General features: G+C 41.5%; 1 protein-coding gene across 1 annotated transcript; it reads right to left on the bottom strand.

Moving 5' to 3' along the window:
- Positions 1-31276: 31276 nt before the first annotated feature.
- LOC130097675 (NLR family CARD domain-containing protein 3-like) lies at positions 31277-61094 on the bottom strand. Its single transcript, XM_056264618.1, has 6 exons — positions 61017-61094; positions 59945-60006; positions 55039-56781; positions 54692-54865; positions 50075-50248; positions 31277-31454 (listed from the first exon to the last, which is right to left on the bottom strand). Exons 1-6 carry the CDS (start codon positions 61092-61094, stop codon positions 31277-31279), a joined length of 2409 nt encoding a protein of 802 aa, XP_056120593.1.
- Between the last annotated feature and the right edge of the window lie 10995 nt (positions 61095-72089).

The raw sequence follows: 72089 nt of genomic DNA, 5'->3' as shown, positions 1-72089 counted from the left end.
TTTTACTATCAGAAGGTCCGTCCTCCCAAGCTTCCCTAAGGACATCCAGCACCCCACGGGGCTGACGTCCATAGAGAAGCTCGAAGGGGGAAAACCCAGTGGAGGCTTGTGGGACCTCCCGTACAGCGAACAAGAGGGGTTCTAACTACCTATCCCAATTTTTGGCGTCTTCGTGTACGAACTTTCGAATCATGGATTTTAACGTGCGATTAAACCGTTCGACCAAGCCGTCTGTTTGTGGGTGATAGACGCTGGTTCGAACCGATTTAATGCCCAACAACTCGTAAAGCTCGCGAATAGTACGTGACATAAACGCCGTGCCCTGATCGGTGAGAATTTCCTTCGGAATTCCCACCCAGGAGATTAGTTGAAACAGTGCACTCGCCACGCTCTTAGCGGAAATAGTGCGGAGCGGCACTGCTTCAGGATACCGCGTTGCATAGTCCACCAGGACCAATGCAAAGCGGTGTCCCCGTGCTGACCGTTCTAATGGCCCGATGAGGTCCATACCAATTCGTTCGAAGGGGGCCTGCATCAACGGTAGGGGGCACAATGGTGCTTTTGGGGTGGCCGGTGGATTTACCAATTGACATTCACGACATGCCGCGCACCATCTGCGCACATTTTCGTGAATGCCCGGCCAAAAGAACCGGGCCATGAGACGGTTTAGTGTAGCTGTCTGTCCTAAATGCCCGGCCATAGGATTATAATGAGCCGCCTGGAAAAGCATTTCCCGACGGCTTTTAGGTATCAATAACTGGGTTGTATCTTGTTTTGTCTGGGCATCTTGGGTCACCCGATACAACCTATCTTTTAAAATTGCAAAATAAGGATATGAGAGCGGTTGGCCAGGAGAAAGAAGCTGTCCGTCGATGGTACGAACCTGATCAAATGCATTTTTCAGCGTTTCATCCTGGGACTGTTCCAAGGGAAAATCATCACGCCCAGGGAGGATGGTTCGCTCCTGAGCACTCTGCTCCCCTGAAACAGACCCCAGCGGTTCCAGATCAGCCTCCCCCAGCTGTGCCACCGCGATCCTATCCTTAGGTTTTTTTCCCCAAGAGGCATCCGAACACAAATACCCCAACAATTTATTAAACAACGGCCAATTAGTACCCAAAATTATCGGATGCCGGAGGTGCTGGTTAACTGCCACCTCTATTCTATGCTTTTCTCCCCTAAATTGAATATCCACAGGCAAAATAGGATACTTCACCACTTCCCCGTGCACACACCGAACCTTAACCATGCGGCTATTATCCAATGCCCTCGGTTGAATCAGGCTTGGATGAATGGAGGATTGGTTACATCCTGAATCCACCAAAGCCTGATATGTACCCCCCTTGATACTCACTGGTATTTGGTATAGGCCAGCCTGATCGGGGGCAGCTTGTGGCGCATCGGGGACCCGGATCAGTGTCCCCACCTCCATCACTGGACACCGGTCAATGAAGTGTCCCGGGTCCCCACAGCGCCAACAGGCCGGCCCAGACTTTACCGCCGCCCTGGCGGCAGGAAGCGGGTCAAGCGATTGACGTGGAGAGAGCGGCATTGGATGTTGTGGAGTGACGAATCCAGGGGTCGAGGTCCCTCCCCTGGGAGGAGCCCTGGGCGTGGCTGTTGGCTCCGCCGGATAACCCGACCTCCAGCGGGGCGCTGGCTTCGGCGGGAGCCCTCCACGTGACCTGGGGAAAGGGACAGGTTTGGGAAGAGAGAGAGAAGAAGGAGAGTGAGAGAGAGAGGCAGATGGTAAGGGGTCGCCGACCCCCGGGCACGCCACCATCTGATCCTCCGCCAACTGGATGGCCTGATCCAGCGACGCCGGGCGGTGGCACTGGACCCACTGCGCAGTTCCTTTCGGAAGCCTGGCCACGAACTGCTCCAGCACCACACGATCGATCACCTCCTCGACGTCGCTGTCGTCGGCCACCAACCATTTGCGACAGGAGTCCCGGAGCTGCTGTGCCATCACGAAGGGTCGGCCGGCCTCGTCCAGGGTTAGGGTCCTGAACCGCTGTCGATGTTGCTCCGGGGTCCGACCGACCCGCTGAAGGATGGCACGCTTGAGGTCCTGGTAGACCAGGAGATTCAGGACTGGCAGTTGGTGTGCGGCTATCTGCGCTTCCCCAGACAGCAGAGGGATAAGCCGCATTGGCCAGTCCTCCATGGGCCATCCCCGGTCCTCTGCCGATTTCTCGAATAGGTCCAGGAACGCCTCTGGGTCGTCCTGAGATCCCATCTTGTTGAGAGGCAGAGGAGGTGAATGGTCTTTAGATGCGGGGATGGCCCGAACCTCCCGGTCCACCCAGCTCCGGAGTAGCTCGCGGTCTTCATGCTGAGCTCGGAGGAGCGCCTCGAACCGTTTGTCCTGCTCCTCCTTGATCGTCAGCAGTTGTTGGTGTTGCTCTTGGTGAAGACCGGCGAGCGACTGGATTATGTCTGCAAATGGTGACGCTGGCGGGGTCTGCATGGCGGCGGCGATCTTCTTCCCTCCCGGGTTTCGGCACCAGTGTGATAAGGTTCAGTTCAGACAGGAAGGAAGAAGACAGGGGTCGGCTTGAGCTGGGACGTTCACTTTTATTCTCGTCACAAAATAAACAAACAGGTGCGCACAGAGCGCGTTCACCGTGCACAGGCACAGCCAAAATATAATTACTCAGAATTCGTTGCAATCTCTTTCCACAGCAGCACACGCGAGGTCCCAGCTCGTTTCTCTCCCTCCTCTCGCTCTCACACGCCGGCTTATATCCGGTCTCTCCACGCCAATTACTGAAATCAGACACAGGTGTTCATCATCTGCACTTGACCTACTTACGCTCCGCTCTGCTCCGTCCTCTCTCTCCCGCTACAGACTCCGCAAAACCACGCCCCCCTCGCCACAGATGCCTTAAGCTGGGATAGAGTTAAAAGATGATAGATAAAAGTTTGATGTTAGAAGTATATGAGAGAGCAGTGTACCATCCAATAGAGTCTCAGAGTCTCTCTCATTCAATGAGTCAGCTAAAAGCTGTTATCTGTGATAATAAGTAAAGCACAGTGTTTCAGTTGAAGGATCATAGACACAGCGATGTTTTAAAAATAAAACTGAATGACTTTAAAGAAGTATTTAAAATAATAATACAGATAGAGATGACATTTTGATTAGCTTATTTTAGGACCAGTAACTTCTTTGTCTCATTTAGTCTCCACCATTCAGGACCGATGGCTCCGGCTACAGATGAAGTACACTGAATGTACGGTTGTGATCTAAATTCACTGAGTATAATCTAAGCCGCTAGGTTTCTGCTTTTAAGATGGTTAATGGATTTAAGTGATTAAATACTGCTGTTATTAACCTGTCTCCCTGTGTGAACACTATTAGGCAATCGGAAGGGCTCTGGTGACTCTTGAACGTGCCTTTCCTAAGCTCCAGAAAACAGCTGAGTTCTGTTGAAGAGAACTGATTGTGTGATGGGAAAGAGCGGTCACCAGTGGGCACGAGTGACCATCTCTATGACGGGTAAGACCTTCTTTGGCCAGACAGGGGGCAACCTAAGCCAGAGGGGTCACGTAAAGTCATTGGGCATCTCCTGAATGGAGGTGTGTTATGTGAGACAGGTATGAGGGTTGAGCAGGAGCTGTGAGGCCAGCAGCGTCTTTACGCCGTTAAGGGGAGATGAAGCGGTGACGAGTCACGGCATGTCTCCCCAATAAAGCAAAGCTCCTCTATTTACCACTCGCCAGAAGAAACCGCATTAGTTGTATGGCTTGTTTTTTATTGTGACAAGCGTCTGCAAATATGCCAGGGGAAAACACCCTGATGGAGATTATAGATAAAGGGCTAACAGGAGTGGGCGAGCAGGAGCCAGCTGAGGCCATTGAGTGATTCCCATTAGTTGTTGTGGAGACAGTAGCAAAACTTTTAATGTACTGGTTGCCTTATGGGCGAGGAAAATCATAGTGTTGGTTTTGAACTAATAGGTCTATGACATAGTTTTAACTCTTGAAGGTCGTTAGACATGGTGGCGGCTAAAGATGAAGACAGCTTTTGATTTAAGGAAAGTCTGGATGACAAAGGTGAATGGTCAAAGGTTATTGTAATGAATACAAATTTTGTCTAAGTTACAGCCTTAGGAGGCTGGTGGAAAATTATTTGTTTATAGTGAGAGAGACTGCCTGAGTTGGAGGAAGGGATGGTAACTGTGTCTGTCTTTCTGTTATCGGCCTGCCTGAGCAAGCTGAAGCAAAATAATGATAATGAAACAAAACAACCCAGCTGACTTGCCTAAAAATCAAATGAATAATGAACAAGACATGCTTTGAAAGTGGTTAAGAGACCATGTAAAATTAGATAGATGCTACAGGAAAATGGAAAGGTTAAAATCTTATTTAAAATTTAAATCTTTAAGCAATAATATACAGAAAAGTGAACATTGAGAATGAGCAGTTAACATATGTGTGTCTAGTACGAGTGTGTGTGATGGTGACAGCACTTTATGTCTTGTATGTATTAGTTTGGGGCACTAATATTCCGCCTGAATGGTGTGTAAATTGCGTCATTAACCTCTGGAATGAGTTTATCATTACAGATGGGTTAAGGCAAATGACAAATTTTAAAGAAGCTGATAATTCTGATGAAAAGACAATACAGAACATGGGACAAGCTTTAAGTTGATTGGCCATCAAGCTCTGTCTGGTAGTAATACTTTTGTCATACATAATGTAGATTTGAAGATCAGTTTAAGTAAATTGGAATTGTGTAGTTGTAGATCACCATCTGGCATGGGTTGAGATAAATGAAAATGTTGTAGATTTGAGGGAAACAACAAAGTGACATATTGGCTAAGTCAACATGAAATTATCAAGAGAGCCCCGCACATTTATGATTATTGTGAACAAAGGGGGAGAAATGATTGACTGACATTGACCAAGTCTGCACAGCACGACCTGACCTGATAGGGAAAATTGATGACTTTGGAAATGTTTGTAGATGACTGACTTGAGAGACCGAACAACAGGCCTGAAAAGCAGAATACGCTGTGAGACTGAGGGCCGTTGCCTTTCGAATAATTCGATAAGAAGATGAAATTGTGGCTTTAAGTGAAGAATGTAATATTTTTGTTTCAGAGGCAGAGAAAGATGTCTGGAGGAAATTTGTCTGAAGGACAACGTTTGGGTTAGTGTTGATGGCAAACTTTATAAAAAACACTATGTTAAATGTTATGTTAAATTGATGCTCGAGTTGTGTCGTGCATCAAGAGGGAGATGGTATAACAATTGCCAAATATGGTTTATTAAGGGGTTCACATTTGCTGAATAGGGGTAATTGGATAAAAGCCCAGAAAGAAGCCATTTTTTCTGCCTAACAAAATGGATGTCTGTGAGTGTGCCGCACACACCAATAACAAAGATTGTTTCAACAGGAAACGCCAGGGCATCGAAGGCCACGGGAGAACAGTAGACAAAAGAAACTACGTACTTTACTATCTGACAATAACCTCGAAATCTGTTTCTCTTTACAGAGAGCATGCAGGATTGGGAGACAGGGCAAAATGTGCCCAATAAAATGATGGCTATGTATGAATTTGGCTAACTATCCTGGCCTGGGTTATTATTGTGGCAGAAAGGTGCTACACCTGTGCAGCGCATAACTTAAAATTTTCCTTTTACAGAATGTCAGGATGGATTGGATCAAACAGAACTAATTCTGTTCCAAATGTTTGTTAACAGATGGTGAAAATTCCACAGGTCACACCAAAAGGGACGAGGGAAAGACAAGCGGCCACTAACAAAATACTTAAGGTCTCCATTCACAGGTGACAGTTCACTCCAGTGGGGGTGCGGTCGTGATTTAAGGGAAAACCTTATAAGGATCAGAAAATGGTTGGAGAGTGTGACACCTGGGTCCAAGCCTCTCACCTACACCAACAGGCCACAACCATCCCATAGTCCATGGGGCGAACGAGATGATCAACACGCCTGGAGGAGGATGTGAACCAACTAATGGTTTAAGAATGTGGTTTTGTGATTATTTTGAGGATTTTATTTGATTAAATCAAAATAGGGCTTAGTATTGATATACAGTAGATCAAAATATTTGATTGGTTACTTATTCATTAGGAAATATTTAAGGAAAATGTTTTTGGGAAGAGAAGATCTATTAATTAATGTAAATTGTAGGGATAATTGTTGAAGCTTATTAAGTAGAACCACAGCATGTTTGAATTAAAAGTTAAAGGTAAAAGAACACGGAACGTCCGTGGGGCGAACGAGATGATCAACACAACTGATGGTTTAAGTTTAACAGAAGAATCTGTTTTTGTGATGATTTTGTTTGATTGAATCAAACTAGGTATTGATTTGATTGTAAATGTAGAAAATATATTGATTGTGTCCGTAATGGAAATATTAGAGTTAATATTGAACAACTGCATTGGTTAGAAGAATGGATAAAATTATAAGACTTCTCTTGTTAGATTTTGTTAAATATGGCATTAAATAGAGCTTACTAAATTGAATTAGAAGTGAACAAAATATGGTTAGGAAAACCGAGGTGAAATATGGAGATGGGCGTAGATTAATGGAAAAGGCTTAATGATAGGAGTTAGGATTGTTATTCTAATAATTTTGTTATTCATGGGGGAATACGATTACAGTGACAGGTGAAACATGCTGTCTGTTCAATTGGTGAAAATGACAGTCTATCCCAAGGATGAACAAAATTATGTGACGATACAGGTAGCGGGAGCTACAGTGAGATATGTGTTAAATGTATGTTCTGTTTGTTTTTCTTCTATTTGTTTATTTTCTGAGAAAGATTAAGGGCAAAAGATTTAAAGAAGGTTACAAGCAGCGGTCATCCGTGTTACGAGATGGCGTACAAGGACAGGGGTTGAAACTGAGGGATTTTTTATTATACTTTTTCTGTTGGTTTCCTTATTGTGTTATAACTATTTACTCCTTACTGGTGTGACTGAGGGTCTGTTTACAGGAGCGCAGGAACAGTGATTTCTCGTTTAGCCCGGACCAGTAAAAATGTTTACTTGCTTGCTAAAATGTTACGGGGCCTTTCCCCCACAAAAACAGCCTTATGCTTCTTCATTCTAAACTTTTCTTCACAGGTTCAAGGAGAGTGATCATTTATGGAAAAATCAGAGATGAAGAGTATAAGTGTGATGATATGACTTAAAATTTGTCTTATTGTTTATTATTGTGATTATGGGTAATCAGAATGATAAAAAGTGAGGAGTTGTGGTGGCAATTTTAATGATATTCATTGATCTTTAGTTAAATATAGATGATTCAAAGAATGTCACATGTGTGTCTCTCACTTGTAGTGAGAGAAGATTCTGTTTATGTACCTGGGGAGGCAGAAGAGGGAGACACTCCAGAGAACAGACGAACAAGGACCTCTGACCTAGATGTCAGAAGGCCATTTGGTGCAGGGGAGCTTAGTGGGCCAACTAGTGACGTCTATGGAAAACTACTGGGAGGAAGGCTCTGGGGGGAAGAAGGCCTTGAAACTAAGATAAAAGCTAGTTCAGTCTGTCTGGGGGTGTGTCACTCTTCTGCACAGGGTAACAACTGTGTATTAGACTGCTCCTATTCTTGCAAGAATAAATACTTCTATTTTATATAATTTGACTCTGAGTGTCTCTTACGCAGTGATGTTTGTTTGAGATGAATTTTTGCCACAACAATGGCAAAAGGTTTTGTTAGTATAAATAGTTCTAGTAATTTGACAGAGGAAGGAAGAATAGCAATAGAAATAACAAAAACACAGTATAAGGATGTGATATGCAGGAAAGATTATGGGGATGAGGAACAAGATGCTCCTTTTAACATGGGAGAGTTGCAGAGAGCACTGGATAGGTCAGGGAAAACGGCTCCAGGAAAAGATGAAGTGTGTTATAGTATGTAAAAACATCTAAGTATAGAGGCAGGGACGTGCACAGGAATTTTGAGGGGCAGTTGCTCTGACCTGAAAAAAGGGCATCCCCCCCTTGATTGCGAGTGCCATCATTCACGTGCATGTATTGTACAGTATGTCTGGTCTCCACATATTTCTGCTTGAAAAATGCGAGTTTCATTTCGTGCACGCGCATGAACGCACGATAACACACATGACGTGGTTATGTTTTCCGAGCTGCAGTAAACAAACACCGTTGCACTTTGTCGTTTATCAAAAACAAACGTAATAAATAATTGTATTTTACTCTCACTTTTGTCAGGCACAAAGTGATGCAAGAGATGCACTGCCTGCCCAGCTAGGTTAGCAAGACCGAAAAACATCAAACTATGCTGACATCAAACTTAGAGAGGAGAGAACAGAAGTTTACCTGATTGTTGTTCCCGCAATTCACTCTCATGGTTTTTTTCTTCTTCCTCTTTTCGTGACCAGAAGGATAGTTTCGCTTCATTTTGTCATGGATGTTGTACACATTATTTGACGCGCTATGACACGAGATGGAGGCGGGGTCTTACGCACCGGTCGCGTGCAGTCTATGGTCGCGTGCAGAGCTGCAGCCACGTAAACAGTTGAGCTGAGTGCCCGAATGGAAGTGAATGAGGCTTTGCGAATTCTTTTTATTTTTTTATTATTATTTATTTTTTTATCTAGGCCTACGTGAAATTCTGCATCCATTGTACGATTTTTTTCTTTTTTTTTTTTTTTTCGGAAGGGCAACCTGAGTCGAGAAGGGCATATGGGCAGTTGCCCGGGCAACCTGAGCAACCCCCCTGTGCACGTCCCTGTATAGAGGGCCTGGGGAAATTATTGAATTTATATAACAAGGTGTGGGAGGAAGGAAGGCTTCCACAAAGCTGGAAGGAGGCAGTAATTATTCCAATAAGGAAGCCTGGAAAAGATTCAAGTAATCCTGGCAATTACAGACCAATTGCATTAACGTCGCATATATGCAAGATAATGGAACGCATGATAAATGAAAGACTAATATACTTTTTAGAGAGTAGAAATAAAATGGCTTTATGTCAAAGTGGTTTTAGAAAAGGAAGAAATACAATGGATCCTGTGATAAGTTTGGAGGAGGAAATAAGGAAAGCACAAGTAAATAAAGAAACTGTTGTGGAAAGAGGGTCTCTTAGTCAAATTACATTTAATGGGAGTTGTAGGGAAAATGTTTAATTGGATTATGGATTTCCTAAATCAAAGGAATATACAGGTTAAAATTGGGGTAGATTTATCAAAGCAATATGTTGTAGAAAATGGAACACCACAGGGGAGTGTGATTAGTCCAACTTTATTTTCCATTATGATTAATGATATTTATTTCAATCTTCCAGGGGATATAGGGAGGTCTTTATTTGCAGATGATGGTGCTATATGGAAGAAAGGTAGAAATGTTGAGTATATTTTAAAGAAGATGCAGGAAGGCATTGATCAAGTTAAAATTTGGGGAATAAAATGGGGATTTAAATTTTCAGTGGAAAAATCGAAAGTAATGGTTTTTTCAAATAAAAAGAAGGATAAGGAAATTAAGTTGGAAATGTATGGAGGTATATTAGAGAAAGTATAATGTTTTCGTTTTTTAAAGTCTCGGCTCGATTGGTCCAAATGCGGCATCCTATCAGCGGAAGAAGGTTACTCTGCGTATTTCTTGCCTTTCCTTTCACGCAACACAACAAGATTAAATGCAATATATTTTCTCATATGTATTGACTCGTTAATTCATCTGACTCCATAAAATGAATAGGTTTTAATGATATCCGTGCATCATTAAACGTTAGCGAATGTTTGATTATTCTTTTCAACACTGATTTTAGTTTATCCGCAATCAGGAAACTAAATCGCTCAGCAGTCCTTCTCCGAAGGCCGCACGACACACTCCCGTCAGTTCCAATAACCAATTCAGAGGTAATTTGACTAAATATCTAGGATCTGCCGTATTCACACGTACAATCAAAGATATATATACAAGTCCCCTTGAACGCCTCCTCTAGAAATTAAATCAATGTGTTACTTTAGTAGGGACGATTGACCACCATGAAAGGAAACAGTTCATCAACTCAACTTCTCTTAAGATGGCTTCAGGTCAAGCCCGTGGTCTGTAAACCACGCACGTTTATCCAAAGTAATCACTAACTTAAAACAGTGGATATGGACACACCCAAACCTAGGTTGATTAAAACAGCGTTTGCTGATTCTAGTCGGAAATAACTTGCCCCCTCATTCAAGTACACGTAAAATGGTATCGGAATATTAGCCGTCGCCAGGGGCGGTTCTAGGGTGAGTGGATATCCGGGGCTTAGCCCAGAGAAAGCCATGTGTCAGGATACAAGGAATAAACTTTAAATAAAATGTTATATATATATATATATATATATATATATATATATATATATATATACATATTAACAAGGTAAATCTTTCTGGCTTATTAAAATTAAAATTTTACACAGCACTTACAATTTGCATAAATAATCTTATGAGACTAATGTATCAAATATCATTTGGAATACAGAAATATGAAAAATTGAAAAAATTAGAATGGTACTTTGCCACTAGATGGCGGCAAGCCACTGCCTTAATTAGTGAGTCGGTTTATTCAATCGATTCGTTCAAAACAGATGATTAATTTAGAAAAAAAGTAAGAAATTGTTTTTGGAATGGCGGGGTCAGTGAATCATTTACAAGCAAATTCATTCAGTAAACACCACGATGCTTTGTTTTAAACCATTTTCGTTAGCTAAATATTTTCTTTACTTTTATTATCTTTTTTTATTGAATTGTTGCCCTGACACCTGCAGGCTAACCAAACATATAACGGTCTAAAAATGCGCGTGTGTGTCCTATAGACTGTGCTGCGCAACCATTAACTGTTAGACGATCAAAATGTAAATCAGACACAATTTAAAACCGAATAAGAAATATAATTAAAACAATAAAAAAAAAAAAAAATCCTTTTCCTTTTATATCCTCGCTTGTCTGGCTTATGCTACTCCGAGCAATGTCCGAACTTGGTATTTTGAGCACTTCTTGCGTTGTTTTTTTTTTTTTGCCTTTTCACGATGACTCGCTTGCTTTAGGTCCTCAGTTGTAAGTCGCTTTGGATAAGCGTCTGCTAAATGACTAAATGTAAATGTAAATAATACTATGATTAAAAGTTACAGATACCTGCTGAAGCTGTTGTATCTTGTTTTAGTGCTGGCTGGGGGTGTTTTACTTCCTTTTTTTTTGAAGAAGAAGAATTTTAATATATCCATTTTACTAACTTACACATCAACAAACCGCCTTGCCCCAAAATATCTAATTTCATTGGCTGGATCGTACAGACGCTGAACTTCTCATCGATGGTTGGCCAGTTTACATGTCAGTCAGAAGCACTAGCCTGAGTGGGCGGTTCTTGTCGGTTATGAATGACAACGCGTATATTGACGGACACTGTAGATGTGAGAGTCGAGAGATATATTTAATTAATTAAATTTTAATGAAAATTATTTGAATGCGCATGAAAACTCAGTGATGGTGCGTAGGCCTACAATGCATTGCAAAAACATAAAAACATTCGGGGCTTTACTGAAAACATTCGGGGCTCCAGCCCCCTTAGCCCACCCCTAGCGGCGCCCCTGGCCGTCGCTAAACTGATGCGAAAGATGTGGAAATATACGAATCCAATAATCTAGGGAATAAACAGTCTGTCAGAGTCACTCAGAATAAAATCAAACGTTTACAATTTATTGATCAGGTAATGAAGCAATAATTCAAAATCCAATTCAAAAGGATAAAATCGTCAATTAAAACATTTCATCACAATGATTCCGAAATCACAGAATTTGTAGTAATTATTACCTGTCAATAGAGTTACACACAGCGATTGTGCGGGCAGTCAACCTACAGACTCCCCGAACTTTTCTGCTCTTTTTCCTTATATACCCAGATAATTCAATTGTTACCAAATGGTGATGTCTGTCATTATAATTAGATTTTGGTTGTCTATTCAGGGGCTCACACTGTGAGGTCTGCCTGATTTTACATACAGGTGTTACGAGTTGCGTGGAAGCAAAGGCAGTAGGCGGATCTAAATGCAGCAGTAGACTTTAATTATATACAGACTCAGAACAGACAAGATACTCGTGGTACGCACTACGCACATTCAAACATACATTCATTCATACATACAATAACTGACCACGAACAAAAGAGCAGACAGGATTTAAATACACAGAGGTGATCAGGGAACAAGACACAGCTGGGGCAAATCAGAACAACGAGCAGAGCCATAACAATTAACAGGGAAACACACCTGAACCAAAGGACCTAATAATGAACATGACTACAGACTACAATTAACAAGGCAAAAACTGAATAAAAGACCAAAGACAGAGAAACCACAAACCAGAAACATGACAAAATGAATAACACCGTAACATTATCCCCCCCTTCCATAAGGCGCGACCCCGCGCCGAATGAACATCAAATAGGGGCGGGAGGGTGGGCGCCCTGAAGGCTGACGAGGGCGTGGCTTGCCCGGAACAGGAAGCCTCCAGGGCGGAGCAGGACGTGACGGCGGCCAGGGCGGAGCAGGACGTGACGGCGGCCAGGGTGGAGCATGGCGTGGTGAAGGCCAGGGTGGAGCATGGCGTGGTGAAGGCCAGGGTGGAGCATGGCGTGGCGAAGGCCAGGGTGGAGCATGGCGTGGCGAAGGCCAGGGTGGAGCATGGCGTGGCGAAGGCCAGGGTGGAGCATGGCGTGGCGAAGGCCAGGGTGGAGCAGACTCAGACGAGGATGAGGAGTACCTTCTGCCCCCCCCCAAAAAATACTTGGGGAAATCCTCGGGAGGAACCTCCAGGTGGTAAATGGGTTCCGGGCAGGCCTCCCGGAGCTTGAAGGGCGCAGGCAGGACGAGGCGCAGAGGCGGGGCCGGCAGGGCGAGGCGCAGAGGCGGGGCCGGCAGGGCGAGGCGCAGAGGCGGGGCCGGCAGGGCGAGGCGCAGAGGCGGGGCCGGCAGGGCGAGGCGCAGAGGCGGGGCCGGCAGGGCGAGGCGTCTGGGAACGCCCTTCGGAGCCTGGCGAGGCAAACGAGACCTCCTTCTCCTCCTGCGACGACGCATCACTGGGCCTGACTCACTTGACTTGGTAGACTCGGTAGACTCACTTGACTCGGTAGACTCGGTAGACTCGGTAGACTCACTTGACTCAGTAGACTCACTTGACTCGGTAGACTCACTTGACTCGCTAGACTCACTTGACTCGGTAGACCCACTTGACTCAGACTCACTTGACTCAGTAGACTCGGTAGACTCACTTGACTCACTTGACTCGGTAGACTCACTTGACTCAGTAGACTCACTTGACTCAGTAGACTCACTTGACTCAGTAGACTCACTTGACTCAGTAGACTCACTTGACCCAGTAGACTCGGTAGACTCACTTGACTCGGCGGCACTTGACTCGGCGGCACTTGACTCACTTGACTCGGCGGCACTTGACTCACTTGACTCGGCGGCACTTGACTCACTTGACTCGGCGGCACTTGACTCGGCGGCACTTGACTCACTTGACTCGGCGGCACTTGACTCACTTGACTCGGCGGCACTTGACTCACTTGACTCGGCGGCACTTGACTCACTTGACTCGCTTGACTCGGCGGCACTTGACTCGGCGGCAATTGACTCACTTGACTCGGGAAGCGCGGTCTCACTTGACTCGGCGGCACTTGACTCACTTGACTCGGGTTCGTCGAGGCTGAAGCGACGTGCGGGTTCGGAAGACAGAAGCTCAGCCTCAGGCATGTCGATCTCGGCAGGAAGAAGCTCAGGCATGTCGGTCTCGGCAGGAAGAAGCTCAGGCATGTCGTGGAAAGCGGGCTCGACTCGGTTCACGTGAAGCGCAGGCTTGTGGAGCGTGGTCTCGGCTGAGCAGCTGAAGTGAAGCGCGGGCGCGACCGGGCTGACGTTAAGCGCAGGCTCTCGCAGCTTCTCCTCCACGCCCACAGTAAACGGGGAACCGCTCCACAACAGGGCCAGGTCAACGTACCATTCTAAAGATCCGTGAGGACCAGGTTCGGGCATCAGAGACCGGAGTGGTTCCGATAATCCTCCCCGGAAGAAGATCTTCAAGCCGTGGGTGTTCATTTGCGCGAGATATGCCAGCTCGAGGAATTCTGCGACATAATCCTCGATGGCGCGATTCTCCTGGCGAAGACGGAGGATCTGGACATCAGGACTCCAGGTAGGCATGGCTGCTAGATCCTAGTGGTTCAGTTATTCTGTTACGAGTTGCGTGGAAGCAAAGGCAGTAGGCGGATCTAAATGCAGCAGTAGACTTTAATTATGTACAGACTCAGAACAGACAAGATACTCGTGGTACGCACTACGCACATTCAAACATACATTCATTCATACATACAATAACTGACCACGAACAAAAGAGCAGACAGGATTTAAATACACAGAGGTGATCAGGGAACAAGACACAGCTGGGGCAAATCAGAACAACGAGCAGAGCCATAACAATTAACAGGGAAACACACCTGAACCAAAGGACCTAATAATGAACATGACTACAGACTACAATTAACAAGGCAAAAACTGAATAAAAGACCAAAGACAGAGAAACCACAAACCAGAAACATGACAAAATGAATAACACCGTAACAACAGGAGGTAGTTTGAATGAGGCTATTATGGGACACATCACTTTTCTTATTTTAACGATTATTTTAACGATGTCTTTAATAACTTTTCGAGGCCGGCAAGTTTACTCCCTGAAGAAGCCTATGGACTAGTATGAAGGAGTGATCCAGCTCTCAGATTTCATCAAAAATATCTTAATTCGTGTTCCGAAGATGAACGAAGGTCTTACGGGGTTGGAACAACATGAGGGTGAGTAAATACTGACAGAATTTTCATTTTTGGGTGAACTAACCCTTTAAAGCTCTAGGGCGAGCTAGGGCACTGGATGCTTACGTCCACAGAGCTGCCCTGTGGCGTAAAGCCGATCAGCTGTTTTGTAGGATGTTTTGTAATATTTTTTGTCCCTTTGAATTAAGGTTATCTTTCACCGAAAAAAACCCCAACTCTTCTCTTTTTTACTTTACATAATACATGAAAAAACACATTTACCAGAATACTTTAAGTGCACGGTAACACTTTATTTTACGACCCGCAAACAACTGCGTAAGTAAACCAAAATTACGGTGTACGTTTCTGTAATTATAGTGTACTTCCGTGTAGGTATAAGGGAACAATATGTTAAGTTTTGGGTAATAAAGGGGTAACAAGCAGATATACAAGCAAATTATTTATAATGTAATTATTTTAAAACTAAAAGGTAACTATTCTGTTAATACATTCCAGGCAAAAATTGTACGTCTGTTGTATATAAAAGTTATCATCACATTTCTGGCAAAATATGTTCTTGTGCAATGTTACAGGGTAATTGTGTCATCTGTGGGTTGAAAATTAAATAATATATATATGGCTGTATGTAAGCACAGTATGATAAAAATTTAATTTATTGGCTTTTCTTACTAAATTACTTAATGTTAAGTAAAAAAAAAAAAAAGTTCTGCTATGATTTTAATTTAGACCGTGTAGTACTTAGTACTTACCTTATCACATTGTATTGCAATGACACTTAAATGTCAGGGCAAATATACTGTGTAATTAAAACGTTTTTTTTCTTTTTTTCTTTTTTACTCTTAAAGGTACAACATTAAGAGTACCTTTCTCTGTAATTACTGTGCGAATAGGAATAGTGTTGTTTCGTATTGTTACATAGTAAGTAGTGTTTGTTACCCGTTTCAACTGTGTATTTTACAGGGGAAGTGTAACTCCTGCGGGCTGTAAATTAAAGTGGCGCTTGTTACCCCCTTGTTCTGTGTAGTTACAGGGTAAGTACAACATTAAACCAGTATGCTGAAACAGACAAACCTAGCTTCACCATTAGCATAATCAACAAATTTCTAAATTAGTACTTGTAAAAGTACAGTAGCACAATTAAACCAAAACCATTTATTGAAACAAGTTTAACAATAAACAATCACAATGTTGAAATTACATCAACACAAACTGTAAACAGAACAGAAATAATCTTGAAATCACACTGTACATATTTTGCCAGAAATGTGATGATAACTTTTATATGCAACAGACGTACAATTTTTGCCTGGAATATATTAACAGAATAGGTACCTGTTAGTTTTAAAATAATTACATTATAAATAATTTGCTTGTATATCTGCTTGTTACCCAAAACTTAACATATTGTTCCCTTATACCTACACAGAGGTACACTATAAGTACAGAAACGTACATCGTAATTTCGGTTTACTTACAAAGTTATTTGCAGGTTGTATATCTGCTTGTTACCCCTTTGTTACCCAAAACTTAACATATTGTTCCCTTATACCTACACGGAAGTACACTATAATTATAGAAACGTACACCGTAATTTCGGTTTACTTACGCAGTTGTTTGCGGGTCGTGAAATAAAGTGTTACCACATGTCTTCTTAAATATATAAAGTTAACACATGACATTGAACATAAACTCATTTCAACTAAAAATATCTGATATGCTATCCATTAGTTACATTATTAAACAAACATTAAGGTTAAATTGACTTATTAACCATGTATTCATTGTATTAGACATTTGTAAAACAAACAAATTTAGACATTAAATAAATCCCATGCCTATTAAATTTTAAAATTCAACATGCTTAAAAAAAAACATGAATAGAATGTAATTTCAAACATCTTTAAAGCACAACTACCATTACCATTGCACAGATTTTAGCATGAACAGTGCAGTTTATATAAATGTTTGTAGAAAGCATATGGCTGCCCTTCATGGGAGCAGCAATTTTGTCAACATTCCTTCATAACAGCACACAAAATTAAGATGTGTAAAATACTTTCAACATCATAACTATTAGTTTCATACAGAAGAATTTGAATAGTACAATGATAGAATTTCAAATGAAATTGCTTAATCTATGACCAGCTCAACCTCACCTTCTCAAGAAACAGAAAAACTACTATAGTGTAGTGTATTACAGTTTTGGACCCCCTAATAAAGGGTCCCCAGCCTCTAAGCAAAGAATGAGCAAGTGGATGGTCGAGGCTATCTCACTTGCTTGTGAGTAGACCGGACAGCCTTCACCTATGGCTGTTCGGTCCCACTCAACTAGGAGTATGGTGGCCTCTAAGGCCTTATTGTCAGGAGTGCCCCTACATGATGTTTGTGATGTGGCAGGGTGGTCCTCACCGCACACATTCGTCAGATTTTACTCTCTGGACTTGAACTCTACACCAGAGTCTCGGATGCTCTCGTCCTAGTGCTGCTCGTTTTTTATTTCATACTGGACAGGCACTTCTCGCTATGGTGGCGTTGGTATAGACGTTCCCTTAGCGCCAATCCCTGAAGAGGGAACGAGACGCTGCGTCACCTGCCATATCTCCTATGTGCCTGTAAGCGACTTGTTCAGACCTAATGAAGCTAGTGCTGCTTTGTTTGGGCAAGGCTTTATAGTTTCCTGGTTCATGACGTCACCCGCCTCTGACGTTCCGTCACACCATTGGACTGATTTTACATGTGCTTCAATACTCATCACGCAAAGCGTTCCCTTAGCGTCAATGGAAGCAGCGTCTCGTTCCCTCTTCAGGGAACCGAGGTTACAGTCGTAACCGAGGCGTTTGTGTCTGTTCGGGAGCACCGGGAGAATTCCCGGTGGGCCGGTCTGGATTATTGGCCAGGAGGGCCGGTGTTGTCATGGCACTGGGTTGAATGCTCCAGTCACAGCGCAGCCCCACTATTTTTTTATTGTTATTTTCTCGCAGCCCCACAAAAAAGTCAGTTGTTAGAGATGTGCGAACAATGATTGCAATGATTTGCATATTGCGACGATAACCGACCTCATAATCGGATCTGCTTCAGTAGCTACTCAACACCGCTCGTCGGCAATGGCAAAATGTTTGAGGATGTCTGTTCACAGAAGCGCGAGCCGGGGCCGCGCGCGAATCCCAACGCCGCGCTTCACGAGATAAGTTGCAAGTGGCTAAACTAAACAGCTGTTTTACGATAGAAGTTTTAAACGACCGACATAAATAATCAGTTTGCAAAGACTGTATCAATCAAAGGTAACCTAAAGATAAAGAGACTGAGAGAAGGAGATGGAGATGAGAGAGGAGAGCAGGAAGAGCAATAGCCTATTGCATACTGTGCCCAGAAAGAGAATAACTTTATTACAATGGATTCCTATTTAACACAGATATACATGTTCTTTGCCAATGACAGTGGAAAAATAATATGCCCCCGAACCCAGATCACTTTTGGGACCTTTGTATTTATAAAACCCTGTGTACGGCTATTGCACTGAATAGAAAATTATATATTTGAAAAATACAATGAATTACAAGGCTGTACAGAACAGTGCACTATTGCAGACTTATATACTGAGGGTTTAATTACATTATTTTAATATAGTCGGTCGGGAACTAAAGTGGGCCGGTCTAAGGTATGAAACTCCAGGGCTGAAAATGAGTCCCACTCCGGCCCTGTGTCTGTTGATTCGGTTTAATGGGATTGTGTCTGTAGTAGCTCTTTATTCACCATCAGCTGATCCAGAGAAGGTCCAAACCTGTAAGTAAAACTCAGACAGTCAAATGTGTGCGACATTATTGCATTATCCACTTTAGAACAACTAAAAGAAACTACTTAGACTATTAAGACTACACTTGATTTAGTGTGTACAGCTGTTGCTGATATTAATCAGCTTGAAGGCAAAGATTTGTGCATCAGTGATCATAAGCTCTTGAGCTTTAACTTATCTGTTCCTCTTCAAAAGCTACAAAAGAGGGTTATTAGTTTTAGAAATCTTAAAAATATTGATCTTAATCAGTTTTCATGTATGATCAATGAGAGTCCTGCAGGTAATACTGTTGATCACTATAATTTAATTTTATCATCATCTCTGGATGTGCTGGCCCCCAGGAAGGAACGTGTCGTTTCATTTTTGAAATCTTCACCCTGGTTTACTATTGAGCTCAGAGCAAAGAACAGGCAGTTGGAACGACAATATAAAAAATCAGGGCTCACTGTTCATAAACTTATGTATGATGAGCAATTGGTTCGGTATGGCGATGCCCTCAAAATAGCAAGAACCGAATATTACTCTCAAATCATTAACAGTAATCAACAAACTCCTTAAACCTACCAATTCACTTATTTGTTCTACTGTGGAGCAGTGCAATAAGTTTCTGATATTCTTTACTGATAAAATTGAGAATATTTATCAGTCTATTACTTCTGTCTCTTTGTGTGTACCTCCTGAGATTCAGCCTGTAAATTGTCCGCTTACCCGGTTTTCTAGTTTTCAAACGGTCACCATTGATTACATTTCCAAATTAATTATGACGATGAGTTCCACTACCTGTACTCTGGATCCTATTCCAACTCATGTTCTCAGGAGTGTCTGTCATCTATCAGTCCTCTCATCCTGAACATTGTTAATGCTTCTCTTACTACTGGACTTGTTCCCCAAGCCTTTAAGGTTGCTTCCATCACACCCGTTCTTAAAAAGCCTGGGTGTGATGTGTCTGATATGTCTAATTACAGGCCAATATCTAATCTTCCTTTTTTGGCGAAGGTTTTGGAACGTGTTGTTATGTCACAACTACATTCTCACTTGTCCATGAATGAGCTTTTAGAACCTTTTCAATCTGGTTTTCGATCAGGACATAGTACTGAGACTGCCTTGGTCCGAGTTATGAATGATCTCCTCGTCTCTGCTGACTCTGGTGCCCTTACTATCTTGGTGCTGTTAGATTTGAGTGCAGCCTTTGATACGCTGTGTCACTCTATATTGACTGAGAGACTCGAGACTTGGCTTGGTATTTCCGGTACAGTGTTGGAGTGGTTTAAATCTTACCTCACTGATCGTACCCAGTTCGTCACGTTAGAAAATAATAAATCTAACGTTGGACAGGTATGTCATGGTGTCCCTCAGGGGTCTGTCCTTGGCCCAATACTTTTTAATATTTACATGCTTCCTTTAGGGCAGATTATTAGAAGGCATAGTTTGGGGTTCCACTTCTATGCTGATGATACTCAGATTTATATTAGCACAAAAACTAATATCACAGGTACATCAGCAACCCTTTCTGACTGTCTGCACGAAATTAAATTATGGATGTACCACAATTTTCTTAAATTAAATGGTACTAAGTCAGAGGTTCTTTTAGTTGGTACCCCTGCAGCTACCTGTAATGGTAAAAATTTTAATTTAGACATTGAAAATAATGTACTGTCTCCATCACCTCAAGTTCGCAACCTTGGTGTAATTTTTGATTCTCACTTAACACTTGAAGCACATATCAAGAGCATTTCAAAATCTGCATTCTTCCATTTAAGGAATATTGCCAGGATTAGGCCTTTTCTTTGATTACCTGATGCTGAGAGGCTTGTCCATGCTCTTGTGACCTCTAGGCTTGATTATTGTAATGCCCTTTATCTTGGCCTACCTGCAAAGTCCATTAAGCGACTGCAACACATACAAAACTCAGCTGCACGTGTTCTTACACATACTCCTTTTCGTCAGCATATCTCTGGTGTGCTTAGAAACCTGCATTGGCTTCCGGTACATGCTCGTATTGATTTTAAAACTCTTATTTTAACATATAAAGCTGTACATGGAATTGCACCATCATATATATGTGATTTAATCACGCCATATATGCCCTCTCGATCTCTCCGCTCCGCCCACTCTTTTCTACTTAAGCAGCCTTCTTGCAGACTGAAAACGATGGGTGAAAGAGCTTTCTCTGTGGCAGCCCCCAGGTTTTGGAATGCACTTCCTTTGACGGTTAGGAATGCTACAACATTAACGAGTTTTAAGAAACTGTTAAAAACCCATCTTTTTTAAGAAGGTGTTTGTGTCTTAATTGGTGTATGTTAATGTCTCTTAATTATTTTTAATGTATTTACTTTTGTACTGTACTTGTAGCGCTTTGGGTACAAGAAAAGCGCAATATAAATAAAATGTATTATTATTATTATTATTAAGTGAGATTATAATATAATACTGTGATACATGATTGTTAAAGCTGTTCTCTTTCATAGGTTCACTCAACGCTGCGTAGCTTAAGACGCAGTGGGAACGCCCTCCGGGTGTGCCGATTGTCTGAAGCCCTTATAGATTCACGCCAAATCATTGGCTGATGGCGCGGGCGCCGCCCTGACGCTCCTGCATCATCAAATTATATTAGCGCGCACGCCATCTGCTCCTCAGATTTCTCTGCCTTCACGAAGCGGCCATCTTAGCCCTTCGATTCGGTTTTTCTGAGCCCGTATATTCGGATTATCACAAGTTTCTTCATCTGCTTCTTCATCTGCTTCTTCATCTGCACTTCAGTGACTGCGATTAGTGGAACTCTGTTCTCCTTGCGGTGAAGTGCCATGGAGTTTTGTCGTTGCCCGCCGCCATGCGTTCGCTTTATTGCAAACGACGACCCGCACAGTAAGTGTGTCAAGTGTTTGGGTTTTTCGCATGTGTGCGAGGCTGTTTTAGGCTCGTCTAATTGTAAATTCTGTGACAACCTCCTTCTCAAAACCCTCCGCTCTCGGCTCGCGGTTTTTGAGAAGGAGTCATTCGTTCCCCCCCCCGTCGCGCTCCCGAGGCTGCCGAGGCCTTGTTGGAATCCGCGACCTGGGGCTCGGATGTAGAGCTCGAGGATATAGAGTACGAGCAGATGGGCCAGGCCCTTTCTCTCTCTCCTGAGCACGCACGTGGTGTTAGGCCAGTCGAGTTTTCTCATGATTATTTATGCCCCAGCCTGAGAGCACGTGAGTCGGTTTCTTTCGGGCTGGAAGATATTATTTACACTACAGCGTCCGACTCCGAGGATTTCGGGCCTGCTTTAGCTTCTGACGCTCTCCCGCCTACCGACCAGGAGGCGCGGCCTACACGGAGCTTATCGACGTGCTTTCGCGCGCTACTGAAAAGCTTTCCATCGACTGGCCCGATGAGCCCCGCGAGTCACAATCGTCTAAACTCGACGAAAGATTTTTAAGTGACCCTAATTCTAGGCCTAAGCGGAGAAAGCTGCCCTTTTTCACCGATCTGCATCACGAGATCTCCAGATCCTGGAAGCAGCCTTTCTCCGCGCGCCTAACAAATGCGGCAGCCGCTGACTTCACCAACCTCGTTGGTTTTGTGGAGCAGGGCTATTCTGCTATTCCAGCGGTCGAGGACACGCTAGCTACACACCTTTCCCCGTCGTCTGCTCCGTCGTGGAAATCTCGCCCCCTCCTTCCCTCTAAACCGTGCAGGACTTCCGCCCTTATTGGAAAGTATGGATGTTTTTACAAAGGGAAATTCAAGATGTTGACGCTAAAAGCTATCATATCTCAGATTCGGGCAGGGGACTGGTTCGTGACAGTAGACCTGAAGGATGCGTATTTTCATATTCAGGTCGTACGGCGACACAGGAGGTTCCTCAGGTTCGCCTTTGCAGAGAAAGCATACCAGTACAGGGTCCTCCCCTTTGGTCTCGCTCTAGCACGAGAACGTTTACAAAGTGTATGGATGCTGCTCTGGCCCCGTTGCGGCTCCAGGGCATCCGTATACTCAATTACCTGGACGATTGGCTTCTTTTAGCCAACTCCAGGGAATTGGTGACTCACCACAGGGACATTGTCCTTCGTCACATTCAGTCTCGCGGCCTGATGTTGAACACAGAAAAGAGTGTTCTTGCCCCAGCTCTATGCACAGTCTTCTTAGGGGTGCGCCTGGATTCCGTTCTGATGCAGGCCCGCTTGGTTCCTGCCCGGATTTCCAGTCTTCTGACATGTTTGGCCCGCTTCACGCTCGGCCATCATGTTTCTGTGGGCACTTGTCGCAGGCTGCTGGGTCTCATGGCCGCAGCATCCCCGTGCTCCCCCTAGGGTTGCTCCACATGAGACCGTTTCTGTGGTGGATGAAACTCTCAGGTGCCCGGTCCACAGGACCGGCTTTTCGCCTGTTGAAGGTGTCGCGCAGTTGCTTCCGCGCGCTTTCAATTTGGCGGGACCCTCTTTTCCTTCAGAAAGGGGTCAGCATGGGTGCAGTTTTCGGTCGCCAAATGATTACGACGGATGCCTCTCTAACCGGATGGGGTGCGGTTTTCAAGGGCAGGCCAGCATGTGGGGTCTGGACTGGAGAGACTCTCGATTGGCACATAAACAGCTTGGAGCTGAGAGCTGTTTCCCTGGCCCTCCTTCACTTTCTCCCCTTTCTCAAAGGGCATCATGTCATTGTCAGAACAGACAATATGGCGGTGGTGTCTTATGTAAACCGACAGGGGGGTTCACGGTCGCGCACCCTGGACAGGCATGCGCGCCGCCTTCTCCTATGGTCTCAGGACAAATTCCTGTCCCTGAGGGCAGTCCATGTTCCGGGGGTTTTTGAATCGTGGTGTTCGGCACACGCTATAGACCCAGTCAACTGCCCAGTCGGTTCAGTGCTGGAATTCCTACAGGAGAAGTTTGCTTCTGGAGCGGCCGCTACTACTTTGAGAGTGTACGTTGCCACTATTGCTGCTCATAGAGAATCGGATGAGATTCCCCTGGGCAAGTTGAGTCAAGTCAAGTCAAGTCATCTTCATTTATATAGCGCTCTTAACAATGGAGATTGTTTCAAAGCAGCTTTACAGAGATAAACATACAATTTACGGTAACAGAGATTGTTTTGGCTTCATAGCGATTTTGAATAATGTTATTTCCAGCTAAAGTTGGTTTTGATTGATTCACTTCCAGCAAAATTATCATTTGTTATTACATTAGGGGCCACTAAGACGACGACGTTCTCTCTAAACAGACTTTAAACGCGAAACTGTGACCTGATGGCGTTCACATGCAAATTAAAAATTGATTCTATAGTTATATTCGTTTGAATATGTGTGCGCAGGTTTGTAATTTCCCAACACACCATGCCTAAACAAACTACTTGTCTTGCCTATAAATTTGATACAGAATTTTATTTTATCACTTCGAGGTACGCAAACCGGATTTTCAACAACGCTTTATCTGTAGAGTGGGAAAGGGATCCTCCATAGGTTAGTCTCAGCTTTTATGCGTGGCGCCTGAAGCCAGTACGCTCCCCTGGAATCCCCTCCTGGGACCTGTCGGCCGTCCTGGAGGGCTTAACGGAGGCCCCCTTTGAGCCCTTAGAGTCAGCTCCAGAGCGGATTTTGACTCTCAGGGTTACTCTTTTGTTAGCCTTGGCCTCTTTGAAGCGGGTGGGGGATTTGCAAGCTCTTTCTGTTAGCGAGTCATGTATTGATTTTGCTCCTGGCTTGGTCAGAGTGACTTTGAGACCGAAACCAGGATATGTGCCCAAAGTTTTGTCCACAGCTTTCCGGTCTCAGGTTGTTAACCTTCGCTCTTTCCATCCTCCTCATTTTGTCTCTGAGGAGGACAGAAAGCTTAACTTGCTCTGCCCGGTCCGGGCATTGAAGTTATATGTGGATCGCTCTGGTGGTTGGAGAAAATCCAACCAGCTCTTAGTATGTTTTGGTGCTGGCCGCCGCGGGCTTGCCGCATCAAAGCAGAGAATTTCCCACTGGGTTACAGAAGCTATTTCACTGGCTTATGAGGTGCGCGGTCTACCTTCACCTCTTAGCATCAGAGCACATTCCACCAGGGGCGTGGCTTCCTCTCAGGCCCTTTTTAGAGGTGCCCTCCTGGAGGACATTTGTGTGGCGGCAGGATGTAACCTATGTTCTCTGAATAGGAAACGAGACGCTGCGTTCGCTGCCAAGCTCCTTGCGCTGCCGACAAGCTCCTTTTTTGGCAGAGAAATCTGAGGAGCAGATGGCGCGCGCGCTAATATAATATGATGACGCAGGGGCGTCAGGGCGGCGCCCGCGCCATCAGCCAATGAATTGGCGTGATTCTATAAGCTACGCAGCGTCTTAAGCTACGCAGCGTCTCGTTCCCTATTCAGAGAACATAGGTTACATCAGTAACCAGAGACGTTTTTAAACATTCAGATTTTGGTTTTGCATCTAAATCCCCATGAATGATGACCCTTGACCCTTATCCAGAGATGGGCAGTATTTTAATTACATGTATTTGAAATACGTATTTAATCACTTTTGGGTATTTTGTAATATGTTTTTTCCTTAACAAAAATAAATGAAATGTAATTAAAATACTTAAAATGCTTATTTAAATAAATCATTTTATTTAGCATATACATGACCCTGGGTCACAAAACCAGTCACAAGTCGCACGGATATATTTGTGGCAATAGCCAACATTGTATGGGTCAAAATGAACGATTTTTCTTTTATGGCAAAAATCATTAGGATATTAAGTAAAGATCATGTTCCATGAAGATATTTAGTAAATTTTCTACCGTAAATATATAAAACATTTATTTTTGTGAGTGAATGCCGCATAATCGCCAACATAAATGGACAACTTTAAAGGCGAATTTCTCAATGTTTTGATTTTTTTTGCACACTCAGATTCCAGATTTTTGTATCTTACACCACATTGTATCTATCCTAACAAACCATACATCACTTGAAAGCTTATTTATTCAGCTTTCAGATGATGTATAAATCTCAATTTAAATGTCTGGCTTAATAGGACCATAGACATTTAAAATACGAATAGGACTACCAAATTCCCTATCACAGTTTTTGGCTAGATGTAAGAAAATCTTGTGACGGGACATATCCTATTGACCCTGTTAACATTTCCGGGTTTCTCAGACGTGGATGGCATCATAGTTGGGTAAACTTCTATAGCAGTTGTAATAGCAAATTTCAGAGGTTAATAAAAACAGCAGCAAAAGGTATAAGAAAACTTTCAAGAGGCAAAATTGTTTTAAAGAGAAAAGGTTTATTCTCTGAGGACTCTTTTCGCACAGTCGCAGCTACCCAGCTCGGAAAATATAAGACCTGCTTGTTTTTCACAGGCAGCACATTATATACAGTCTTTTTGCATTGTAAACCCCTCCTTCCCAGGCAGGTCGGCAAGGTCAAATTGTCCTTTGTTCTTGAAATCAAAAGGTCTTCATTTACAACCTAAATTACCAGTGTGGGCTCTGTATTCTCCCGCTGTGTAAACATGATACCAGAAAAACAAGGCTTTCTGTTCTCGTAATTCAGTAATACAGATAAAAGGGACCATATGATATTTCAATGCAATGTCTATTAACAATCAGTCAATATTAAAATTTCCACAACACAGTGAATGAGAGACTACATTAAATATATTTTTTGTGTTCCCATTTGCTCAAATAGAAAAAGAAAAACGCCTCAACAGTGTTTTCACAACTTTCAAAAATAGTGTAAAAAAAAAAATTAGAGAGAGATTGATAATGGCAGTCGGAAGAGAGAAAGATGTCAACTTTGTCACAGCCGCTGTATTAGAAACACTCTCACAGCAGTGTTAACTAGGGATGTGCATCTCCATAGCTGAGGCCGATGCGATATGCATCTCGATGCATAGCCAACGATACGATACATTAAAGATACATATAAGCAGCTACCGATGCGATACGATTCACTACTATTACGATGCGGTGCGATCCGATTTCGATTCGATTCAACGCCATGCGATTCAATGTAATATGATGCAATGGAGAAACATATGAGGCTATGCAATTCAATATGGTAGATAGTTACTTTTTTTTATTTTGTTCAGACATAGCCTACAGAGTCATAAAGTAACTTAAGTGCCATCTAAATTTTTACACATGGCTCTTTCTCAAACAAAATATTTGTTTTTCACAAAACCAAAAGATTAAATAAAAAGACTTTCCTTTCCTGTCCTGTCTCCAGTTACTTTTAACAGCTTACGCAACAGCATTTAGGAAATGTTCCCTAACTTGCCAGCAGGCTAATGTGATTTCAGCCGGTAGGCTAACTCAGTGAGCAGAAAGCAGATCCTGTTATAACATTAACAATAATTAAAAAAAAACTTTCACAAATAGGTCTTTCTTAACTGCATTCAAATATATATGAAAAACTTTTATTGGCAGTCACAGGCTGCTGTAAACCAGTTTAACTTAAGTGTCCAACTTTAAGGTTTTTCTTCAGGAAAATCAGTTGATCTACATGATCAGGATGAAGCAAACTGCGCTGTGCAGTAACTATGTCTCCAGCTGTGCTAAACACTCTTTCAGAGGGTACACTTGTAGCTGGGATGGAGAGATAGCTCTTTGCCAATGCTGTAAGCAGTGGAAGATCCACTTGTTTTTTCCACCACTGCAGCACATCACCACTCAGACCTAAAGAATCCCTCTCTCTGTACTTTCCTTCATCGTTCCTTCATCTGGGAAATGACTGGTAGATCACCATCATCTGGCTGGAAATGTCTCTTTAATTTGGCCTGGATTGGGGAGGTCATTGAGATGGTGTTTTTTTTTTCCTCACTGAGGAGTGTGGTTGCCACTTTCAGTGGAGACATCAATTTGATGACATCTTGGATTATTGTCATGTCTTCCTCTGTCAGGCTGGCCATGCATTCACTCCTCTTTATCTTCTTTGACAGCAGGGTGTTCAACACAGCAGGCTGCTGCTCCCAAAAACGCTCCAACATGTCCAGTGAACTGTTCCATCTTGTGGAAACATCATGGATTAGCTTGTGGTTTGGCAGGTGTAACTGGACCTGCATTTCACATAGAACTTCAGTTGCTTTTGGGCTTCTGTGAAAAAACGTTATCACCTTCCTCACTTTCGCCAAAAGCTCCGACACCCTGTTCAGTTTGAGCGATTTTTGCGAGGCCAGATTAAGTGTGTGCGCGATGCATCGCACATGGGGGTCCATCTCTGCACCAACTCCGGCCAGCATCATGTTTTTTGCATTATCCTGGATCCGCTATGTTCTTGTCTTTGATGTTCCACTCGCGGAAAACGTTCTGCAGTAAAACTGCTAGATTATTCCCTGTGTGAGCCTCATTGAACACTCTAGTCTGTAGAACGTGGTTTTGCAAAACCCACTCATCGTCAATATAGTGTGCGGTGACAGTTATATATGAGTCCGTGGCACAAGACGTCCAGCCATCAACCGTAATTGCAACTCTTTGGGCATTGCTTAATGACTCGGCTATCTCTCGTCTAACTTTGTCATAGAAAGCAGGGATTTGTTTGTGGTACCTCGGCTCCAAGATATGGAGAAGGTATTGGAATCCCTCATTCTCGTTAACGCTGTAAGGCTGAATGTCTTTACAAATAAAAAAGGCGATCGCGTCGGTTATTGTTTTGGAACGAGCAGAGCTGTTAGCCAGCGGGGAGTTTAAAAAAAGTTGTAATTGTTTGCTCACCCGGCGTCCTGCTAGCGGTATCACAGCGGTTAGTACAAGCTACAGCTGATTCTGAGGGGGAGGCAGTCTCTGTTGCACTCACACTGTGTCGGCGCTTCAAGTGTGTAGTTAAATTTGTCGTACTGCCTGTATATTTTATTGCAGCGCGACAGATTTTACAAATTGCATGGTTTTTGTCAAGATTTCCATCTCGCTTATAAAACCCAAAGTGTTTCCAAACACTGGATTTAAAATGATTTGGTGGAAGATAGAGTTCCGTGTCCGCCATGTTAATCTGTTCTGGTAACTCTCAGGAGGACATGCCTCGCACTCCATAGTGTTGTGATACGTCATATTCACGTAGCAGCTGCAGCAGTGGTGACGAGAGAACGCGCTTGAGCAACAGTTCAGAAAGGAGAAATCAATCTAAAGGTTACATAATAAAATATTGGTCACTTTATAAATAGTAAAAGTATAGCGCATCTACTAATAATTATATATGAATAAATCGTTTCTTTACCGATGCAGATATGTTAGAAACGATGTATCGCGATACAAATGCACCGATGCGAATCTGTGAATCTTACCATCCCTAGTGTTAACTAGTTTTTTGTCATATTATACAAATATAGTGTTAACCCTCTGGGGACCAAGGGTTTTTTGAGGCCCTTGGGATGTTTTGACATGCACTGACATTTGTGCTTTTTTCAGTTATTTATAAACATGTTAATGGCAAAGGTGTAAATTCACTCTATATAGCACAAACGGGGCTACCATAATCTTTGAGCAACATGTATTTACATGTTTGTATTTTTGAGAGAATATTATTTATGCATGGTTATTGAAAAACTTAAAAATAAAAGTTTCTGAAATAAAGCCACAAAACACATATTGATTATTTCTTCACAAGACTTTTGAAAATTGTATCACATAGTCTAGAATATTTGCTCCAAAACTATGTGAGAATCATCCTGACTACTCATTCAGATAAGTCAATAAAGTATTTTAGAATGCGTATGACGTGTTTAGTGTGAGAAAGCTTTATGCGAGGAGGCGTGATCTCTCATTAATACGTATGCATTTCACACCTGAGAAAGACAAAGACCCTCCCATAATAGCCCTATTAGGTGCTATCAGGCCCCATTACGAGGAGCCTTGCACAAAGAATGAGGAGATTTAAAAAAGAATGGCTTTTAGATTGTTTGGATTTATTTACAACACAACATAATCCAAAGATACACAACAAAGGACTGGTTTCTGGTTAAAATTGCTTTTTAATTATATATATATACACACACACACTGCTTAGAATAAGTGAAAACACCCATGCTAAAGTTGACTAAAAAGAGGAATAAAAAATCTTAATGCCTTAATTTAAAAAATGTGGAAAACTCCAACCTTTAGGGAAATGAATAATGTCCCTGAATTCTTTGTGAATGAATAATGTATCGCAAATAATTAAATGTTCTTCTTTAAAATACAGGGTGCATACTCTGGACACTTCTATCACACACCCTTCACCATATAGACATGGTTTTATTTCAGTTCAAAGTTAGAGTTGGAAACATCTTGAAAAGAAAATAGTCTTTTTCCATAAATGTCTTAGTTTGATCATACATATTTCAAAGTTGAGGATTCATTATTTTCATATAGCTTGCATTGGAACAAACATCTTAGTTGATTAGTTTATTGACAAAACATAAGCTTATTTGATGTCTTTATTTTGAGGCTTATTTTAAGCTTATTTGATGCTTATTTGATTTGAAAAACTTTATCCAAAACTAGTCAAAGAAATGTTATTTTATTTCGTCTGTAAGTGCGTATCTGTGCGTTCATTCATTCACACACACACATACACACACACACACACACACACACACACACACACACACAGAAACATGATTCACAAAACAGTAGGCTATGCTATTTTTCCGTTTACAGACACTAACGTTATTCTATATCGCGATTAGAACAAAGCACAAAACACTTACACTTCTCAGCTAGACGAATCTTAATCTGACTAAAAAATATTGTGTGTTTACAGCATTTGCCTGGGGGCGTTTATCTATTTTGCAAATGGCCTCAACACATTATCTTATGAATAGCGCGCTCTGCGAGTGGGTGTGAACAAATTAACAAAAATGAGCTGAGACAGGAGAAACTGTACTTCTCTTTAGTTTCAGACAGATTACATTGCAGGAGAATATTTGTTTTAAATGTGAATTGTTTTATTTAAAAGTAGAAATTTAAAGCGTTCTTTAGACGTATGTTTCATGTTTGTGTGATAAATATTAGCGGAGTTTCCGTTCATTTTCCAGACATGTTTCAGAAAGATTTTTGCGGAGACAGAGTGAGCTGAGAGCGCACCCTGTTTATTTTATTTATTTAAAAAAAAAAAACAAGGTTTTGATGTTAATGTGAGTGTACACAAAAAAAGAAGACCCTCTATAGTTTATAATCATGTATTGATTTTATTTATTTGACCATAAATTACGGAGTATTTTAAGTCTATGTTGCTGCTATGTGAAAAAAAAACAGCAAAACGCGCGGGCGCGTTCTTGGTCCCCAGAGGGTTAAAGGCGTAATGATTTATTATGACAGTATGTGGCAACATCTACATTAAAAGCACATCTTCTGCACTGCCAATGTTAAATATCATTGTTAGGGTCCCCCATCCCAGAAAAGTGGTGGTGGCATAGTCAATTTGGTCGACATTTCTAACAGCCAGAGGTCACATACATATGATAAAGAAACTAGTGATACATATTTACCATTATCTTCTTTTGCCATTGACATTCTCTTAAAATACATAATTTAGGGATAAAAAGACAATGATAAAAGTAAAATATTGAATTGTTTGAAAAACAAAGAAACTTGAAGGTAGTTAATTGCTGCTATAAACTATTATAAAAAAATAAATGAATTAAACTCTTATTAAACGTGTAGCCTATATTGTGTGTAATTCACCATTACAAGGAAAGTAAATTAAGAAACTAAATTAACTTTCATTTAAAATATGAATAGTTTTAATCATAACTACTCACAGAAGCGTCTTCAGTTTATAATGTGGATCCTCCTTCAGATCAGAGAGCAGCTTCACATCTGAGTCTCTTAGTTCATTTCCAGTCAGATCCAGTTCTCTCAGGTGTGAGGGGTTTGATCTCAGAGCTGAAGTCAGAGCAGCACAACCTTCATCTGTAACACCACAATCCCTCAACCTGTAGAGAAGAAAGACACTCTTCAGTCTCTCAGTTCAGGATCTACAGCTCAGATAAGCAGGAACTTCACAATCAGAAATAGAGACTTAATCCACGGCACCATTAACAGGTCCAGTCTAATTTAAGCATGGTCTTTTTTAAGTATTTATATTTTCTCCTAGCACCGCAGCATGACCATCCACTGACTGTTTGTGAAACCTCAGAGGCGTTTATGTCACGGTACACACACAAACAGGTAAGTTCCAATAGCAGTAATTTATTTGGATAATCTGTACGCACAACAGTTCAGGCAGGGGGTCAAAGTCCATAATATCAATCCAAGACCGAACAAAACAGAAACAGGCAGACTACAAGGTGGTCTGACGAATAACAACGACTCCGTAACAAACACTAAACAGGCAGTGTATATATACACACAGAACATGACAATCATGATGGGAAACAGCTGAGTGCAATGAACAGTGATGAGCGCAGACAAGGATTGTGGGGAATGTAGTTCCAAAAGTGAATGACACCGTGGAGAAGGAGGACCTCTAGTGGACACCAGGGAACATAAACCAGACACTGTGACAGTTTATAATCGACCCCTTCGACAATTATTTGAAACGGCAGTTTGGAGAAAGAATCCTATAACAACAGAATGTAGCAGTGAGACAGAAGTTGAGGAATAATACAGTTTTAGTTTGTCAAAATTTAAGGATTGTTTGGAAGGATGCAGAGATTCTCACAATCTCAATTTACCTTCATTCAGTCTCTCTTTACATTTGTTAATGTATTGATTTAATAGGCAGCTGCATTGGCTGCCTATTAAACATCGTATCAATTTTAAAATATTGCTGATTACTTACAAAGCACTAAATGGTTTAGCTCCGCAGTACTTGAGCGAGCTCTTAACGCATTATAGTCCTTCACGTCTATTGCGATCTCAAAGTTCCGGCCAGTTGATAATACCTAGAATATCTAAATCGACTGCTGGCGGTAGATCCTTTTCCTATTTAGCACCAACACTTTGGAACAGTCTTCCTAACATGGTCCGGGAAGCAGACACAGTCTGTCAGTTCAAAGCTAGACTAAAGACACATCTCTTTGACCTAGCATTCACATAATACATTATCGACTTCTATAATTTAATGTTAGGCTGCATAGATTAGGTCAGCCGGAACTGGGAACATTTCCCTTAAATCCTGATGTACTCATTACATCATAAGAAGAATGGCATCTACGCTAATTTAGTGTCTTTGTTTATCCCGAGGTTTTCCCGCAGCCTGCCGGATCCAGGCCGTATCCAGATCTGACGAAGGACCTTCGCCTGGACCCGATGACAATGCAGTGCTGAAGTGTCAACTATCCTCTCCTTATGGAGGATCCTATACCACTCTACCAGAGATGTATAGTAACGAAGTAGAACTACTTCACTACTGTACTTAAGTACTAAAAGGCTGTATCTGTAGTCTACTAGAGCAGTGTTTCCCAACCCTGTTCCTGGCGGCACACCAACACTGCACGTCTTCTTTGTCTCCCTAATCAAACACACCTGATTCAACTCATCAGCTCATAATCACATGGGTTAATGAGCTGACGAGTTGAATCAGGTGTGTTTGATTAGGGAGACAAAGAAGACGTGCAGTGTTGGTGTGCCGCCAGGAACAGGGTTGGGAAACACTGTACTAGAGTATTGTTTTTTTCTCATACTTCCACTTTTACTTCAGTACATATTTTCGATGAGTTTAATACTTTTACTTCGATCATTTTTTTATGTTCTGCATCGTTACTCGTTACAATTATAAAAATGTTACGAATCATTCCAAAACCGCATTATCGTTGCCAGAGCGGTAGATGGCTCTGTTACCAGGTTTGATGAAGCTGGCTTGTCGTCATCATTGAGCGAATCAAGCGATTAAGAACTTCAAGAAGACCGCACGTGAGAGTTGTCTGCACAGATTTGAAGGTTCCAATGTAAGTTTAAAAATGTTTCATATGGGACTCTTTCTGTCAAACTTAATTCTGATCCATATTGTCTACTTGTACAACATTGAATTGAATGATTAACATTGAATGATGTACCAATCCATTGCATGATAATGATCTGATCATGTAGCAATGCTGTTTTTTTGTCTCTTATTGTAGATGTTCTTGTCTTCATCACAGGTTTAATCCAGCTGAACTTGCATTCCTGTCAGAGTATGCTGCTGTCATGACTCCAGTCGCCCAAGCAACTAACATTTTGCAAGCTGAAACCAATGTCCAGATGGGTTGGCTGCTCCCAACCGTCAAGCTCCTGAAAATCAAGCTGAACAGGATCAAGCTACCGCTGAAGTACGCTTGTGGATGCCTTGCAGGTGGGCATTGAGAATCGCTTTGGCCCTATGATGGAAGACCAAGAGCTGGTGGCTGCTGCTATTCTGCTTCCAAAATTTAAGACAAATTGGACACAGGACGATGAGACAATCAAAATAGGTAAGAAATAATAGTGTATGGGTGCATTATGTGTGTATTTTACCAATTTGTAATCACGAGTCACACATACCGTACCGCTCAAAAGTTTGGGATTACTTTGAATTTTCTTTTTTTTTTTTATGGAAACACATGAGCTTGTCCTACATAGAAAATATAGCAAACATACCTGTAAACAGGGCATTGTGGTGTTAGAGTAAGAAATGATGTGGTATGGGAGCCTTCCTCTTTAGCCTAGTAGTATGGCAGCCAAGCCTTCCTGTCTATGGTCTGCTAGGCTGTAAATGCTGCAAAAGGCTTTTTGTTTAAGGGAATTATTTGAAGTATAAAGTCGTCATTTCCATTAAAATCATTCTCTTACTGACAATGTCATTGTGTCAAATATGTGGTTCCTGTCATGATGGGTTGAAACTATTATTATTGTTTATAACACACTCTTATATTTCAGGAATGGACTATATCAAACGACGCATTGAAGACCCCTCGTTGCAGTCCGGTGAGGTCAACAGGTCCAGCTCATCTGATGAATACGACTTATTTTCTGGCATGCAGGGTTCGAAGGCACAAGACAGCGCCAAACAGCTAGATGCATACTTGTCCTGTTCAGCAGATAACATGGACTTGCTCAAGTCTTTTCCAGCTGTGTGCAAGTTGTTTGTTAAGTTAAACACATCCCTTCCAGCATCAGCAGCCTGCGAGAGGCTTTTTAGTATTGCAGGATTAGTCTTTAGCCCTAGAAGAGCGAGACTAAATACATTCAATTTGGAAAACCAACTACTTTTGAGGATAAACAAAAGATTTCTAACTTCCTAAATATGACTGCTTTATGCCTACCAGTTTAAGAAGGGAATAAGCTGTGGAGAAAAAAAAAGCACAAGCAGGGAAGAGAAGGGAGGGATGTTTTAAAGGGGAAAGTTTTTAGGTTTGAGCTGTTTTTGTTTACAAAGAAGAGTTAAGCTCAGTGTTTTTAGGTGCTCTAATCACTGTTGTTTTAACATAAGATTAGAAATTCTTGAATGTGGCCTACTGGATCTTTTAGTTGCCCTAACAAGTTGGGGATGAAAAGAAAATGTGTAACTTCCAAAAAAGGACTGTGGAGAGAAAAAAAAGCACAAGCAGGGAAGAGAAGGGAGGGATGTTTTAAAGGGGGAAGGGACGTGCTTGATCTGTTTTTGTTTACAAAGAGTCAAGCTCAGTGTTTTAAGGTGTTCTTTCTTGTACATTCCTGTCCTTGTACTGCTGCTACAGCCAAAGGAATTGTGAGTGTCCTTTAGGTTAATCATTTGAAATAAAAACAATATGATGTTCAAACTTTTGACTGCTTTCTTTAATAACTACAACACAATACTTGTACTTTTACTACTTGAGTAGTGAATTTTAAAATAAACTACTTGCAATACTTAAGTACAAAAAATGTTAAATACTTTAGTACTTCTACTTAAGTGTGGTGCTTAAAGAGCACTTCAACTTCTACTCAAGTCACTTTTTTGATAGAGCACTTGTACTTTTACTCAAGTCCGGGTTTCTAGTACTTTATACATCTCTGCACTCTACAGATAAAGCATTGTGGAAATTCCGGTTTCGCGTACCTACCCGAAATGATAAAATAAAATTCTGCATCAAAATTTATAGGCAAGACAAGTAGTTTGTTTAGGCATGGTTTGTAGAGAATTACAAAACCTGCGCACATAAATTCAAACACACATTACTATAGAATCAATTCTTAATGCGCATGTGAACGCCATCAGCGTTTATCACAGGTTTGCGTTTAAAGTCTGTTTAGAGAGAACGGTGTCGTCTTAGCAGCCCCTAATTTAATAACAAATGATCATTTCGACGGAAGTGAATCAATCAAAACTAACATTAGCTGGAAACAACATTATTCAAGAACCACTATAAAGCCAAACCAATCTCTGTTACCTTATACAGTGGTATCAAAAAGTTTGGGCACCCCTGTAAATTTTCATGATTTTCTTTTATAAATCATTGGTTGTCTGGATAAGAAATTTCAATTAAATATATCATATAGGAGACAAACACAGTGATATTTGAGAAGTGAAATAAAGTTTATATGATTTATGGAAAGTGTGCAAGAATTATTTAAACTAAATTAGGCATGTGCATAAATGTAGGCACCCTTGTCATTTTATTGATTTCAATACCTTTAGCACTAATTATTAGAACTCAAAATTGGTTTGGTAACCTCAGTGACCCTTGACCTCCATACACAGGTGAATCCAATCATGAGAAAGGGTATTTAATGAGGCCAATTGTAAGTATTTCTTCTCTTTGCATCTTCTCTGAAGAGTGGCAACATGGGAGCCTCAAAACAACTCTCAAATGACCTAAAAACAAAGATTGTTCAACATCATGGTTTAGGGGAAGGATACAGAAAGCTGTCTCAGAGATCAACTGAGCTCTCAGTTTCAAATGTGAGGAACATTGTGAGGAATTTGGAAGACCAGAGGCACAGTTCTAGTTAAGGCCAGAAGTGGCAGACCAAGTAAGATCTCAGATAAGCAGAGGCACAGGATGGTGAGAACAGTCACAGTCAACCCACAGACCAGCTCCAAAGACCTACAACATCATCTTGCTGCAGATGGTGTCACTGTGCATCGTTCAACTATTCAGCGCACTTTACACAAGGAGATGCTGTATGGACGAGTAATGCGGAAAAAGCCTTTTCTCAGCACACGCCACAAACGGTGTCGCTTGAGGTATGCTCAAGAACATTTGGACAAGCCAGCTTCATTTTGGAATAAGGTGCTGTGGACTGATGAAACTAAAATAGAGTTATTTGGGCAAAACAAGGGGCGTTATGCATGGCGGAAAAAGAACACAGCATTCCAAGAAAAACACTTGCTACCTACAGTAAAATTTGGTGGCGGTTCCATCATGCTGTGGGGCTGTGTGGCCAGTGCAGGGACTGGGAATCTGGTTAAAGTTGAGGGTCGCATGGATTCCATTCAATATCAGCAGATTCTGGAGAACAATGTCCAGGAATCAGTGACAAAGTTGAAGTTGCGCCGGGGCTGGATCAAAATCTACTAAGGCATTCATGCAGAGGAACACGTACAACGTTTCTGGAATGGCCATCTCAGTCCCCAGACCTGAATATTATTGAAAATGTGTGGTATGATTTAAAGCGGGCTGTCCATGCTCATAAACCATCAAACCTGACTGAACTGGAGATGTTTTGTAAAGAAGAATGGTCCAAAATACCTTCCGCCAGAATCCAGACTCTAAATGGAAGCTATAGAAAGCGTTTAGAGGCCGTTATTTATGCAAAAGGAGGATGCACAAAATATTGAGATAATTATTATTTTGTGGTGCCTAAATTCAGAGCTGCCAACTCTCACGCATTGGCCGTGAGACACCCGCATTTGATTGGTTTCACACGCTCACACGCCACACTCCCGATTTCTCACGCTGAAATGTCAACCCGGCCGGTTAAATGCCTGAAAGATGAGTTTATCTACAGATCTACCTGTTGAGCCACTCGTGATCGACTAGTTATACCGCAAATTCGTTAAAAATCTCCCGCAATCTAGAGCGAGCGTGCATGCGAGACAGAGATTGTGCTAGAAACCGCGTAGAGCGAGCGAGCGAGAGACCAATGATTTATAAAAGAAAATCATGAAAATTTACAGGGGTGCCCAAACTTTTTCATACCACTGTATTATATGTCTCTGTAAAGCTGCTTTGAAACAATCTACATTGTTAAAAGCGCTATATAAATGAGGATGACTTGACTTGACTTAAGTTTGTCTGTTCACCTGTCAAACAACAGCATATGACCATTTAACAAATTCTCATGAACAGCTCCTTAAATCATTTATTCAGTAACATATTTTATATATATTAAAGACAAATAGATAATATTTATTCATTTTTGATTCGCTCATTTGTCATACACAGAAAGATTGTTTTCATTGCTGCACTATGACTTTTACTAATAAAATAGCTTCGCTATTTTAAAGCTACATTATATTTATAAGTAACGAGGAACCAATGTTGCTGTTTTTGAAGTAATTAATAGTAATTCACTATAAGTAGAGAGACACTGCACAGCCACAGGTAATTCACATATACACAAGCTCTCTTCACATCCAGTGTTTTTTTGCCTCCACATCATGCATTAAAATGAAAAGTTTTTATACAAATGTTGGTGTTTCGAGGTGTAAATGACATGCCAGATAACACGCTCTCTAGAAATACTGTATTCTGATTGGTCAGTCACAACATTCAGTGGTCTGATATTTCCTGATAATGTCCGTCGTCAATAGCAACGCTGTATAAACGACCACTGTAAGGGTTGGAGAAGCTCAGATACTTTGATCTCCTGAGATACGGACAATTCACACTTTGCACGTGACGTCACAAGTACTGGCTGGCGCCTGGCGGGCAAGAACGTCGTTCTCCAGCAACGAATCCCAGTAAACTAGTCAAGGATCTTGCCAGGACGTCACCAGTTTTTATACAAAAGTTGGTGTTTCGAGGTGTAAATGACATGCCAGATAACTTAGTTGTTGTGCGATTGGTTGCACTAACCAGATGAGATAAGCAACCTTCACAGTATACACGTCTGTGCAGTGATCATTCCATCACTCCATCAAAGGTAATTTCAACATTTGTTTGAATACAATGGGTGTATGATCATGTAATTAATCGTGTCTTTAAGTTACCCTGTAGTTTCGTCAATCAACGCCACCAGCTGGTTCGGCGAGTCAGCTGTTTGTGTTATGAGGCTACAGTAAATGCACAGTAACAGCTGTCGTATTTTGCTAACAACAACAAGTGTGTGATAGGTTGTTTTGAGGTTTGTGATATCTATGGTTTTCAATGAGAACCAGAGATGACCCAACAGTAGAGCTAGATTATTTACGGAGGAATTATTACTGCTCCATTATCTTAAAAAAACCTTGTCTGCTTTACACAATTTAGATACCTTGGAATTAATCCTAGTCCATAGTTATGCAGCGACTTGATAGCTACTAGAAAGACCTGGAACTACAGGACTCTACATTGAAAATACCCGTTTGTTGCCCGCCAGGTATCCATGGTAGTCACGTGACTGCAAAGTATGAATACAAACACACACACACACACACAGGCATTTGTCTCCACATCCCACAGAGTGAAGATGCATGAACACTTATTTATATCTTGTAGCAACATTGAGAATGGACCAAACACAATTGAAGCTTTCAGACATAACCAAACACAAGGGGCTGCATATTCCAAATTATCCCTGAGGCTATGAGCCAAGAAGACCTTTTGTTGCTTAACTAAAGGGAGAACGTTGTCAATGTTTTATAATTTGGCAAGAACAGATCTGTTCAGAAATGGTGAAACAAGAAGCCTTTCTTTAAGGACCAAGGTCTCATGATATGCGAACTAAACTCTCACGTGGTACACACCACGGATGTGACAGATGCGGACCATAAGGATACCCACACACACACACACATAAGGACTTTCTTACATATCAAAATCCATAAAACTCATCCCAGAACAATTCCTGACTGACCCATAATCAAAATGATATAACATAACATAATTATATATTGTGTTTTACAACCCCTGTATGGGACTATTCTGCTTAGATCACATCTAAGTCATGTAATTGTTATGCTATGAGATGCTGGAATGAAAGTGTCGTGTTTCCTATCATTATGCTCATATATTATTAATTCAGAAGGTGGCTTGATTGAAATCTGTGTAAAAATGTTTATGTTCTTATAATAGTAATAATGTCTAAACTGTCGCCTCTTGTTCTCTCTGCTAAGGCCTGCAGAACAATGAGACCACAGAGAACACATGATTCGCGATGAGAGAAGGGGGGGGATAGAAAAGACCCCCCCTCTCAAATAACCATATAGTATCTTATTGTCCGAATTCCAAATTCCTCCAGGAGGCGGGACAAAACATTGGACTTTAAAACCTTAGACCCGAACACAGAAACTCTCTCTCTCTGAACGCTCTTGTGATCCTCTCTCTTGTGATGCTCTCTGAACGCTCTCGGGAAAAGCTCTCTGGACTCGCTCTCTAAGCTCTTGTGATGCCCGACGCCGGGTGGAGCCGACGATGGTTATAGTAACCATGTAGACGTAGAGACAAATGACCCAAATCAAGATATGGGTTAAAACAGATTTAATTGAAGCCATCTCGTCACACTTTCCTTTCTTTTCTTAGTTTGTTTCTTTTCCGTTAAAAGTCTCGGTTCTAAGTTAAGTGTTGCTGCAAAGTTTCGTTTTAACGTTTCAACTGCAAAACCAGCTTTCAACTTCAAAGACTTTCATTCATCCGCGCCAACACACCACGTGACTGGCTGTCCAAAGATCTATCCAGGCACACGAGAAGATCAGCCAACCAACGGACCGGGAAACCCCCTTTACGACAAAAAGGAGAATCCCCAAAGCAACGCAAAGGACAAGCAAGTAACGCCTCCAGACGTAACTGACCTGGTGCAATTTATATCAAATTGAATTACCCGCCTAAGAAACGATACAAGGGTGAAATTAATTGTTGATGGTTCGTTCAGGTCATGTCTTTTAAGTGCATATAGAAACTTGGGATCTCACCATCTAACTCCTAAAACTCATTCTTCCTCACTCTCTGTCTTTCTTCAACTTGTATGAATGCGTGTGCGTGTGTTTGTGTTAGATATTTGTTTTGTGTGTTAGTCATAGGCTTATAATCAATAAAGTATTGTTTGTATTTGAAAAGAGAAGCATTACTTGTGTTATGTGCTTACCGATTTATTGTCTTGAACTTCGATCTAAGTTACCTATGCTTTGACCCTTGATTTATTTCTTAGTTTAGCTGTGAGCTGGGAATTAGTCTTTCTTGGCCAAGAAGATATTATATTTCCTAGAATTAATAATTGTTTATGCTTTCCGTTCATTGGATGAACTGATAAACTGATCATATTATTGATTTTGCTACAGTAAATTCTGAAAATAATTCAATTATTAATTATTGATCATAATCTGTTATGAATAATAATTAATTATATTTATACGTGCGTACAATCGCTACATTATTTATGGTGGAGAAAAATGCGGGAAGTTTAACCTAAATTGTAAGCATATACCAAGTAATTTATCTTTTCATATTGTGCGGATGAGAGATCCGAACCTGCGAAAGTCTGTGTGTGACGGATGGAGAGCGCGCAGCGCGCGCCCTGTTTGAATGAATCTGCTGCTTGAGAGACGCACCCCAGAAAGAGCTGTTAATCTGTCTGCCTCCATATATGTTATTTTTTCAACTGCAGTAAAATAACCCAAGATATAAAATATCACACAACAATAAGGTGAGAATTGAGCGTGTTCCTCAATTTCTGAAATACCTTGATTAGGCTATAGCTTACTGACGTCTGCGTGTTCCAGCGTCTGTCAAAGCTATACATGTGTGTGTATCAGCCAGAGAGCTTAACAAAATTATACTGCAGTAATTAAAATAACTATATAAGAACGAATATTATCCTCACAGAGCGATGAGCGTGTTCCTCATCTAACGTTATATATATTTTTATCCAATTTACAGTGCGTGTTCCACTGCGACCCGTGATAAACATAGAAGCAGTTATATTTTTCGGATTGTCAATGCGTGTTCCATTGCAATCCTAGTAATAAACAGCTGTTTGTCTATGTTTGCTTGTATGTTTGTGCCTGTTCAATGAATTCTCGGGTAAACACTGCGTGTGTCCGAGTGTAGTTGAATAAGAGTTATTTTTATTGTGTTCAAGTAAAGCTTGACGTTGAAACTAACCAACAGTGAAGAACCCTGTTGTTCGTGTGCTCAGATAAACTTGCACAGAGACGATCCGCCGAGGTCTACATCGTTCCATCTATTATAACGCAAAGCTGTCGCTTGCTTAAAGTTAATATCACTCCTAATAAATTGTGTGAAGCCCCACATCGTAAAACCAGCTAAAGCTACGAGTGGTGTATTTTTGTACAGTTTGAAATGCGCCGACATTTCCCGTAATATGATCGACTGTTACTGTACATGCATATTCTATAAACATTGTTGAAATGCGCCGATCATTTCATGTAACAAACTGTTGCAATTCACATGGTTGCCCACTAGAGTTTGTTTGGTCGCCATAGTTACGATCGTGACACGGAAGTCTTAACCAACGCTTCCGGGGGAACTCTGACCTCTCGCATGATTAGAGCCACAGTGTAAACAAACCCTTTTGGTGGCTAAGCTAGCTAGCCCTTTGCCAAGCTAACCAAAGCAGTTGTTTACAGTGAGGCCTATATGCTAACGCCTTTAGCATTATTTACGGTTATCAGTAGTATTAACCTCAATGGTTAAATAGTGTCTGTTTGAACAACGTTAAAGTGATTTAACCATTTAAACACCTTGACTTTACACCTGTTGGTCTTTTCTTCTGTCTTATTTACCTTTCCCATATCTTACTTAACCCATATTTTCCGTGAAAAGGAAGTCGTTTGCAATTATTAATTCCTTTACCTGCATTTTACTTGCAAAAGAAAATACTGGTTTATGATTATTAATTGTCAAATTCGAATTTGATTTTTTTTAAGGGAATTATTAAATTAAAATTTAAATCCTATTTCTCTTAACAGGTAATTTCTAATGATTTCTCGATTTATTTTTAATAAATCTAATTTCATAATTTCTAAATTTCTCTTTTAGATCTAATCACAGGCGCTTAAACTTTGAAAGTTAAGAACTTATTCCACCAACATTTTCCCTATTACAAAATATTGTTAGACTCATACTTGCTTCTTATTGTTATTGCGTTGTATCCTCCTTTTCTCATTTATTTCAGTTGTGGTTATAAACTTAACCAATCTATTTTACTTATTCATTTACCCCCTTTATTTAATTTTCCTTTCTTATTTTGTCCACTATCATTATTACTTTCTTTCATCTTCATTACCTCTTCCTTTTGCTTGGAAGTGACACACCTGAGCCTCAAAAGGAGACATTGGTATCTCACTACGAGTTTCAAATAAATCAGAGATAACCCTCTCTTTCAAAAGTTTATTTGTGAATGTTAAGTTGTTTGGCAACTGTCAATTCCATACTCGTAGTTCGACAAAGGCTCCAGCCATTTGTGGATCCAATCTCCTTCCCTCCTTCCCTTCTCACATCTTTCCTGTGCTGTCCTGCTTTATTCCATCCCATTCTTCGCACTTGTAGGGAATACACCTGAGAGAACCATCAATTGATTCAAAAGAAAGAGAAAGACAATCTTTCCAAAGAAATCATTAGGTATTTGATTTTTAATCAAACCCTCTCTGTTCTCCGTACTCTCCCTGCATCTGTGTACGCAATTTACAATTTGACATCTCATCCAAGATCAATTAACAGAGACAAGTGTTGAGCAACCGTCGCCTTCAAAGCATCCCTGTTGTAAGCGGCCCAACTGACGGTGTGTGGTGTCAATCCTGTCAAACTCAGAAAAGAGGTATCAGCATTATTATTGTATTATTTTTCGTTGTAAACGTAAACAATAATATTGTTTAACTTTCTGGAAACAGATTCTCTTTAATAGGAAGCATTTACGAGAAAAATAATATCTCTCCTAGTTGAGAATTTTCTTTCTTGTTTTTCTTTTTTTTTAATTGGTTTTTAACCTCTTTCTCTCTTTTTCCCTTACTCAGTTGAGTGACGTAGTCCTCACATCACGAGCTGAAACCAGCTTTTCATTGATAGAAAATATTTATAAAAAAATATTTCTCCCATTGAAAAAAAAAACCCTTTACAAATTGAGATTTGTTTTAACCCTTTTCTCTCTCTTTCCCTCACTCAGTTGAGTGACGAAGTTTCCCCATCACTAGCCTACCTGTCTACACTGAGACCAACACGTAGACATTACAACATTTCACTATTAGTGTATCATCACTGAAACGACACTTAGCTGTTCAACCACATATAGGCTTATACCCCACACAGATCTGTGTCAGTCTCTTCACCCAGCGTGCCAACATGTCGTGGACGACGAACCCCAGTGCCCAAAGGGACGACGTGGACGCCTGGCTCAGAGGCATTACAGACTGCCTCACACCAAAGACAATTGAACTGTTATTATTTTTAATAATAATCATAATTCTGAGAAGATTCCTGACACATGATTCAAGCCAGAACCACAACCACATGGAACTAACCAAAATAACCTGTTCCTTAAGCAATGCCTTCACAGCCCAGCTGAAACTAAACGACAAGCACATCACCCACCTCCAAGAGGAGCTGACACGTGCCCAGAGCCGCATAGACAAGCTGGAAGTGAAAGTCCAGGACAACTTCAAGTGTCAGACCACTGAGTTCCTGAGAGAGCTGATGCACACTCAACACTGCACAGACCAGCTCAAAGCGAAAGCTCAAGACAAACTCAAAGTGCCTGACGAAGCGGAGCAAGAAACAAAGAAACAAGTTGACAAGCTCCAAGAAGCCCTTGCAGTCACTGAACGTGACAAACTAGAATTAAAGACTGTCCAAAAGCACCTGGTAAACCAACTCCAGTCTGCTGAACATCAGCTAGAGAAAGCCAAAGCTGACATTAAAGATAAGAACTCTGAAATTAATGCTCTGAAAGACCACCTGGAAAGGTGCAGCGCTGAAATGGACCATCTGACCCAACAGCGAGATGACGCCAACGACGAGCTCTACGCGGTCAGAGATGAACTACAGCACATTTTCCAACAGAAACCAGAGCCAAGAAGGGAGAGACCTCCCTCAGCATCACCCCTGCTGAGCAGAACAGAGTCCTTCATCCAAGAACTGCCATACAATGAAAGAAGTGAATGGCCACAACCAAAAATGTCACAGGCCTTCACCCCAGAACTCTTCCCTGCTAACAAACGAAGAGAGCTCACCCAGGCAGACTCCAAAGCTGCACAGGGGATGACCTTTAAAGATCTCAACCAGCTGGTGAAGAATATCACTCAGTTCAACCCGAACTCCACAGAGGGTCCCGACATCCAGACCTACATCAGAGATATCAACTTCCACCTAGAGGTGAGACCACATATGACTGACAGAGACAGATTCTACCTCCTCAGATCTACATCCAGTCCAGAGGTACGAAGCTTCCTAGACAGACAACCTGTTCATGTCAAGTCAAACTACCAGCTGCTATGTGAGACACTGATTAAAGAATTCACAGGCCCAGAGTCGGAACATGGTGTGTTAATCGCTATGGAAACCAAACAAGGTCGACAAGAGACTCCCCAAGCCTACTACCACCGCTTTCGACAAGCCTACTTAGGTGCACATAGCAAACCTGAACTTGAAGAGGATGTGAACTTCAAAACCCTCTTCCTGAGAAACCTGCACCCCGGATTGAGTCATCATCTTGGTATCATGGCCTGCCCAGGCACAATGACAATTCAACAGCTACGTGACCTGACACACAAGGCCTACATCAAACAAAAGATGAACTCAAAGAAAGGTTTGAAAACATCCACAGTGTCAAACTCCATCAGCCAAGACACAAGCCTTGCACTGGAAGACACCCAGTGGCATGACAATACCACAGTCCTTCGTAAGGGGCACAGAGAACGTGACTCCCATGTCGCTGACACCTACTACACTAACCGCATGGAAATGCCATGGGACCAGCCACGCTTCTCAAGTAACCCACAAGAAGGAAACCACTGGAAACCTAACTGGACATCCAAAAGCCATCAACCAAGGCATCCAAAAGCACTCCATGTGGGTACTCAACAACGAAACCCACCTTGGCACCACTCAGTTAAACACAGCACTGAGTATGCCCAAGAACCAGACAGTTTACCCTCAGAAGACACGGAGCAACTAATGAGGCAACTGAAAGTTTTCATCGGAAATGAGGTAAACATGGATGACGAACAGGATGGCGATGGAACGGAAGACCACCGTTTCATCTGATACACCTTCATAACGAACTTGACGACCACTTGCTCTACAACAACACAGAACAAAGTGGCCTCTCACAGTCAACCACTGACAAACACCCAGAGGTACCAGAAAACACCATCAAGGCTTCCCATCACTTATAAAGAAACCACCAAACGAGCTCCAAACTCAAGAACCACGTGTGTGCTACAGCAACAACAGTATGCACAGAAGGTCAGAAAGTCTGTCACAACCAGAAGGCATCATCGGAGGAATGCAACCACGGAGAAAAGTTTCGCACTACATCTTCACACATCCGTGCCAAACTACCTCCCAATGTCTGCCAGAGAACTTCCTGCCTTACTGGATTGACCCCCAGCAGATCACAGAAGATCCCTTTTCCAAGGCAAAGATGCAACAAGCTCATCAAAGCTAAGCCATCAAGCAAAAGGGGGGGAGCAAAACAGACTGAGACAGATCTGACCATACATACATACATACATGCACTACACGACACCCCTAACATACCCACTTACATACAGAAGTTAACCACCTCTACCGTGCAAAACATTCAACAAATATGTTTTTCCCCACAGGTAGAAACTAACTTCAGAAACTAGCTTAACAACTTAGCTACACTTACCATAGGAAACATGGTAACTAACCATCCAACAAGTACACCTGAGAACACCTCTCATTACATCATGATACCTGACACCTTAGCTGCGCAACCGTAGTTATAAGTCATATCAGGAACACTCAACTGCTTTGTTTTGTTTTACTTCTTCCTTCCTTTCCTTCTTTTATTAGGTAAAATGCCTGTCCACCCCATAAGGGTCAAGGTCACAATAATAGGATTGACACACTACTCCTATATTTGTAAGTCACCTTAAAACGAATGTGAGCCAGAGAACTCCCTGCATCATTCGTATCACAAATTGAAAGGTAAATTGGTCTAAACCTAGAACAATTTAGAAGAGAATAAAACAAACAAATCAAGTTTAGTCACAAAGTTGATCAATCACCGTACCAAAACAAACTAAAATAACGGTCCTAAAATTGAATTAAACTTTATTCAACGTGATTGACTAAATTGAGAGAGTGAACCTGTTTAGGCCTAGGTAATCTATTGCCCTGCACCAGTAAAGTGACCAGTCATGGAGGTGTTGTCTTGTTGTTTGCTGTGTGTGTTTGCTTCCTCTACCCGTTTCTCCAGCGTTCAATGATGTCTTCTCCTCAACCCATCATCGACCGAAGGGGGGATATGTAGCAACATTGAGAATGGACCAAACACAATTGAAGCTTTCAGACATAACCAAACACAAGGGGCTGCATATTCCAAATTATCCCTGAGGCTATGAGCCAAGAAGACCTTTTGTTGCTTAACTAAAGGGAGAACGTTGTCAATGTTTTATAATTTGGCAAGAACAGATCTGTTCAGAAATGGTGAAACAAGAAGCCTTTCTTTAAGGACCAAGGTCTCATGATATGCGAACTAAACTCTCACGTGGTACACACCACGGATGTGACAGATGCGGACCATAAGGATACCCACACACACACACACACATAAGGACTTTCTTACATATCAAAATCCATAAAACTCATCCCAGAACAATTCCTGACTGACCCATAATCAAAATGATATAACATAACATAATTATATATTGTGTTTTACAACCCCTGTATGGGACTATTCTGCTTAGATCACATCTAAGTCATGTAATTGTTATGCTATGAGATGCTGGAATGAAAGTGTCGTGTTTCCTATCATTATGCTCATATATTATTAATTCAGAAGGTGGCTTGATTGAAATCTGTGTAAAAATGTTTATGTTCTTATAATAGTAATAATGTCTAAACTGTCGCCTCTTGTTCTCTCTGCTAAGGCCTGCAGAACAATGAGACCACAGAGAACACATGATTCGCGATGAGAGAAGGGGGGGGATAGAAAAGACCCCCCCTCTCAAATAACCATATAGTATCTTATTGTCCGAATTCCAAATTCCTCCAGGAGGCGGGACAAAACATTGGACTTTAAAACCTTAGACCCGAACACAGAAACTCTCTCTCTCTGAACGCTCTTGTGATCCTCTCTCTTGTGATGCTCTCTGAACGCTCTCGGGAAAAGCTCTCTGGACTCGCTCTCTAAGCTCTTGTGATGCCCGACGCCGGGTGGAGCCGACGATGGTTATAGTAACCATGTAGACGTAGAGACAAATGACCCAAATCAAGATATGGGTTAAAACAGATTTAATTGAAGCCATCTCGTCACACTTTCCTTTCTTTTCTTAGTTTGTTTCTTTTCCGTTAAAAGTCTCGGTTCTAAGTTAAGTGTTGCTGCAAAGTTTCGTTTTAACGTTTCAACTGCAAAACCAGCTTTCAACTTCAAAGACTTTCATTCATCCGCGCCAACACACCACGTGACTGGCTGTCCAAAGATCTATCCAGGCACACGAGAATATCAGCCAACCAACGGACCGGGAAACCCCCTTTACGACAAAAAGGAGAATCCCCAAAGCAACGCAAAGGACAAGCAAGTAACGCCTCCAGACGTAACTGACCTGGTGCAATTTATATCAAATTGAATTACCCGCCTAAGAAACGATACAAGGGTGAAATTAATTGTTGATGGTTCGTTCAGGTCATGTCTTTTAAGTGCATATAGAAACTTGGGATCTCACCATCTAACTCCTAAAACTCATTCTTCCTCACTCTCTGTCTTTCTTCAACTTGTATGAATGCGTGTGCGTGTGTTTGTGTTAGATATTTGTTTTGTGTGTTAGTCATAGGCTTATAATCAATAAAGTATTGTTTGTATTTGAAAAGAGAAGCATTACTTGTGTTATGTGCTTACCGATTTATTGTCTTGAACTTCGATCTAAGTTACCTATGCTTTGACCCTTGATTTATTTCTTAGTTTAGCTGTGAGCTGGGAATTAGTCTTTCTTGGCCAAGAAGATATTATATTTCCTAGAATTAATAATTGTTTATGCTTTCCGTTCATTGGATGAACTGATAAACTGATCATATTATTGATTTTGCTACAGTAAATTCTGAAAATAATTCAATTATTAATTATTGATCATAATCTGTTATGAATAATAATTAATTATATTTATACGTGCGTACAATCGCTACAATCTTGTCCTTCCTTCACATTTGTTCCTTCTCCCACACTTCCCTTTACCCATCCTTCCTTTCCCTTGGTTCACTCAGAATACTGTTCCATACACTCAGCACTACAAATCTTACTGATGTCAGGTATACATCATTTACTCTTAGATTTGTGTTTAAAAATTTGATGTTTTGTATTGATTATCTCTGAATTGACTGATTATGTGATTGGCATGATACATGTTTACCCGAGTATCTGAAGTCACCGTTTCTTTCGTGTCTCTTGAATCACACCGTGGACTCGGTCTTGTTTATTACAATCACATAAGGTGCCATTTTGCATCTCAGTTATGAGTTATATTAAAAAGTAATTCGGAGGATTACCATATTAACAGTACTGTAATATTGTTGCCATAAGGTTTGTTTTGTACACTGTAAAGAAGGGGTGTCCAACCCTGTTCCTGGAGGGTCACTGTCCCGCAGAGTTTAGCTCCAACCCTAATTAAACACACCTGAACAAACTAATCAAGCTCTTCAGACTGATTAGAAACGTCCAGTTGAATGTGTTGGAGCTGGTTGCTCTGCAGGACGTCGACCACCAGGAACAGGATTGGACACTCCTGCTTGTAATGGATTATAATACACATGTGAGATTTTGAAAGAGTTTTAACTCAAATAATATGTCAACAAAATTATTTATTTAGTGAAAAAACGTGTAATAAGTGTTATGACTGAATAATATCCCTCAAATGATCATCTTGTTTGAGCTTGTTTGTTCATCTTGGTTCAGATCCGCTTACTAGGAACATTTTTACTTTGCGGAAGCCTTAAGTTTCATGATAAGATATTTAAACTCAAATCAATATTTTGTGTCCAGTTATTTACTTATGTGGCAAGTAGGTGTATAATAAGCAGGATAATACACATTCAAACTGTTCTCATAACATAATAAACCTGACTGGGTGATCAGGACTGAAGCTGAGGAGTCTTGTTTCGCCCTGAATGCACAGCTAGCCTCGGTTTATCTATCACATATAAGTATTAGTAAGTAAAAACTGTCAAAAACAAAAATCTAATGAATATTAAACAACAAAATGATATATCAGGACAATTTTAGTCTGGTTTAGTTTATTTTGTTCATTATTTACCATATGAAAAAAATAGAGGACTTTGACACATTTATACAATCTTACCTGAGTATTTCCAATTTACAGTGAGGATACTTCAATAGATCAGAGAGCAGATTCACTCCTCTGTTTCCTAGTTTATTTAATGACAGATCCAGATCTCTCAGGTGTGAGGGGTTTGATCTCAGAGCTGAAGTCAGAGCAGCACAACCTTCATCTGTAACACCACAATCCCTCAACCTGTAGAGAACAATGATGTGTGTGTGAACATATTTGCACTCTGAATTGTAGTGGTTATTCACTGTGCGTGTGCATCAAATTTGTAGTGGGTTTTGTTGTTGCTACTTATTCTGCCCTAGCTACTTGACTCTTTTTAGACATCTGCTCATGGACAAACTTGGCAACCCCCTGTCTGTTTTATTACTATGCCCATGTTTGGACTGTACTTCCTCCCCTGCCAGTGTGACTTAATTGGTTTATTAGCACTCGTTATTATGTTCCACCTCTCCGCCCATATTGGGACGATACTTCCAGTCATTGATTGAGTAGACGAGAATAGATTATTTCCTCTGCCTTGCTGCTGATGATCCCAAATAGCACTAATAGTCTAATGACTGGCCATGCACTGGTTGAAGGATATAAAAGCTGGTTCTTTGGGGGAGAAAGAGAGGGAATTTCTTTTTTGGTTTTACACCAAGTATATTCAACCAAGTAGTGCTCCATACTCCAATCCAGTAGGTGGCGGACAATGCACCTTTAAATCGGTTTGCCAACCGCCATTTAAACAGAAGAAGAAGAGAAAGAGAGCTCTACTGCTCTGTAAACGAATCCAGGTTCCCAGGCCTCGTTGTCTGAATGCCGGTGTACTGCAGCTGGATGTTCTCAATGCTCGCTATTGTTGCCTGAAGGGCCGTAACTACAGGTGCTGGTTATATAATTAGAATATCATCAAAAAGTTGATTTATTTCAGTAATTCCATTCAAAAAGTGAAACTTGGATAGTATATTCATTCATTACACACAGACTGATATATTTCAAATGTTTATTTAATTTAATTGTGATGATTAAAACTAATGAACTAATGAAAATCCCAAATTCAGTATCTCCGAAAATAAGAATATTACTTAAGACCAATACAAAAAAAAAGGATTTTTAGAAATGTTGGCCAACTGAAAAGTATGAACATGAAAAGTATGAGCATGTACAGCACTCAATACTTCCTTTTGCCTGAATTACTGCCGCAATGCGGCATGGCATGGAGTCGATCAGTCTGTGGCACTGCTCAGGTGTTATGAGAGCCCAGGTTGCTCTGATAGTGCCTTCAGCTCTTCTGCACTGTTGGGTCTGGCGTATCGCATCTTCCTCTTCACAATACCCCATAGATTTTCTATAGGGTTTAGGTCAGGTGAGTTTGCTGGCCAGTTAAGAACAGGGATACCATGGTCCTTAAACCAGGTACTGGTAGCTTTGGCACTGTGTGCAGGTGCCAAGTCCTGTTGGAAAATGAAATCTGCATCTCCATAAAGTTGGTCAGCAGCAGGAAGCATGAAGTGCTCTAAAACTTCCTGTTAGATGGCTGTGTTGACCTTGGACCTCAGAAAACACAGTGGACCAACACCAGCAGATGACATGGCACCCCAAACCATCACTGACTGTGGAAACTTTACACTGGACTTCAAGCAACGTGGATTCTGTGCCACTCCTCTCTTCCTCCAGACTCTGGGACCTTGATTTCCAAAGGAAATGCAAAATTTACTTTCATCAGAGAACATAACTTTGGACCACTCAGCAGCAGTCCAGTCTTTTTTGTCTTTAGCCCAGGCGAGACGCTTCTGACGCTGTGTCTTGTTCAAGAGTGGCTTGACACAAGGAATGCGACAGCTGAAACCCATGTCTTGCATACGTCTGTGCGTGGTGGTTCTTGATGCACTGACTCCAGCTGCAGTCCACTCTTTGTGAATCTCCCCGACATTTTTGAATGGGTTTTGTTTCACAATCCTCTCCAGGGTGCTGTTATCCCTATTGCTTGTACACTTTTTTTCTACCACATCTTTACCTTCCCTTCGCCTCTCTATTAATGTGCTTGGACACAGAGCTCTGTGAACAGCCACCCTCTTTAGCAATGACCTTTTGTGTCTTGCCCTCCTTGTGGAAGATGTCAATGGTCGTCTTTTGGACAGCTATCAAGTCAGCAGTCTTCCTCATGATTGTGTAGCCTACAGAACTAGACTGAGAGACCATTTAAAGGCCTTTGCAGGTGTTTTGAGTTAATTAGCTGATTAGAGTGTGGCACCAGGCAGTGTTGCCAACTTAGCGCCTTTGTCGCTATTTTTAGCGACTTTTCAGACCCCTTTAGCGACATTTTTTCAAAAAAGCGACTAGCGACAATTTTAACGACTTTTTGGACAAACCTCAGTAACCTCCAAATGTTGCCAGTACTGTCCTGCGAGCGCGAGGTCTTGCTTTCTCCCTGTCGTCACTCTCTCTCTGTGGCCCCGTCCACACTACTGCGTTTTCGTTTAAAAACGGAGACCTTTTGCTACGTTTGCACCTCCCGTCCACACTAAAACGGCAAAAACGAAAAAGTTTTTCTTCTAAAAAGTTTAGAAACGCTGCCGATCCGTTTTTCGTTTTGAATCTCCGGAGGGCGTTTTAGTGTAGACGGGTCAAAACGGAGGACTTAAGAAACGTTGACGTAGTAGAGGCTCACGCTCGGCTCTATGATTGGGTGTCATCAGTCATGGCGTATATCTTTGCTAGCAGCTGTTGTACAAGTAAATTTTTACAACTCTATAACTGCCTACATGCGCCGGAGTCAAGGTATTATTCGAGCGATCTGTGACAATTCCCGTGTGCAGCGGCGGCGTTGACCGTACATGGAGCGTCGGTTTGGGGTTAACCCAGAGCATGGTGGGATAATTTTATCAATGAAGTTGTGTTTACACCGGCACGCGCATGCCCAGTGTTGGTGAATGGTCACGTGATCCGCATTTTCAGTCGTTTTAATGTGGACGGAGATCAATTCTAATACGCAGCTAAACCGCTGGTGTGGACGGAGATCGTATTCGTTTTAATTATCCGTTTCTAAACTAAAACGCAGTAGTGTGGATGGGGCCTGCGTCTCCCCTGTTCAGTGAATGGCTGAGAGGAGCGCACGGCCGCTGACAGACGCGAATGAGCAGTGTTTTTCCATGGACTTATCACTTATATGCTTTTCTTTTGTTTTATATTTAAAGAATTTAGTTTGACCATTTTAATTTTATTTATTTACTTGTGCTTATTACTTGTAACACTCACTATCACAGAGCTTAGTTCATCCGGTTCCCTAACTCTCTCAATTCAGATAATGTTCCACATAGGCCTATAAAAAATGTAATCATTCACTATATTATAGCTACTCGTTCAATTGTCTGACAACAAAAAAATAGGAAATGAGAACAGCTTTATTTGACATTCGGCTATATTAGGTTATAGTGAATAGAGCATTAATTTAGAGAGAAAACGCACTAGGCTGACAGAACGCAAGTACGACGCGATGACGTCATTAATATGCTAATTGACGTATGACGTCATCTAGCGACATTTAGCGACTTTTAAGGAAAGGCCTTAGCTACTTTCCTTTGAAAATAGTTGGCAACACTGGCACCAGGTGTCTTCAATATTGAACCTTTTCACAATATTCTAATTTCTGAGATACTGATTTTGGGGTTTTCATTAGTTGTCAGTTATAATCATCAAAATTAAAAGCAATGAACACTTGAAATATATCAGTCTGTGTGTAATGAATGAATATAATATCCAAATTTCACTTTTTGGGGTTTGTGGGCCTGAGACGAGAGTTCAAGAGATTTCCAGGACGCATGCGCGAGAACTGAGAAGAGGACGTTCTTCTTCTACTACTTCTTGTTCAGTTCTCGCGCATGCGTCGTGGAAATATCTTGAACTCTCGTCTCAGGCCCACAAGGAAGAAAAGGAATAGTCGAATAAAGTCGTTATTTTTGTTTTTTTTCCGCACAAAAAGTATTCTCGTCGCTTGATAAACTTATAGTTGAGCCACTGTAGTCACATGGAATATTTAAACATTTTCTTCAATGACTTTCTGGGCCGTCAAGTTTCACTCCCTTAGGAAGCCTATGTAACAGTGATCCAGCTCTCAAATTTAATCAAAAATATCTTCATTTGTGTTCCCGAAGATGAACGAAGGTCTTACGGGGTTGGAACAACATGAGGGTGAGTAATTAATGACTTAATTTTCATTTTTGGGTGAACTATCCCTTTAACCTCTGGCTTAAGGATTTCAGAGACTTGAATTTAGTTAACTATTTTTATTTCCCCGACATATCAGTATTTCCTATTTAGTGTTTGTTGGCCCTTAATAAAGTGTATTTTTGTATTCAACTTTGACTGTCTGTTGGGTTTCTGCGGCTGGGACCTTGGTCATTGATTATTCAACGTTGGTCACTAGGTGACAAAAGCATTTGTCACCTCTCCACATCATGCAATCATGTTTATAACTATCAAAAGTAAAATTACCTCGGAAGCTTTGGAAAAAAACTAATGAAGATTAAACATCCTTTTCAGTTAATTAATGGTAAACATTTTTGTATATATTATTTTTGTATATCATTCATTATTCAGCACAGGAGAGAAACAGACAACGTTGAGACTTTAAAAAAATCTTACCAGAGTATCTTCAGTTTACAGTGAGGATCCTGCAGTAGATCAGAAATCTGCTTGACTCCGAAATCTCCTACTTTATTCTCAGACAGACTCAGTTCTCTCAGGTGTGAGGGGTTTGATCTCAGAGCTGAAGTCAGAGCAGCACAACCTTCATCTGTAACACCACAATCCAACAACCTGCAGTGAACAATGACACTCTTCAGTCTTTCAGTTCAGGAAACACTGATATAAATGATAAGATATATAAGAATGTCTCCTTTTACAGTATTGCTTGGGTACTAAAGCACATGCTAAACTCATAATTGTGATCATGTTTTATCAGTGTAATGATTGTTGTCACTGTGACTTACTGAACTGATCTGGATTCTTTAACCACAGGTAGCAGTTTCTGAAGAACTTCATCAGCTGTATTTTGTGCTCCAATAAACTGAATTAGATCAAAATCATCCATCTTCTGCTCTGATGTCAGCAACACATAAACCAGAGCTGACCACTGTGAAGAGGAGAGTTTGGTTCCTCCTATTTCTCCAGAATTCAGATAATCTTGGATCTCCTGCATCAGAGAATCCTCACCCAGTTCATTCAGACAGTGGAACAGATTGATGGATCTCTCTGGAGAGCGATTCTCCCCGATCTTCTGTTTGATGTACTGAACTGTTTCCTCTTTGTTGTAGGAGCACCTTCCAGTCTTTGTCAGTAGTTCTAGTAAGAGAGTCTGATTGGACTCCAATGAGAGACCCAGAAGGAAACGCAGGAAAAGGTCCAGATGTCCATTCTTACTCTTGAAAGCTTCATCCACAGCTCTGTGATGCAGGCCAGATAATGGGTTAAATGACACCCAGGAAAGGTCTTTCATGATATTTATGCAATTTTTTGTGAAGGAGCGGTGCACATATAGAGCTGCTAGATGTTCCTGGATGCTCAGATGAACAAAGCAGAAGACTTTCCCCTGATACAAGCCAAACTCCTCTCTGAAGATCTGAGTGCACAATCCTGAGTACACTGATGCTTCTGTCACATCAATGCCACACTCTCTCAGGTCTTCCTCATAGAAGATCAGGTTGCCTTTCACAAGCTGCTGGAAAGCCAGTTTCCCCAGTTTGAGAATCATGTCTTCATCTTTCACTTTCTTCTTATAGTCCTTCTCATGTTTGATGTTGGTCTGAATGAGCAGGAAGTGTGTGTACATCTGAGTGAGAGTCTTGGGAATCTCTCCTCTCTCTGCTTCACTCCACATCTTCTCTAGAACAGTGGCTGAGATCCAGCAGAACACTGGGATGTGGCACATAATAAAGAGGCTTCTTGATGACTCCAGGTGTGAGATGATCCTGTGGGCCAGACTCTGATCACTGATTCTCTTCCTGAAGTATTCCTGCTTCTGTGTGTCACTGAAGCCTCGTACCTCTGTCACTCGATGGACACACTCAGAGGGGACGAGATCCGCTGCTGCTGGTCTGGAGGTGATCCAGATGAGAGACGAGGGAAGCAGATTCCCCTCAATGAGGTTCATCAGCAGTTCGTCCACTGAGGCTGATTCAGATATATTACACAGTTTCACTTTACTCTTAAAGTTAAGAGACAGACGACACTCATCCAGACCATCAAAGATGAACAACACTTTATATTCATCACTGGACATTTCCATTTCTCTTGTTTCAGGGAAAAAGACATGAAGAAGATCTGAAAGACTGAGTGTTTTGTCCTTCATCAAGTTGAGCTCTCTGAAAGGAAGTGGAAATATGAGCTGGACGTCCTGATTCTCTTTCCCTTCAGCCCAGTCCAGGATGAACTTCTGCACAGAGACTGTTTTTCCAATGCCAGCAACTCCCTTTGTCAGCACAGTTCTGATGGGATTGTCTTGTCCAGGTAAATGTCTAAAGATTTCACTGCATTTGATCGGTGTGTCCTCTGTTTCTGCTCTCCTGGATTGTGTCTCAATCTGTCTCACCTCATGCTCATTATTGATCTCTCCACTTCCACTCTCTGTGATGTAGAGCTCTGTGTAGATCTCATTCAGGAGTGTTGGGTTTCCCTGCTTTGCTGTTCCTTCATACAGACACTGAAACTTCTTCAGCAGATTTGATTTACATGTGCTTTGGAAAATAACAGATTACAACATGAATTAAAGAGATAAAAGAAGCAGTAAAATAAATTAACACTAGTTAATCAAATAATTATGCAACATCAACAGTGTCATTGGTATGAAGATGAGCACGGCTGTTATTGACAAATTTCCGCTGATTTATCAATTATATAAGATATGAAACATTTCAGTAAGTTGTATTGTATCCTTCAAGTTGTAGTTAATTTATGTTCATTATCATGTTTTCAAAACTGGTAGAGAAGAGGAAGAGATGCTTGGCTCACGTTGCCATTTAATAGGAGGATAAAGTAGATTATTTATATGGATACAGCAATCTATCACATCACATTAAAGTGTCAATTAACTGTCAAAAATGTATTGCAAATTTAAAAAAATGACACTATCAAAACAATGTTTAATAATGGAAACATCAAAAAAAAAAAAAAGTCATGCATCAACTGAAAACATACTAAGCGATCTAACTTGGAATTTAAGAATTTATATACTTTAGAGAACGTTCAGAGGAGGATCACGATACTTTGAAAAACTGATAATTTTAATGACCTAACAAGCCATGCTGATATTCAGAAAAAAACTTGTTTAACCCTCTGGGGTCTAAGGTGTTTTTGGGGTCCTTGAGATGTTTTGACATGCCCTGACATTTGTGTTTTTTTCAGTTGCTTATAAACATATTAATGGCACAGGTGAAATTACACTCTATTTAGCACAAACAGGGCTACCATAATATGTGAGCAACATGTATGTACATGTTTGTATTTTTGAGAGAATATTGTTTATGCATGGTTATTGATAAAATCAATACAGATTGACCACAGGTTCAGCTCCCTCCTACTTCCACTCACTACTACAAGTCTACATCCCTACCAGGTGCCATCACAGCGGGGCACAAAATCACTCTCCAGAACATTCTCATTCACGGTTCCATGCTGGTGGAATGATCTCCCCACCCTCATCCGGAATGCAGAACCCCTGACAGCATTCAAAAGACAACTGAAAACTCATCTCTTCCGGGAGCACTTAACATGACAAAAAAAAAAAAAAAAAATCCTTTCCTTTAAATCCTCGCTTGTCTGGCTTATGCTACTCCGAGCTATGTCTGAACTTTGTATTTTGAGCACTTCTTGCGTTGTTTTTGCCTCTTCACGATGACTCGCTTGGTTTAGTCCTCAGTTGTAAGTCGCTTTGGATAAAAGCGTCTGCTAAATGACTAAATGTAAATGTAAAACTAAAAATTAAAGTTTCTGAAATAAGGCCACAAAACACATTTTGACTTTTGACTAATGGATGTTGTGGCCTAGAGTTTTTGCTTCAAAATGATCTGAAAATCATCCTGCCTAATCATTCACATAAAAAAATAGATTGTTATAAATTGTGAAAAACATTTTTTTGTTTGGAACAGCTCAACCCCCTCATGTATAATGAGGGGATTCTCACCCTGAGAAGACAAAGACCCGCATAATAATGAGCCTTTCATTCAGGTGTGTCACACAAGAAAGAATGCAAGGACAATATATATACATATATACACACACATACATATATATATATATATATATATATATATATAATCAAAATATAAATGAAAGTCAAAAGCACATTTTTAGTCATACCTGGAAACAAATCCTGTTCAAATAGGTTATATGGGCCATTCTATAGAATTGGTTCAAAGTTAGAGTTGGAAACATCTTGAAAAGAAAATGGTCTTTTTCCATACATCTCTTATAAAGTATTATTTTTTAAAGTATAAAAATAATTGAAAAAATAAATAAAAATTAAAATTGGCCTACTTTTTAAAGTAGGCCAATACATTTTATCATACATATTTCAAAGTTAAGGATTCATTATTTTGATATAGCCTAGCTTGCATTGGAACAAACACTATAACAGTTGATTAGTTTATTTTTGACAAAACATACTATATATTTAACATATGAGCAGAAACTGTCTAACAAAAGCTTATTTGATGTCTATTTTAGAGTAAAAAATTTATAATCTATCCAAAACTAGTCAACGACATGTTGTCATTACAGACTAGGGGTGCTCCGATCAGGATTTTTGGGGCCGATCACCGATCGCCGATTACTGGAAGCTGTATCACCCGATACCGATACCGATCACCGATTACAGGGTCTATTTGAAGACTTCTTTTTATCATGTAGCGTTACTTATTAAACTATATTTAACAACAATGTACATTAAGTATTACATTTAAGAGAAGACAATGCATAATGAATTCACACCTGTGTATTTATTTGCAAGCAACATGTATTAACATAGCAGCTTGGTTATTGGGAGCAGCTTAGGGCTTGACATACAACTTTCCTGTAGAATATAAAATAAAATTAATAAAAGACAGAACATCTGAGTCTTTAGATTTAGCTTTAGACTACTTTAAACTAAAAACAGCAACAAAAAAGGCTATAGCTAAAATAATGTTTTGAGTCAGTCAGCCATCAGTTTTTCTAATACACTTAACAGGTAGTAAAGTGCACAGCAAAAAAAAAAAAAAAAACTAACAACTTCCATATCTGTATCTATAACTTTGCTTTTTTCTGGGATGCTTAGTCAGATTTTGTGGGCATTTAGAGAGGAAGAGAGAGGTAGAGAAACCGTTTTTGTGTGTGTGTGTGTGTGTGTGTGTGTGTGTGTGTGTGTGTGTGTGTGTGTGTGTGTGTGAAGAACCCTTGCATTATTATTTTAAACCGATTAAGAAAGCCACCACTACTGGTCACATCTATGCTTAGATTGATTTTTTTTAGATCCAGTGAAGTCTGTCCCACCCACCATGTACCTAATATAAATAAATAAAACATCTTCAGTTAACTAGCAGATCATTCATTTAGTTCGCTATTAAATAAGAAATCTAGCGCTAAAATGTGTTTTTGAACTCAAGCTGCGCGCTCGTTGCCGCGGCGATCAGTTGCATGGATTCTGTCACATTCACCTCCTTCATCTGTGTCTTCACTACACTTCCCAGCATTCCCGGTCGTCATCATCACCTGCACCTGCGCCTCATCATCCTCATCATGATCACCATCACCTGTGTCCCATCACCCACATGGACTATAAAACACTCACCTTCACTGCAGTCACTTTTCTGGTCTCGTCATTCCATGACTCACAGACTCCCTGACACTTACCTGTCCATCTACCTGAGACGCACTCGCTCCATCTGCAACCCGAAGCCATCTTCCCCTATCCTCACCGTCTGCATCTGCAAGAGAAAGAGAACGAAGGACATTACCATTCAGCTAAGCGTCCCTGATTATCTGTGTTTTTACTCACCATTTGTCTCCATGTCCGATCCTTTCTGCAATTAAAACATTGTAACTTACCTGCCTGTCTGATTCATCTGTGAGCCGTGACAGAAGACCAGACCATTAAAAAAGTGACAGAACGACTGACCCTAAAGAAATGGACCACTTTGCTGCGGTCGAACTGCTCCTCCTTAAACAAAGGGACCGATCCTTAGAGGAACATCTGGAGGATTTCCTCAACCTTGCTCACTCTACTACTTTCCCGGACGACAGCCTCTGCTGCTTCCTGCATGCCGGCCTCAATACCGCCACCAGAGAGCAGTTGTCCGGGAAGGGCCCTCAGTGGAGCTTCACTGATTATGTAGAGTGGGTACTGATTTCCTGTAAATCGCCGTTCACAGTGGGTCCTGTCGAAGCAGAGCCCGCTGATCCTGCGCCAGAGCCCGCTGATCCTGCGCCAGAGCCCGCTGATCCTGCGCCAGAGCCCGCTGATCCTGCGCCAGAGCCCGCTGATCCTGCGCCAGAGCCCGCTGATCCTGCGCAAGAGCCCGCTGATCCTGCACCAGAGCCCGCTGATCCTGCGCCAGAGCCCTCTTCACAGCTGGTCCTGCCCAGCTCAAAGCCCTCTTCACAGCTGGTCCTGGTCAGCTCAAAGCCCTTTTCGCCGCTGGTTCCGTCCAGCTCAGAGCTTCCTTCATCGCTGGTTCCATCCAGTTCAGAGCTTCCTCGCCGCTGGTCCCGTCCAGCCCAGAGCTTCCTTCACCGCTGGTCCCGTCCAGCACAGAGACTGTTCACGTCAAACCTGCCGAGCAAGAGGCTGTTCCCGTTCCTGAACCGGTGTCAGTTCTCCCCAAGAAAATTTTTGGGGGGGGGGGCTATCCGTCACCGCCATGGCCGCCCGAAGGGTCCTCAGCGCCATGGCCGCCCGAAGGGTCCTCACCGCCATGGCCGCCCGAAGGGTCTTCACCGCCATGGACGCCCGAGGGTCCAACAGCTCCGCCATGGACGCCCGAGGGTTCGTCTGCTCCGCAGTGGCCACGCCCATGTCCTGCTCTGCCCTGGCCACGCCCACGTCCTGCTCTGCCCTGGCCACGCCCATGCCCTGCTCCGCCCTGGCCACGTCCTGCTCCGCCCTGGCCACGCCCATGTCCTGCTCCGCCCTGGCCACGCCCACGTCCTGCTCTGCCCTGGCCACGCCTAGGTCCTGCTCCACCCTGGCCGCCTGCACGTCCTACTCCACCACGGCCACCTGCTCTGCCTGGACCATCCTGGAGTCCGTCCAGTTGCACCCGGTCCACCTTCCCGTCACGGACTCCAGGATGCCCACCCCCCCTCCCGTGTTCTGCCTTGTACGGCGCGGGTCGCGCCTAGCGGGAGGGGGGAGTTATGTCACATTCACCTCCTTCATCTGTGTCTTCACTACACTTCCCAGCATTCCCGGTCGTCATCATCACCTGCATCTGCGCCTCATCATCCTCATTGGATACATTTTTGTCATTGGTTGTTGCGTTAAATCTTACCCAGATACAATAGTGCTATTTTCTGATTGGCTATTGTGTAGCTCGACGAACAACACCAGAGGAAACGCACTTGATTCATGCCGGTTCCACAGTGAGAGCGGTGCGGCCAGAGTTTTGGCTGCTGCAGCATATTAAATATATTACAAATAGTTTTTCAGCGTGAGAAATACAAAGTGTGGTGGGAGAGCGTGACAAAAGACCGAAATGAGTGACTGTCACGCTCAATGCTTGACACTTGAGAGCCCTGTTGTAGAATTGCCAGACCGGTGAAGCCATTTTTACCAGGGCGTAAAAAAATTGTCTCGCGAGTTTTACGTCATCTGATCGGCTTTTCTGGATCGGCCTTTATAGAGACCGCCGATCACACATCCCAAAGCAATTATCGGCCGATTATGATCGGCGACTGATCAATCGGAGCACCCTTATTACAGACACTATTCTATATCGCGATTAGAACAAATCTCAGTTGGCTATAGCAATATAGTTTGGATGTGTTCATGTAAAAATAACATTTACTAATGTAGGAGCGAGAGTGAATGAACGCACAGATGTTGTAGTAACATCGCGCGCGCGTCTGTGCCATTCATTCATTCACACACAGACACGCAATTCATATTTAAACAGTCTTTGTGCAGTTTACAGACACTATTCAATAACGCGATTAGAACAAAGCACTTAAGAATAAACTTACTTCATCAGCTGAATCCGCGCTCCTCGAAATGAAACTACCAGCACTTCTGAACTTTTTGGATGTTTTATCCAGCTGATGTGGGCGTTTTCATGGCTTGCCTCAACGTTTGCGTTTGAATAGCACGCGCTCTCAGTGGGCGTGGTCACATTAACACGTCATACGCTATAATTAGCTGAAAGGAAAAAGACTGACATCTCTCTCTTTTCATACAGATTACATAAACTGAGAATAGTTGTTTTTTATATAAATTACTTCATTTAAAAGAAGAGAATTTCAGCTTCATAACGAAAAATCTTTCGTGCCTGTGTGACAACTATGTACTTAGTTACAGTTAATTTTCGGACGCGTTTCAGAGTGAACTTCACTGACAGAGAGAAAGCAGAACTCGCATCATGTTTTCTTTTCTTTATTTGGTGAAAAGCAGAACACTTTGTTTTTATTGTGAGTATCCACAAAAAAAATAGACACTTAACAGGATCTAATGATGTACAACACTTATATGTAAGATCAAAATCAACAGAGTAATTTGAGTCTCTTTTGCACTGATAAGAAAAAAAGTGAGCCCGTCGCGCCGGCGCGATTGCCGACCCCAGGGGGTTAACAGGTTTTTTTTTTGTTTTGTTTTTTAATACTTCAAAAAAGATAAAGGGATAGTTTACCCAAAAACAAAAAATACCCCTTGATTTACTCACCCTCAAGATGTCCTAGGTGTATATGAATTCAATCGGAGATACAGTAAGCCTATATTAAAAAATGTCCTGGCTTTTCTAAGCTTTATAATGGCAATGAATGGTCGAGAAGATTTTGAATCCCAAAAAAGTGCATCCATCCATCCATCCATCCATCCAAGTAAATCCACATGGCTCCAGTGGGTTAATAAAGGTCTTCTGAAGCAAAGCCATCCATTTGTGCAAGAAAAATATCCATATTAAAAACTTTATAAACTAAAATAACTAGCTTCCCACAGACGGCCGTATGCAAGTTTAGTTCCAGCCGAAGAGTTCCAGAACCTCTGACCTGACGCATGACTTACTGACGAACATTGAAGTGTAGAGGATAGAGCAAAACTGTCTAGACTAAACTAAATCAGTCATGAATTAGAAGTGTAAAACGAGAATTAAAGAGTAATGTAGGAGGATTTCGATATAAGAGAAGAAGAACTTGTTTCACCTCAAAATAAGTGTTTGTGTGGACAGCGCGCTTACTGGATTATTACAGGCACCAATACATCACTTGCATTTAACTTAAAGCAAGACTATGGCCTCGTTTACACTGCAGGTCTTGATGCCCAATTCTGATTTGTTGCCTATATCCGATTTTTTTTACCGTCCGTTTACACGTTCTTTAAATTGTGACCCATATCCGAGTCATGTGTTTACACTTAACTGAAACATCGCGCATGTTTAAAGGGGTCGTCTTGCTCAGATGGACGAAGCGCAGCGAGATCTCAGGACAGGTGGGAACATACAACATGATCTCATAAAAGTGAGTAGCCTATCTATAGCACAAATTTTATTTCTCATGCCATTTATAGCCTACGCCAAAAATAGTTTTTGCTTGCATATGATACGCACTGTAAACGTGCGTATTAAACGCCATAAAGCTATATTTTTGGCGTAAATGCCACGTGAAAAAATCGTGGCGGGCTTTAACGAGGAGCAGTGGGTCCGAAATTTTAGGATGAGCAAGCCAACGTTTGATATGTTGTGTCAACGTGTGTCCACATTCCTCTCCTACGACGACACAATGTTTCATCGGGCCATCCGTCCATCCGCAGATGCGCGTCTGGGTTTCTCTCGTCATTAAACCGCGGAGACGCAGCCTAATGCCTCGGAAAATCCGATCTGCCTGTTTACATGACAGTCGCATTGGCACATATCCGATTTACATCTGATTTATTTCCACATATGAACGAGGCCTGAAACCGATCTCGAAATATCCGAATGCATGCGTTTTTTTCCTGTTTACACTGTCATAGAACACATCCGATCTGTGTCGCATACGAGTAAAAAATCGGAATTGGGTCACATTTCACTGACAGTGTAAACGAGGACTATGTAACATTTTTTACCTTAAAATCTTACCAGTGGTTCATCAAGTCGTAACAGGAAAACAAGTCGTAACTTCTGCCATAGCCTGACGGGGTCTGTATCGCTTTTACTGGCACTATGTAACTTCGGGGTTCGGGTAGCAAAAAGAACTACAAAATTTGACTGCTTTACGCCAAGCGTTACAATAGTCATTATTTCGTTTTTCTTCGTTTCTGATGTCGCAATACATCATCCTTTCATGAAATCATGTAACATACTCTACCTTGTGTGTGGACATCGTTCATTCTAAAGCCGGTGCTGGATAAACAGCGAGCGTGCGTGCGACGGTAGGCTAAATTATTTACGACAGCGGAAATGGACTATTTCATTTCCAACCAGTAGGGCGACCGAAGAGGAAAAGTTCCATGGTGTTGCTTTAAAATGCTCCATCATTTTTTGTCATACAGATAAGAGTAATGCAACCTGTAGAGGGTCTATGTGGCGAGCAGGACGAGGCCGAGGGACGTGAGAGAACGGCGCGAGGCCGGTGGCGTGAGTGGTAATGGTCTCGCATCTCTCACGGAGGAGCGGAGGCATAAAAGGAGGAGCGATGACGGTGAAGATCGAGAGAGGAACAGGCCTGATTTTATGTTGTGTTTTATTTCTGTTTTGTGTAGCCAGCAGTCGTCCGTCAGGGGCTGCTGGCGGATCCTTTTGTTTTTGTATTTATTTTATTTTATCATTAAAAGTATTTGATTGTTCGCCGATTCCCGCCTCCTTCTTCCCTGAATCTTAAACCCCGTTACAGTCTACTTTTACTTCTGTAAACTCATAACAACAAAACAAAGTTGTGCCTTTGTGAAAACAATCAGGCTGCGCTTTCTGCCGTCCAGGTGTCAGTCACGTCACAAAACAAACAGAAACTCAGTGTTTACTTGCCTGACAGACATGAGAAATATATCTATAGAAAGCTTGAAATATATACTTTTAAATGAATCAATTCGAAAATAAATATTCTCAGATTAATCCGTATGAAACGTGCATATAGGCTCGTCCACTACTGCGGAGATGAGTCAGGATCGTTGACTTAATCTCTGCAGCAGAAAACACAGAAAACATTATCAATAAATTAATCAAATGTTTTGACAGTCTCCCATTCATAATCATTACGCGCTGTGGCGAGCTTTATGTGTGCGTTTGAGCGCTGATTAGGCTATGTAATAAACAGGCAATTAGACTCGTTATTATGATTTATAGCTTATTAATATAAAGGCGCGATTAGTCGACTAGAAAAATCTTTATTCGAGGGCAGCACTAGTCATGACAAAAAAAGACCTACACTAAAATGGTCAGATAGAGTAAATAAAGTAATGCTAAAACAGATGATCTGGAAGAGCATCTTACAGTGCTGGAGACACAGACTTGAGCCAGAAGACTCACAGTCACTCATATGGTGGCTGGCGAACACACACTTTACTGCTAGAACACTGCAGTCTAAACATTCATCTATAAGACGAGCAGCTTCTCATCTTCTCGTCAGTCAAAAACTGTAGTGATTGTGTTTCATTTATTGAGAAATTTCTGGATTTTGTGAGTCCTTTGTAAATTATGCAGCTCTGTCTCAATAAATGTTGTACCTCAGAACAGTTGATGTGTGTTTTCCCTTGAATCTCATTGGCTCCATCATAGACACGTCACTCTTCATGGACACACAGCTGGACTCCGGTGAGATCGATCTGTCACCCTTAAACTGACTTTAGTAGAATAGAGATAATAGAGACAAGAATCACTTGGCTGATTTAACATGAAAATAAATCCCACATGAGAAGGTTGACACTATTAAGACACTATGTTGAAGAGTGATGAGACTGTCCAAGCATAATGTCATATATCATCTAGCTTGTTCATTGATTAGGGTGTGTAGGGTGTGTAGGGTGTTTATTGATTAGGGTGTGTAGGGTGTTCATTGATTAGGGGGTGTAGGGTGTTTATTGATTAGGGTGTGTAGGGTGTTTATCGATTAGGGTGTTTATCGATTAGGGGGTGTAGGGTGTTTATTGATTAGGGTGTGTAGGGTGTTTATCGAGTAGGGTGTTTATCGATTAGGGGGTGTAGGGTGTTTATTGATTAGGGTGTGTAGGGTGTTTATCGATTAGGGTGTGTAGGGTGTTTATCGAGTAGGGTGTTTATCGAGTAGGGTGTTTATCGAGTAGGGTGTTTATTGATTAGGGGGTGTAGAGTGTTTATCGATTAGGGGGTGTAGGGTGTTTATCGATTAGGGTGTGTAGGGTGTTTATTGATTAGGGTGTGTAGGGTGTTTATCGATTAGGGTGTGTAGGGTGTTTATCGATTAGGGTGTGTAGGGTGTTTATCGATTAGGGTGTGTAGGGTGTTTATCGATTAGGGTGTGTAGGGTGTTTATCGATTAGGGTGTGTAGGGTGTTTATCGATTAGGGGGTGTAAGGTGTTTATCGATTAGGGGGTGTAAGGTGTTTATCGATTAGGGGGTGTAGGGTGTTTATCGATTAGGGTGTGTATAGTGTTTATCGATTAGGGTGTGTAGGGTGTTTATCGATTAGGGTGTGTAGGGTGTTCATTGATTAGGGTGTGTAGTAGGGGTGGAGCCGAACCCGAATACGGTATTCGGAAAGGTACAAATAACGTGTTTTTTACGAATAGTTATTTCGAACAAATACTTCAAAAAATATTTGCATTCGGGAACAAGAAAAACTTTATATCAAAAAGCTGCGTTTCCTCACGAGACCGCAGTGCATGCACGGATGAGTGAGTTAGAGTGAGTGAGTGAGTGACGTTCAGGAAGAGGTGACTGACACAGGCTGCTCCACACAGCAACAGAGAGGGGTCGGCTGAGCGAAAAAACACTTAACTGCATCACTATTTTTGTTGAATAGATTTTTGTACCGTAACTAGGTTCCGGAGGCAGTTTATAACTTTCGGGAAGCGGAGTTTGATCGGGAGATTATTCCATTACGCTGCATTATTGACGTCTGCAGTCAGATGCTCTTATATTCGCTCTGTATACGTAGCTCTGTTAGCTCGGTAATTTAGACAATAGGCTGTTGACAAAGTAACGTTAACGTTCGGTTTAAAAGGTTAAAAAATGCTTGTGTAGTTGTGTCGAATTGTATGCACTTGTGGGAGTTATATGGTACGCAGACATCCCAAGTCTCTATTGATAGCGGCTCCCTGAAATTAGTTCAAATCTCCCGGAATCTAACGCGCATGCGAGACAGAACATACTGTGCTCCAAACCGTGTAGCGCACGCACGGCAGAGAGAGGGAGAGAGCGAGAGACCTTGCGTGTGTGCGTTATGAAAGCTAGTCAAAGCTAGTTTGGGTGTGTAGGGTGTTCATTGATTAGGGTGTGTAGGGTGTTAATTGATTAGGGTGTGTAGGGTGTTAATTGATTAGGGTGTGTAGGGTGTTTATTGATTAGGGTGTGTAGGGTGTTAATTGATTAGGGTGTGTAGGGTGTTTATCGATTAGGGTGTGTAGGGTGTTTATCGATTAGGGTGTGTAGGGTGTTCATTGATTAGGGTGTGTAGGGTGTTAATTGATTAGGGTGTGTACTACTGTGTAGGGTGTTTATTGATTAGGGTGTGTAGGGTGTTCATTGATTAGGGTGTGTAGGGTGTTCATTGATTAGGGTGTGTAGGGTGTTTATCGATTAGGGGGTGTAGGGTGTTTATTGATTAGGGTGTGTAGGGTGTTAATTGATTAGGGTGTGTAGGGTGTTTATCGATTAGGGTGTGTAGGGTGTTTATCGATTAGGGTGTGTAGGGTGTTCATTGATTAGGGTGTGTAGGGTGTTAATTGATTAGGGTGTGTACTACTGTGTAGGGTGTTTATTGATTAGGGTGTGTAGGGTGTTCATTGATTAGGGTGTGTAGGGTGTTCATTGATTAGGGTGTGTAGGGTGTTTATCGATTAGGGGGTGTAGGGTGTTTATTGATTAGGGTGTGTAGAGTGTTCATTGATTAGGGTGTGTAGGGTGTTAATTGATTAGGGTGTTTATCGATTAGGGGGTGTAGGGTGTTTATCGATTAGGGTGTGTAGGGTGTTTATCGATTAGGGTGTGTAGTGTGTTTATCGATTAGGGTGTGTAGGGTGTTTATCGATTAGGGGGTGTAGGGTGTTTATTGATTATGGTGTGTAGGGTGTTCATTGATTAGGGTGTGTAGGGTGTTCATTGATTAGGGTGTGTAGGGTGTTCATTGATTAGGGTGTGTAGGGTGTTCATTGATTAGGCTGTGTAGGGTGTTTAGGGTGTTTATTGATTAGGGTGTGTAGGGTGTTCATTGATTAGGGTGTGTAGGGTGTTCATTGATTAGGGTGTGTAGGGTGTTTAGGTGGACTTTCAACCCATTACGGAGGTTGGGTTCATGTCAGTGATGGCATAGTCAACTACACTAGCTCCAAGACCTGAACAACACGTGAACCTCCCTAAAGAGTCCCCTCTGATCCTGCCGTTCAGTATGTGCAGGCCTGAGGCTCGGCAGAGCTGCACTAACTCTACCGGTTTTATTCACCGTTTGGTCAAGGTTGTTTTTCTCGGGGGAAGTTTTCTTGTGAGACTCGGGGGGGTTTGGCCAAAGACATATTCATTGCCCTTTGGATCAATGTTTTCAGGTTCAGATCCAGTTCTTGCATTAAAGTCTCCACACAGCAGCACGTTTCCCTGGGCCTGGAAATGGCTGATTTCTGATGTTGTTGAGGTATTCCTCCTCATGGTAAGGGGATTCCGCTGGGGTAATGTAGATGGCACAGAGATATGTGTCTGTAGTTGAAATGCCAAATTGGTTTAGTTTAAACCAGCCATGAAAATTTCAAACAATGAAAATAGTAGAAATGTGTTTGGCCAGATCCTCCCTGTACCATACCAGAACTCATCCACGATGGACTGTACTTATTTTAACTGAGGGCACAATTACTTCATACTAGCCTGAGGGACTGTAGGTAAGGGCATAATTTCTATACAGTCATTTTTATATACAGTATATATGTTTTTTTCTAATTGTATTGCTTTGCACTGTTTTTAAATGCAATGGCTAAACAAATGTATAAAAATATTTGTCATGACTAGGGCTGCACCCTAATAGTCGAATAACCGTTAGTCGACTAGAAGAGGTTCGACCAACATTTAATTAATCGGTTAATCACAGAAAAAAAAACTCCACAGGAAGTGGGGAAGTCACACAGTCTGTAACGGACAGATCGTTAACGGCAGCAAATCCAAACATTCGCATATCGTTCATCGACCTCAACACCTGACACATGTAAGGAGTAGCAACTTTACAAGTCCGCTCGCTCTATTGTTACCTAGATAAAAGTATGCTATTATTATAAGGTGAATAATTGTTTGTGTGGAGAGTGCGCTTACTGGATTATTACAGGCACCGATACATCACTTGCATTTAACTTAAAATGCTCCGTCATTTTTTGTCATACAGATAAGAGTAATGCAACCTGTAGAGGGTGTATGTGGCGAGCAGGACGAGGCCGAGGGAGGTGAGAGAATGGCGCGAGGCCGGTGGCGTGAGTGGTAATGAACGTCGCCTGTGAGACGCACCGGTCTCGCATCTCTCACGGAGGAGCGGAGGCATAAAAGGAGGAGCGATGACGGTGAAGATCGAGAGAGGAACAGGCCTGATTTTATGTTGTGTTTTATTTCTGTTTTGTGTAGCCAGCAGTCGTCCGTCAGGGGCTGCTGGCGGATCCTTTTGTTTTTGTATTTATTTTATTTTATCATTAAAAGTATTTGATTGTTCGCCGATTCCCGCCTCCTTCTTCCCTGAATCTTAAACCCCGTTACAGTCTACTTTTACTTCTGTAAACTCATAACAACAAAACAAAGTTGTGCCTTTGTGAAAACAATCAGGCTGCGCTTTCTGCCGTCCAGGTGTCAGTCACGTCACAAAACAAACAGAAACTCAGTGTTTACTTGCCTGACAGACATGAGAAATATATCTATAGAAAGCTTGAAATATATACTTTTAAATGAATCAATTCGAAAATAAATATTCTCAGATTAATCCGTATGAAACGTGCATATAGGCTCGTCCACTACTGCGGAGATGAGTCAGGATCGTTGACTTAATCTCTGCAGCAGAAAACACAGAAAACATTATCAATAAATTAATCAAATGTTTCGACAGTCTCCCATTCATAATCATTACGCGCTGTGGCGAGCTTTATGTGTGCGTTTGAGCGCTGATTAGGCTATGTAATAAACAGGCAATTAGACTCGTTATTATGATTTATAGCTTATTAATATAAAGGCGCGATTAGTCGACTAGAAAAATCTTTATTCGAGGGCAGCACTAGTCATGACAAAAAAAGACCTACACTAAAATGGTCAGATAGAGTAAATAAAGTAATGCTAAAACAGATGATCTGGAAGAGCATCTTACAGTGCTGGAGACACAGACTTGAGCCAGAAGACTCACAGTCACTCATATGGTGGCTGGCGAACACACACTTTACTGCTAGAACACTGCAGTCTAAAGATTCATCTATAAGACGAGCAGCTTCTCATCTTCTCGTCAGTCAAAAACTGTAGTGATTGTGTTTCATTTATTGAGAAATTTCTGGAGTTTGTGAGTCCTTTGTAAATTATGCAGCTCTGTCTCAATAAATGTTGTACCTCAGAACAGTTGATGTGTGTTTTCCCTTAAATCTCATTGGCTCCATCATAGACACGTCACTCTTCATGGACACACAGCTGGACTCCGGTGAGATTGATCTGTCACCCTTAAACTGACTTTAGTAGAATAGAGATAATAGAGACAAGAATCACTTGGCTGATTTAACATGAAAATAAATCCCACATGAGAATGTTGTCTATTAAGACACTATGTTGAAGAGTGATGAGACTGTCCAAGCATAATGTCATATATCATCTAGCTGTCTACTGTATCTGTGTGTCTTTGGACAGTGTTTAAAGACCCTGAGTGGCTCCAACTACTGTATATCCGGCACCCGAATATGATAGAGACAATAGATCACTATACCAACCCTGGCAAACACCCACAATACACTGTTATGTGCAGAAAATGAGTCTTCTATATGAAGATTGAAGTACCTGAATCCTGGAGAAACATCTCCATGTCTGAATGTTTGTGTGTCGTCCATGATTCATTCAGTCTTCATGGAGCTGCTCGAGTAAGAGATCAGAAACACTCATACACACACACTCAAATACAATACATTACATTTCTAATTTTCTTCAATATATTCTATGTAGACAAAACTAATCCGATTTATAATTTATGATCAGTAATAATCAAAATAATAATAAGAAATAGTAATAGTAATGATAATAATAATCGTAATAAAAAATTATAATAATAATTAAAAAAATGAAAATAATAATAAGATTATTATAGATTTTTAATCATGTTAGTGAATGTTCAGAACTGGTATCATCTGAATCATCAGATTCTCTTCTTCAGTCAGATCTGTAATGTTTGCACCATTAATCTGTGTGTGTTTAAAACAGAAATATCTCGGCTGAACAGACTGGGAAGTTTGTAACACTAGAGTTTACAGTTCTTCCAGTGATATTGTGGACAGTTTACTGTAAGCCCACATTTAATACATCTGTGAATCTGACTAACATGCCGATATTTGTTCAAGATCTTTTTCGACTATTTTATCATTTTCTTCAATCTGTTTATGGAGACAAAACAAAATCAGATTTATGATTTATAATCAGTAATTATTAGACATTATCAACATTTTACTGCTGGTTTAATTTGATTTATCAATCATGTTAGAAT

This window comes from Rhinichthys klamathensis, unplaced genomic scaffold, assembly GCF_029890125.1.
Source record: "Rhinichthys klamathensis goyatoka isolate OS25496 unplaced genomic scaffold, OSU_Roscu_1.1 h1tg000223l_1, whole genome shotgun sequence".
NCBI classification, from domain to species: domain Eukaryota; kingdom Metazoa; phylum Chordata; class Actinopteri; order Cypriniformes; family Leuciscidae; genus Rhinichthys; species Rhinichthys klamathensis.
This window is presented reverse-complemented; position numbering and strand designations above follow the sequence as displayed.

What these genes read in the sequence shown, in the direction of transcription:
- LOC130097675 (XM_056264618.1), bottom strand. Translation starts at nt 61,094, where the DNA reads ATGGGCGTGGCCACTGCGGAGCAGACGAACCCTCGGGCGTCCATGGCG. An exon ending in AAAGAATCCAGATCAGTTCA is followed by an intron (nt 54,866 to 55,038) that starts GTAAGTCACAGT and finishes TGTTCACTGCAG; the next exon opens with GTTGTTGGATTGTGGTGTTA. An exon ending in TGTAAATTGGAAATACTCAG is followed by an intron (nt 31,455 to 50,074) that starts GTAAGATTGTAT and finishes TCTTCTCTACAG; the next exon opens with GTTGAGGGATTGTGGTGTTA.